This window comes from Rhipicephalus microplus, chromosome 5, assembly GCF_043290135.1.
Source record: "Rhipicephalus microplus isolate Deutch F79 chromosome 5, USDA_Rmic, whole genome shotgun sequence".
Lineage (NCBI taxonomy): Eukaryota > Metazoa > Arthropoda > Arachnida > Ixodida > Ixodidae > Rhipicephalus > Rhipicephalus microplus.
This window is the reverse complement of record NC_134704.1, coordinates 139,907,124-139,979,212: the sequence shown is the minus strand read 5'-3', so window position 1 is coordinate 139,979,212 and position 72,089 is coordinate 139,907,124.

Sequence of the window (72,089 nt, the reverse complement as noted above, 5' to 3'; positions counted from 1 at the left end):
GAGCCGTTATACATATCCTTCCCCTCATCCTTCACTTACCAGAGCAGATGCTGTCGCTTGGCGGCAACTACAGACCAATTCATTTCCTTGCCTTTATAAAATAAATCGCTTTCATCCGACTTTCTACCCCTCCTACTGCTCCTTCTGTGGATCCGTACCGACGGTGTACCACTCCACGTGGGAATGCTCTGCTCCACAGGGCGTTCCTACCATTCCCAATCCCACCTTTTCCTTTTGGGAGTCTGCACTGCTCAGCTTACGCCGGCAGGAACAGCAGCAGCTTGTCCAGCGGGCTCGCAGGGTCGCGCAAGGCAATGGAGCCCTGGACTGAGGGCCCCACCCAAAGAAGGCTCAGTGTGCATTTTTTAATAATAAATGTTTATTCTCTTTCTCTCTCCGCTATAGATATAAAGCATGCCGCAGAGCATTGTTATTCTAGAATTTTAAGATTTTATGACGTCAAAACCAGTTGCAAGCACTTTTCATTTATATATATATATATATATATATATATATATATATATATATATATATATATATATATATTGTGTGCAACCTATTATGATATTTTTTATGTTTAAATAAGTTAGGCTGACGGCAATTTTATTGTTTAAGATAGGCTCTGTAGTGTGTGTTCGTAAATTTCGTTTCTTGTAAACAGTTATCTTTTGCTGTCTCTTTTAATTATTATTCTTTTTCTCTACCTGCCCTGCTTTATTAATTTCTCACGTCTTTTTTTCTACTCATTTACTGATTTCTGCAATTTTTTGAAATTTATTGATATTGACAAATGACTAATAGGAGGTCGTTTTGACAGTTTTATAACTCAGAGATCTACTTCTCTACAAATTATGAATAACGAATTGAATTTAATTTATAGAAAATTTATTTGTGCAGTTTTCTCAAAGACTAGTGAATATCTTTGTATCACTAAATAAAGAACAATGAGAATGGTCGCTGATTAGGCACTTTCAAACTTTCAGCAGTGGCAGGAGCTGTTGCCACCACGCATCTTCAGCCTAATATTATTTTATTTCTTATCTAAATAGCTTCTAGTTTCTGAGAAAAGCGTGGTTGGGTCAGTCGGCGGAAACTCGAGGGGTATGTCGCATACGTGTGACGCTTCACAAGTGAATGTGGGGAAGAAAGAGGAGGAAGACGAAGGGTCAGAATAAACTGGTGTTCTGACTGACGCCATGTCTCATCCGTTACACTAAGTCGACAGGATCTACCGCAGCAACATCATGAGCCCACCAAAGAAGATGATCAGCCTGCCGAAATACACCGGAGCTGAAGACGACGTCCCTGTTGACAAGTGGTTGCACCTCTTCGAAACGAAGGCGAGCAACGTCAGCTGGTCCGAACGAGATCGCATCGACTGCATCAGCGAGTACCTGGAAGGTGAGGCATTCCGCTGGTACCTCACCGAGATTTTCGACGCAGAAGATACGTGGGAAGGCATCAAAACAAGCATGATATCACGATTTTCTACACCTGTTAGCGAGCCTTTCCGCCAATTCATACACTGCAGGCTCAAAAGAGAACAGCGCATCAGGCACTACTACGAAGAGAAAACACACCTTGGTCGCCTCGCAGACTTAAAAGACGTTCACATAGTATCAGGATTGACTGATGGTGTACCTGAAGAGATCGAAAGGCGCCTCGCTGGATTGACGCTCACCACCCCAACCAAGTGGCTTACTGCTGCGCTTCAAGCGGAAGACTCTGTCCACAGAGATGCTTCCCAACACTCGTCAAAACGGCAGCTCATGCGTCGAGAGCCTCATTCTACGCGACCATGGCTCCCTACAAGATTGATGCGCACCCCTCACAGTGAGTGCCGACATTGTGCATCTGCTTGTTTGCCGAATCAGTTTCACTGGCACAATGAGTGCCCTCGTCGTGAAATGGTGTCTGCTCTAACTGACAACCAGGGAAACGAAGAGGGCGGCCCAAAGGCTCATTAATACGTTTTGGTGCACTTGTGAACGGACACATGGTGAATGCAACTCTGGATACAGGAGCGACTATTACCTGTATCAATGAAGTTGTGTTCAAAAAACTCAAGCTGCAGTTGCTCAAGGATTCATGCATTAGTGTCCAACAAGTCACCTCAACCACAAAAACTTTGGGCCGCGTACGCATACAGTTGGAAATAGGGAAGTTAAAGCGGGCAGTCCAAGCACACGTTCTACCAGGCATGAAGACTGAATTCTTGCTAGGCCTGGACAACGCCTCCTTTCTCAACCTATCACTGGATTTAAACACAATGACTTTGTTTCAAGACAACAAAGCTTTGCAGAATTCCTTTCAAACACAAAAGTGTGTCTTCAGCGCCGATACAACCCCTCTCCAAGCCGTTGATGTCACGCACCTTCCACCATCGCAACAAGCTGCTTTGAGAGAGGTGCTTCACAATTACGAAGACATTTTCTCAAAGTCTCAGGTGGACTTCGGATGTATCGCGGAGGAACGACACTGCATTGCCCTCAGCAACAACGTGCCTATCCACAGACCACCGTATCGATGCTCCCTGGCAGACAAAGAGGAAATTGTCAAGCAAGTGGACTTACTTCTCAAGCAAGGTGTAGTGCGTCCATCTTTTTCCCCATACGCGGCTCCAGTCATTCTTGCAGAGAAAAAAGGTGAAGGACGCACACGTTTATGCATTGATTATCGAAAGCTTAACTCTGTCACTGTGCCTGACTACCAACCTATTCCGCGTATAGACGATGTTCTAGACTACCTGGGAAAATCGAAATGTTTTTCGACATTGGATATCACATCAGGCTATTGGCATGTCAAAATGAACCCAGAGGACATCCCAAAAACAGCTTTTGTCACGCCGAATGGCCATTATGAGTGGCTTGTTATGCCTTTCGGTTTGAGAAATGCTCCTGCTACATTCGAAAGAGCTCTGAAATCAGTTATCAGAAAACATAACTTAAAGAATGTCGTTAATTATTTTGATGATATCGTAGTCTTCTCCGACACATTTACTGAGCACCTACAGCACCTCCAAGCTCTCTTGCATGCCCCAAAAATGGAGAATATGAAACTTAAATTGAAGAAATGCCATTTTGCCCAAGATTCTATTGAATATCTGGGTCACAGAGTGTCGCACGGTACAGTGTCGCCTATACGAAGAAACATAGAAGCTGTTTTGCGATTCCCAAGACCGAAATCCCCGAAAGAGCTTCAGCGTTTTTTAGGCACCACCAAAGTTTACCGCCAGTTTATACCGCACTTCAGTGACATAGTTTTCCCACTTACGAAGCTGTTGAAGAAGGAAACACCATGGGAATGGGATTGCTCATGTGAACAAGCCTTTGAGAACATGAAATACTGTCTGACCAAAGAACCCATTTTACGAATTTTTTCTTGCGAGAAACCATGCATTCTTTTTTGCGACGCATCTAACGTAGGCGTAGGTGCAGTTCTGAAGCAAAGATATCATGATGGTAAAGAACACCCCGTTGCCTATCACTCGCGTAAGCTACTCGCGCACGAATTAAATTATGCCATTACAGAGCTCGATTGCCTCGCTATAATTGACGCTGTTGACAAGTGGCACTGCTACTTACATGGACGACCATTCACTGTTGTTACCGATCATGCTGCTTTACAATGGCTCAGAAACATAAAAAACCCACATGGCCGGCTCTTTCGATGGTCTTTGAAGCTGTCGATGTATGACGTTAACATTCGACATCAAAAAGGCAGCGAAAACATCGAGGTGGACGCATTTTCGCGAAGCCCTATGGTTCAACTCCTTTCATTACCAGAACTTCAAACTTACCAGGATGACCACCCTCGCTGCAAGTACACAACGGAAAACGGGGTCACTATCGTGACACGTAAGAGAATTCGCAAAGTGTACGTTCCTCTCAAGCTTCGACTGGGCCTTCTGCAGAAAGCACACTGTCAGTTCGGACACGTCGGAGTAAAGAAAACTCTGGGCTTGTTGTCATCATCCTACTATTGGCCGGAAATCATCACAGACGTTTCATCCTACGTCCGCCACTGTGACATATGTCAGCGTTGCAAGAAGCCGAAAACCAAGAGATTCGGATCTCTCGAGTCACTACCACCTGCAGAACAACCCTTCGATCTTTTAGCAATGGACACTATAGGTGGCTTTTCAGGATATGGCTCGACAAAGAAGTTTATTCATTTTGCGATCGACCACGCTACGCGGTATGTCTGGGCGTTTCCCCACAAGAACGAAACTTGTGACGCATACATTTCGTGCATCACCGCCATCTTTGCAGCAGGAAAACCCAAGAAGTTCCTATCTGATCGTGGACCAGCTTTCACAGCTGGAAAATTCAAGCAGTTTCTAAAACGCAATGGTGTCCACCAATTGTTCACATCCTCCCAACACACTCAATGTAATGGCATGAACGAACGTACAAATCAGACTATTGTAACCCGGCTAAAGTGCAAAATGAATGAGCAGCCACAGAAGTCTTGGGTCAAACATCTTTCGGATGTTGTCGATGAATACAACAGAACCCCACATGAAGTAACACGATATCCACCATCGTACCTAATGTATGGAATTCCTTCATACGACACAATTTTAGACGCACCAATGGAGAGTGTGCAAGAAGCAAGGAAAAGTGCAATCAAGAACACGCTTGCCTATCATGAGAAGAACAAGATAATCTACGACAAAAAATTCCTACCACAAGATCTCCAACCTGGTGAATTGGTCCTCTACGAAACACCATGGCACCCGAACAAAGGAAAGCTCAGTTCAGTCATGGAAGGACCTTACACAATTCTTCGCAGAGTCTCTCCTGTGAACTATGAGATCGACCGATGTGTAGCTCCGTTAAGCAGAACTACTGATATTGTGCACGTCAACAAACTGCGTCGCTACTATTGTCCCAATAAGTTGACGCTCTCTCGGGGGGAGGGGGAAACGTGTGACGCTTCACAAGTGAATGTGGGGAAGAAAGAGGAGGAAGACGAAGGGTCAGAATAAACTGGTGTTCTGACTGACGCCATGTCTCATCCGTTACATACATGCACTACATAGCATACAGCGCCTGTTTTGTATGTGCCTTTTAGTGTTCTGTTATTGCGCTGTTGGGGCGTAACTCTGTATGTGTGCCCTGCAAAACTTGGGTGGTCTATCAGTTCCCGTCGGTCTGTAGAATTTTCTATGTAGGGCTGACCAGCAGATGCACTAAAACTGTTTAATAGAGCGCCCTATAGCACTAGCACATGGCGGGGAGGAAGTACATGCCATTTTCATCCAGGTTATTCAGAAGTGTGTGCTCAATTTTTTTGTAGGACGAAGGTGTTAGGGTAAGTGAAAAGCGAAAGGGCACGTACAATCCTGGAAGCCTAATGCATAGCTAGACATGGTCCATATATGGGCGTGAGCGGAGCATCCGAGTATATTATCAAGAGTTTTAAAGAGTTTTATAATATTTGGCATATATTTCATGAAAGACCACATAATAATCACGTGTTTATGAGCCGGTGGTCCCGGAGTTAATACCGGCGACAGTGGTCCCATTTTGATTTAAGTGAAATGGCAGAGGCCCATGTAACGTGCCACGTCAGTGCACGATAAAGAAAACAAGATAGTCCAAAAAAAAAGTTTGGTGCCCCGCTCTATGGCGTATTTGACAATGATATCGGGTTTGGGGACGTGAACGCACAGAGAATATTTTTATAATAATAATAATAATAATAATAATAATAATAATAATAATAATAATAATAATAATAATAATAATAATAATAATAATAATAATAATAATAATAATAATAATAATAATAATATTATTATTATTAATATTTCGCGCATTATTTAGGAGGCAAGCTTATGCGATTTCAATGAGTGATTTGTTAGTTTAGTTTGTGTAGATGAGGGTGTAAGCACTGCCCCGTCTTTGTCTAAGTGTGCATTATTCAACTTGCGTCATGTAAGAACAAAGGCGAGATGCTTTTTCTGACAGATTTTTCTGGTCAGCTTATTTTTTCTGCTTTCCCTTTTGTGCAGTGAAACGACCGTGGACTACACGAGACGTGGTTTCTTCATACCGACTCAACTTATCAGAATGCTCGCCCACCCAAAGACATCCTAACACACAGAAGAATGCCACCAGCTCACTTACCTAATGGCAACAACAACCCAGACGTGACGATCAGCGCCAGGACTCCTTCTTCTTCCCAGGACAGCCTAAACGACTTCAGGTTCCGGCCGCTCCTGCCAGTCCATATTGTAGACATGCGTGCAAATATAAGCGTCTCTGCAGTGACTTTACGCAGATGTCGCCTGTGAACTACTATCGTCGAGCTAGTCGAACGCATGCGACCGACACTTCCGCAGTGACGAAACTTCCCCGTAAAGCTCCCGAAGCCCCATTACGACACGTCCAACCTGCCTTCTCCATAAGACGCCAGAATGGTTCGCTTTCACGAAGGAGGAAGCTTGCAGGGAAGCTAAAAGCTGAGCGCTGCATGTTGCAACGTGCCTCCATTGAAAATATCGTTCTTGCATGCTCCTGAAGCGTCTATGCTAAAAACGCGACTTACAGCTTCAGCGCACATTCATTGTATTACGTTACGAAATACGCACAAGATGGAGACGTCTTACACGTAAGGTAAAAGACTCCCAAATTAAAAGGGTCTGTTTGTCGAGCAATACAAAATAATGAAAGTGTGATTTTCAAACGATAGAAATTGCTTCGAAAGCAATTACAATGAATTTGTCCCTGTGAACATTTTTCCGATTCCCACAAATTAGGGTATGTAGCCAGACGCTTATATATAACCTCTCTGCCTTCTGGCTTTCTATTTCTTCTGGCTTTCTATTAGGACCGCGAGGAGTGGTATCACTGCGTAATTAGTAAAAATAGAAAGATCCGTAACCTTATATATCCTAAATAAACATTCACGAATCACGCAATATTTTCGTTATTGAACAAATGTCGCAAATGAGGAAGCTGTAAAAAAAAGCCTGTGAACGATGTTTTTCTGTACGTTGGTATCAACGGGATGCTAGTATGAAATTTACCATGATAGCCACCTTCTTGAATATTCACCTACTATTGTGGTCACAAAGATAGAATTATCCAAAGAAAATGTGAAAAAAAAGGTGTGCTAGCAATTACGCCTAATAGGACCACACAGCGAAAGGGGCAGTATAGTCATTCATCATGTGGTTGCCCCGCTCTCGAAGAAAGATACGGCGCAAGTCCAGAATTCTTGTAAAAGGCTGACAACGTAGTAAGTATGACCTGTGAGCATTTTTCCGATTCCCACAAATTAGGGTATGTAGCCAGACGCTTATATATAACCTCGCTGCCTTCTGGCTTTCTATTTCTTCTGGCTTTCTATTAGGACCGCGAGGAGTGGTATCACAGCGTAATTAGTAAAAATAGAAAGATCCGTAACCTTATATATCTTAAATAAACATTCACGAATCACGCAATATTTTCGTTATTGAACAAATGTCGCAAATGAGGAAGCTGTAAAAAAAAGCCTGTGAACGATGTTTTTCTGTACGTTGGTATCAACGGGATGCTAGTATGAAATTTACCATGATAGCCACCTTCTTGAATATTCACCTACTATTGTGGTCACAAAGATAGAATTATCCAAGGAAAATGTGAAAAAAAGGTGTGCTAGCAATTACGCCTAATAGGACCACACAGCGAAAGGGGCAGTATAGTCATTCATCATGTGGTTGCCCCGCTCTCGAAGAAAGATACGGCGCAAGTCCAGAATTCTTGTAAAAGGCTGACAACGTAGTAAGTATGACCTGTGAGCATTTTTCCGATTCCCACAAATTAGGGTATGTAGCCAGACGCTTACATATAACCTCTCTGCCTTCTGGCTTTCTATTTCTTCTGGCTTTCTATTAGGACCGCGAGGACTGGTATCACAGCGTAATTAGTAAAAATGGAAAGATCCGTAACCTAATATATCCTAAATAAACTTTCACGAATCACGCAATATTTGCGTTATTGAACAAATGTCGCAAATGAGGAAGCTGTAAAAAAAAAGCCTGTGAACGATGTTTTTCTGTACGTTGGTATCAACGGGATGCTAGTATGAAATTTACCATGATAGCCACCTTCTTGAATATTCACCTACTATCGTGGTCACAAAGAAAGAATTATCCAAGGAAAATGTGAAAAAAGGTGTGCTAGCAATTACGCCTTATAGGATCAGACAGCGAAAGGGGCAGTATAGTCATTCGTCATGTGGTTGCCCCGCTCTCGAAGAAAGATACGGCGCAAGTCCAGAATTCTTGTAAAAGGCTGACAACGTAGTAAGTATGACCTCGTTAGTTTTAATATCTGCATACTTTTTCGGGCAAAAAGAATATATATGATACAGGCTGCACTAAAACAGGCCTACTTCGCATGACTTGTTGGAAAAAATGTGCGATGTAGTCCTTGCTCGTATTTCAACCGGGCAGGTGTGCATATTGGTAGACCAGAAAAAAGGGAGTTACTGAGATATTATGCATGCATGCACGTTGGTGATTCTTTTATTTTCTACAAATAACGAATGAATACAAAAATTACGCTCTCACCCAAGAAGCAATGTTTCAAGTATTTATGAAATTTTACAACAGCGTCTAAATCCGAGGACACTGCACTACCAACGCCCTAACAGGCAAGCTTCAGAGGTAGATATATCCAATGAAATATACATTCAACAAAGAAGTTAGGAGTTCAGTGTGCCAGTTCACCATGACTGGCCCTCACCGAGAAATAGTAAGTTTTGCTGGCAAGGGCATATCGAAGCCAAGGAGGTTTAAAATTGAAACCTTCTTGATTGCAACTTGGAAATATTTGGTTTATTCAAGGTAAAGACGTGTGCTGTCCTTAATGCGTCCATGTGTGCGCATGCATTATGCGTACTGTGTCATTGTAGGAGCTGATCTAGTAGCACAATTAATACAACTGAAAGTTTGCGCTTGTGAATTTTCCTTGCAGTCCGCATTCACAGTAAAACGGCGCCAGCGAAAACGACAGACCAGACTACGTAAGAGAGAGAAAGGTTTACTGTGAGAGAAAAGCTGACAGGTGCACCAGATTCAATTTTCTGACCTGCTGCTCAGCGTTAGGTAAGTATAGAGGTTGGTAAAGAAAGTGGAGAGAAGGCATTGGTGATAATAAGGATCATATCGATGATGGACCAGACAAGGAGGAAGCGCCGTGCACAAGGTGCTTTCACAAGGAGCTCCGAAGGCTTTTTCTGGGGCTCACCATCGAAATTCTACCCACAGCTCACCAAACGCTTCACATGTAGACTCCTGGACTGTTGCATTGCTGGTCACGTGAAGGGGGCTTCCACTTACTGCAATTTTTTGTAGCAGGTCAACTGACGTAAAGGCAGCAATTGCTGCCATGGTACTTTAGTACCTGTGCTCACCCCGCACATTCATTTCGCTCACAGGCGCGCAGCATGATTCTTTGTTGAGGTCGACCGAAGGTAGTCGTTCGAGAGGCGAGCTTGCCGCATTCATTCGAATCTCAGAATCTTGCAGACTCTGCTTCCGTGTGCGGCCGAAAGAAGGAGTGGCCAAAGGGAGCTGTGCCTTCAGGAGAAAGAACCTTGTGTCTCCTGAAAATGGTCATTTGTCGTCCATGGTAGTAGGCAACCGCCTCGATTGAGTGATAAGCCAGGTTGAAGGAAGTACATGTTGAGAAGGGATGTAACGTGTCCAACTGTACATTTGCGTTAGTTGCTTCATCTTCACGGTTAAACAGCGCCAGTGATAACAACAGACCAGACGTAGAGGAAGACACGTACACAAGACGCTGTCTCTCATTTCTCCGAAATGCCGCTCTCATTAACCTAAATGAATGCTCAATACAAACAAGCTGTCTCTTCAGATATTATTACACATGCAGACACCAGGTGAGGTCTTGATCTGCGAAGATACCTGGGAACCAACGGGTATAATTTTACCAGCTACTGATAGACCTTCGATTTCACTGAATAGAAAGCATAGGTTTGCGTGTAAATCCCACAGCTGCGCTTTTTTTTACTAGCGATGGTCAAACCTGGCTGGCGAAGATATGTAGATGAAAAGGTTGCCGCCTACCGTAAGTTTTCGCGGATTTCAGGCCAAGTCACGTTAAACTCCTAGATGGACTTAAAAATAAGCACACAGGACGAAGCACTTCATACCGTGTACCTCTTCTTTTTTTTGTCCCCCTGACTGTCACTTCACCAACGGCCGACGCTCTACTCGCTGCTTTCAGTGCCAGTGTCTTGCTCTAGTCTGACTTTCCGTTCATGTGGCCATGAATGCGGCTCAAATAAACAGATTAGTATTCGACCTGCAGTCTGTTCTCTTGATCCACGTCACGATCCCGTGACAATATTTACAGAGGATACTTCCGTAAACCATGTTTCACATACTATGCTACACCCTTCTGCAATTATAGTGATGAAATACTAAAGGTATATCACAGAGAAAAGCTGACAAAGCGCGAATTTATGTTTAAAGAAAACTGACAAAGATAAATTTATATAAAAACTAATGAATGCCGGAATGACGGCATAGTTGGTATGCATGCTACAGTGAAATTTGAAGCCCCACCTGAGAGGACAAAAGCTTGAGTCGTTTTTAACTCATCCTTGACCCAGGTCTTGCTTGAAATTAGAATGATGAAAGGACGAACCGGTATTTTAAAGTTACTATGCTTGACTTCGAGATTCAGTTTACTTCAGAAGCACGCTTTAGAAGTAGATGAATAACCCTAAGCTTACCTTTCTGGAAAACCAATATCAATGAATAACAAAAAAATTTGAGTTTCACAGCAATGCTTAAACAATGAATCCAGTAGCAAGTTGTAATTTTGTACGACGTGAGGCTGGCTGCACACTTTTTCCCATGCGGTCTCATGCAACTTGACAAAACATTGGTGCAAGAGAGCACAGCTGCTCCAGGCACACATTTCGCACCATCACTTCTCGTTGAGAGTGCAGCAACTGAAAGGGTATACGATACGCTCGCTCAGGGCTGTCGAGATAGCCAAGCAACGCCCGCGCCAGCGATGGCTCGTAAAGCGAAAGTTTGCAGCTCCGGTAGAGGTGTTGGCACAAATCCATTCACATTCACCATATATTTGCAATCACAATAACAATAAAAGAACGAAAAATAAAGGCAGCTACGAGGTCGTGGTTCGACGACTGACAAAATAGCTTACATGATGGCTTTCGCCTCCTCGTTATCGTCATTTTCCTTTCGCATCTCTTGCCAGGCTTTACTAAACTATACACGCATGTTATACTGCTCAACCTCTCCCCTTCTTTCCATCCGCTTCAGAATGGCTAACCTGTTCCGCCCCACTGCTTTAGTATACCCCACAAACCTATGTCCTGCTTCACCATATCTCCTCCTCTTTTGCGACCCCCTCACACCCACCTCGCTCATCCTCAATCTGATTTCCCTTCGCCACCCATTGTTATGCTACGCTAATGAAGCCGCTTGAAAAATGCTCGCCATAATATAATTCGCGCGGAGATAAAGGACCTTACTTCCAGTTTAAACCGTTGCACTGTTCATGTTGAAATTTTGACACTGGAAAGCACATTTGCGCCAACGTCACATTGTGTCAGGTGTGAGTGTGGTTAGTGGAAAAATGATGCACTTCTTAGGCACAATGTTTTTTTTTTTGCTACAAAGAACAAGTGAAATGCAATTATGGGGTTATTTATTTTGATATGTGTACATGCAAACTTTGAAACTTTGTGTATGTCTTAAAATACTTGTAAGTAAAGAATATCCTGGTGTACTATGTGTAAGTTAGTGATGAAAGCTTTGGGTAATTATTGCGTGAGCATTAGATATTTCTTTTGATGCGGATTTCGTAAATTCGTCCCGTATTTTTATAGATTAAAATCGTATCAAGTTAATGACGTGCTTTAGCCGCAAACAACACAAAAACAAAGTGAAGGAACACTTAATGACAAGCACAAGCGGTGCTTGCCGTTGAGTGTTCATTTACTTTTTTTGTATTATTTGCGGCCAAAGCATGTCATTAGGCAAGTAGCAACTAGGCCAACAATCAGTATTGTTGAAATTGCACCATGATGTATGTAATTTAGCAATAGGTCGAAATTTAGGAGAAGTTAAAAAATACTGCGTTTCTAAGTTTTGTATTTCTCTGGTTAAAGTCAAGAATGTGGTCTACAAATTTGTGGGTAGATTTAGGTTCCTCCTAAACAAAAACAGGTGATACGAAACTCCGGAGTCCTCAATTGCGTCGATTTCAATAGTTGTATCGTTTTCTACACACAGACGAAGAGCTCGTTTTATACATTTTTCATTCGTTGAACTTCATTCATACTGGTGCCGAAGTAACAGATGTGATTAAGTGACTAAGAAACATCCAGGAAACCGCATTTAGCGGACGTTACGTTTTCAGCTGGTAGGCCAGCCTACTTCAGAGTAATGGACAAACAAGGTTCTTCAATTCTCTGACGACGCCTGGCGTCCAATTATACGTTACATTGAACCAATTCCCATTGAACCACTTCATTCTAGCATCTCGCCTACATGCAAGTGTGACCGCCACGGCTTGGATTTAAACCAAGACCGTTGGAACCCGCAGTCGAATGCTTGTAACCGCTGTAGTAGACACGCAGCGATTCTTCAGCGCAGAGCCTAAGTCGGCAAAAAGAAAAAAAAACAAATTGGACGCAACACGGGGACGAAACGTTACCTCCGCTCTCTGTGTAGGCAGGGCTGCTGCAAGGTTATGACGCGAAGGTGATCGTGCGCACGGGCAACTTCGCCTTAGACCTATTGCACGTATCTAAACGCGTGTAGGCACCGTCAATATTATGAAGAGCTTGGAGCGACGTCGCGGCCAATAATGGCCCCGTGACAACTTGCACAGCAGCAATGAAGCTGCGTCTGAGGACAGCACGTCGGGGGAGCATCCCGCACGTTTCCCCGAACAATTGGTGAGCTCTGAGCTGGGCGAAGCGTAGGCGCCGTGACGTCGCTACAAAGGCCTCTGTATGTCGACATCACCTACTCCTGTGTACAAACATAGAATACGTCTATAGGCGGTCAAAGAAGGGATAGGTGGTACCTTTTTCTCTAATTGTGCATTTTAACAGGAAGAGCTTTTTCGCGGAAACTTTTGAAGCTCTTTTTTAAATTCTTTTTAAAGCTTCTAAGGAAGATAACCTCACACAATTTATTCGTTAAAATGTTTCCAAAATGATACTGGTATTTTAGACAACTAATTTAATGAAACGGCCATCGTGTGTTATCAAGATATAAATTGCACTTCCTAATGTAGAGGCCCATCGAACTTGGCGATAGCGCTGGAAGATTCAATAATTCTGAACTCAAATCGCACGTGAAAACGGACTTGCATGCTTATCAGGGTCGATAAATTATACGTTAAGTACCACTCTATTTGAATGGCGAATATATGAACTCTCAAAGATGCCCCGAATAATTTTGAAATAAAGTTGTTTTATCGTACTTTTCCTATTTTTCAATGATTGTAGAGTGGGGGGGCTGAGATTTCACTGAATAATACTCTTGAGAGCAATGAACTTCACCAGGACGAATTGTAGGACAAATTGTAGCAAGGATGGCAGCTCAGCCACCTCATCTGCCTCGAACACTGCCTCAGTAATTTTGTTGTCCCGCAGTACTAAACAGAAAATGAGATTTCTGTGCAGAGGTACATGTTGGAACTTGAGCGTGTGTTTTAGTATTTGCATTCATAAACATTAATGTGCTTACACACAGTACACTTGAAGCTTGTCTCTATAGACCATATTTTTCAGAAAAAGAAGAAAAAGAGATACTATTTTAGTTTTCTATATTACTCAGCAGCGTAGAAACGATGTTTCCTGCCTCTTTTTGTGTCACCTTCTCCCTTTCTAAAAACGTGATACATGCTACGACTTAAACAGATTTTCTTTGAAAATTCGCAGAGTTTTATGCAACGAAGTCAGTTGTTCAACATTCGCTTTGGCGATGCGCTTACGGTAGGAACAGATTACACACAGTAGGTACGTTCCGGTAACAATGTGTCTGATGTTCATTGTAATCTGTCCAAACCGTCAAAATCATCACGTAAGCCAACTTGAAATTGATGCTGATGATTACTAATCTACTGTACAGGCAACGCTTCATTGGTGTATATAAAAAAACTAATATTTTGTTGCTTTTTTTAAAGCTCAGCAGGTAACGTCTTTCAATGTGCATCATTTCGCAAATATTTCAGTCAGAAATGGCAATCTCCTAGTTCGTCACGATACAGTATCTTCGTATATATATATATATATATATATATATATATATATATATATATATATATATATATATATATATATATATATATATAAAAAGTATAAAAGTAGATGCGCTTTCCTATAACAACTTGTTTATTCAGGCGACGTTTCGACGGGAGCCCATTTTTTATGCCTTGAAAAAGACGGGGCTCCCGTCGAAACGTCGGATGAATAAACAAGTTGTTAAAGAAAAGCGCATCTACTTTTATATATATATATATATATATATATGATTCAAAAAAGAACTTCTGTGGGTCCGGTGAAATTTCAGGTAAGAAATAAAGCAGCGCACTTACGAATATTTGATAGTTGTTTACTCTACGTTTCGGCTGATATGTAGAGTAAACAGCAATCAAATTTTTGTAGGTGTGCTTTTTTATTTCTTAACTATATATATATACACACACACACACACACATATATATATATATATATATATATATAAATATATATATATATATATATAATATTATATATATATATATATATATATATATATGCGCAAATTACGTGGAGATTTCACCAGCGCATACGAAATATTGTGCCATAGTTTTAACGCGTGCAGTATTTACATTTTTAAAAAAGGAAGAAATAAACAAAGGGTATTCGTTGTATTGAAAGAATGAGTGCGTACTTTACTTTGTCAGATCCTGTCACGCGCGGTCTAGCCGAAATCAATAACTGCGAAGTCCGATGGGGAACCATTGTATTTTCTCGAAGGACTTTCAACAATGCTGTGAAAAACTAGGCCTCACGACATGGAATCGCCGCTAGGACTAAACATCCGCACATAATTGAAAGGGTCTCATTCAATTGCAGGGAACTTGCCTTAGAAGCACGCACTCTTCTGCTTTCTAGCGTACCGATCGCGCCGGTCGTCAAGTTGAAGTACGTCCCCTGGAATTACTTTGCGGTGGCACGCTACTAGTTTGCTTCGGCGAAATTCACAACAGCGAGTTTCAATTTCGCCGTATATATAATTACTGTAGCACATCGCAATGAAATTATCAAAACGCGTGTTGCAGATGGCGAAACTTAAACTTCCGAAACCGACCAAGCGTGCGTTGCAGCGCGGACGCAGAGACAGAGGGGAACAGTTGGCGCGACAGGTACTCGCACGCCTGTGTGGAAAGTCGTCAGTGCCGTGTCGTGATCGTGCATTCCGGCATTATCGCAGTGGTAGAGATTGGGAGAGAGAGGGAGGCAAATGCTCAAACGGTCGCGGTGACCCGTCAACGGGTTCGTGTTCAGGTGCGGTATCCTAGGGACCCAATTTCGGGTAAGTCCTCGGAAGCAAGGACTTCGCACTGGCAGCCTGTTAGACTGCGCTCGTCTGCTCGGCGAGGCGTGCACCCGGCCGAAGCATCGAAAGGATTAAAGGTGTGCGCAGCGGCAAGCTGGCTCGGGCGGGTCGGGGAGCGCGAAATATGCGAGTAAATATTTTTTTATCCGAAAAACTGGCAGAATATTAGTGGTGCGCAAATTAAGCGAGGGCGAAAATAATGCGCGAAAATATGGTATATATTTCACATCTTGTGTCATGGCCACAAAAATTTCTTAGTACAAATTGTAGAACGCATATCATGTATACCACTTCATAGGTTCATAAGTGATCGTACGTCGCATTGTAGAATGACGTCACAACATAGTGACACCTTGATTTGACGTAATTCCTTGCTTCGAGAAAGCTTTGAGGCTTTTTAGACGGGGATCGGCCAACTTTTACCAAATAATGCGATACCTTCAGACCTCAAAAAAACACGCATCCCTGCGAAGTGAATCCGGTCGCCTGAGCGAACCTCTGGTCAACGTGTGGGTTAGTAACCATACATTAACTGGACGTTGCTCCATATAATGTAAATTGAGTGACATAAAGAGACGTAAAGTTACATGAAGTGCCCATATAGTGCACGTTGAAGTCACCGAGCTGCATAAAGGTTTGTGATTGTAGGTGATCTTTAGTCTTCTACCACAATTGTGAAAAATATAGGTCTATTGTTAAGCATTTGACAGCGAAAGCTCTATATGGCATGGAGAAACGAAAATCCGTCTGGCAGCGGTGTCACGAGCAGTGTCCGTTGGCTGTATCGAAATAGTACATATGAGAGCTTTATAAAATGAGACAGCCAGCACTGCAACCACAACGGACGTTTGACGAACATTAGGGTCTATTTGAGAAGCAGTCCCAATGTGCGGCATGGCTCTGTGGTAGAGTACTTAATTTGCACGCAGAACGTTTAGGTTCGATTCCTGCAGGAACCCTGACATTAATTCTTTGCATGTTTGTTCCCGTCGTTCCTGCGTAGCTACCAAGTTTCTATCACCTGTGGCACGTACCCGTAAACCAACGGCACGTACCCGCCCACGGGTATGTGCCACGGTCCGGCGGGAAGTGTTTCACGACGTACGCGACGGGTTTGTGACATTGTTCATGTGTGGACCATCACTTCATATTCGTCAGATTATTTACCCTCCTATACTAATTTTGGTTCATGCATAGCTAAAGAGTGACTGTGAGAGCACCCAGACGTAAGCGGCCAGATAGATATATACATAGATACGCAAATAGACGTCGAGATTGCTTATAGTACGCTGAGTTGCGCAACATTTCTTAGCGAACTTCGGCGACTTTGAGCGTATCTATCTATCTATCTATCTATCTATCTATCTATCTATCTATCTATCTATCTATCTATCTATCTATCTATCTATCTATCTATCTATCTAGCGGCTTACGTTTGGGTGCTCTCGTGGTCACCCCCTTAACTTGGCGTGAAGCGAAACTAGCTTGGGAGGGCAAGATGGTTTTACGAATATGACGCGCTGCTCAAGACCTCAATATTGTCACGATCCCGTCACGTACGTCGTCAAACACGTCCCGTCAGTCAGTGGCACACATACCCATGGGCGGGTATGTGCCGCCAGTGTGCGAGTATGTGCCACAGGTGATTGACACTTAGTATCTAACCAGGAACGATGAGAACGCACATGGACAATTTTAAAGCGCGAGAGTTAAGAATTACCCGATATCGGTAACGTCGACCCGAGGAATTCAAAGATTAAATGTCAGGGTTCCAGCTGTAATCACACTCGAGCATTCTGCGTGACAACGAAGCATTTTACCAGAGAGCTACGCCAGGTCTCGAAACTATACTTTTCAAATAGACGTTAATCTTCGTGAAACGTCAATAGTGGTGAAACGTCAATACCCCCAACTTTATAAATAAAACATACCTACTCCTTTAATACAGCCGTCACGTCAGGTTAACGGGAATTGTGGTTAGGTTCCATGCGCTGAAGTTGATTTATGTAGCAGTGTCCAGGACCAGCACCTTAGCGAGCTTCAGCGCTTCGTATAAGCTTCTGTTGTTGCTACAATGTTCCAGTTGACATCGTTGCGCAACTGCAAACAACTGGTTATATGAACATATGCGACTCGCCCCGCCAAGGTGGTCTAGTGGCTAAGGTACTCGGCTGCTGACCCGCAGGTCGCGGGATCAAATTCCGGCGGTGGCGGCTGCATTTCCGACGGAGGCGGGAATGTTGTACGCCCGTGTACTCAGATTTGGGTGCACGTTAAAGAACCCCAGGTGGTCAAAATTTCCGGAGCCCTCCACTACGGCGTCTCTCATAATCAAATAGTTGTTTTGGGACGTTAAACCCCACAAATCAAATCATCAACATATGCAACTCTTGAACATATGTCTGTGCGTGCAAAATTCGTACATATATTTCACTTCAGTTTATGACGTCTCACAAACTAAAAAATTGCAACACGGTCACCTTCCCTTCGCATGCTTCGCATTACGTCGATTCCCAAGTAGGTGGTATCTGCAGAATTTTTTTTCTATCGAACTCATGTGTTTAAGCTTTACTGATTTCTGCAGTCTGTATAAAAGTTCTGATTACAGGATTTTCTACTCTTAGCTTTCACACGCCGCACACCACAGATGGCAGTTGCATCTCAATGGGGGCATGAAGTGAAAGAACGCTTGTGTGTTTATAGTTAGCTGAAGCTTGTTAGGAAACACAGATGAATAAAGTTATTCTGCAGACTTGCTGCAGTGTTTCTCACAATCACATTGTGGTTGTGAAATTGCAGAAAACAATAGAATTAGCGTGAATTTTCGGCTATGTGCAAGGTATACGAATTCAGCAGGAAGAATGCAGCTAGAGGAACAATGTCGTCGATGGGTTCTTTTTCTCTCTCTTTTTTTTCTATCTCTGTGAAGAAAAAAAGGTTGTAAAGACGCGGAACAAAGCCTCGTCAGGCCCATGTCCTTGAGGCGTTTGCACGTGATAAAAAGAATGATACTAACAGACAAGACATTGAGACGACAAACATGAATAATTACTTCACTTTTGCTCGTTTGATGCTCAAGCGCCTTCAGGCGTCAGCGTTTAAATACTGAATAATGAAAAGAAACAAGGCACGCGAGTGAAGGTGCGTCTGTTTCGTTGTTTTTTTTTCTTTTCACCAATGCGCATCAAAAAACTCTTTTTTTTACTTCTCTCGGTAGATCGTTTTGAAATGCATGTCAAAAACAATTAGGTCGACAGCAGGCGCCATCGGGACGCTCTCAATTCTCAAGTAAATTTTAAGAAAAGTTCACTTGTGGCAGCTTATATGTGGGCTGAATTCGCTGTCTATCTTCAAAATAATGAAATTACGTGATCTGAAGCTTCCCGTGTGGTTATTTCTGTGGTGGGCTTAGTATTATTTTTTTTTACATGACCGTTCTGACTATGATATACAAAGTGAACGAAGCTCTTTGTTTTGAGCTATGTACATTGTAAGTACTTTTTACGCACCAACATCCTTTTCCCGATAAAGGAAATAATGCACGGGCCCAAAGAAAAAAAAATAGTAAAATGAGCGCCCCAGAGGTGGTGTACGCGGCGCGGAAGAATGGATTGCTAGGTGAAAATATATCGCATTGCCCTGAGAATACAACTAATGCCACATAGTTGTCATCCTTCTTTTCCTTCAGACGAAACGGCATTGAGCGTCTCACAAAAATACTGGGTTATTTCTAGCAGGAGTTCCAAAAGAAGTGAGTACAGTTACCGTAATTAAAAATGTGTGGTTCTTAAGGAATGCAGATAGCTGTGCTGTTTTGTATATGATTAAGACGGGAAGAAAGAACGCTGGCCACGGGACATAGAAAAAACAACAGACAAGGGTGCAGAGCTAACAACCACTGGTTTATTGCGAGGAAGTTTAATATTTGTAGGATCTCTGCGAAGATGAGCAAAAAAAAAAGTGTCTGAGCAGAGAAATTTGAACTTGGTTACGTCAGACTTGGTGCCAAAAACAAGCTCTCGCAAATGATTTCATATTTATGCGCGGAGACTGACGGCATGCTGCCAGGCAGCGTGCCATATCGCACGTGAAAAGCGATATCGCACGTGATATCGCACAAAGTGATATCGCACGTGAAAAAAAAAACTACGTATAAAAGCATTGGTACTTCGCAAAAGAAGTTGTTTGGTTTAAAGCATAAAATTCAAGTTTAACAAGAGTAATAAAAATTAGGGGCATGGATGTGATATTCGGAGCAACACCGTTCGAGGGTGATCGCGGCTGCACGCGTGCTACTCTTTTTGGTTGTGCACCACAAGTTGGACATAGGCAATACCATCAAGTCTATACCATCACGATGTGTACGATCTTGTGAAGTCTAATGTGCGTAAATCAAACAGTATCTGTCTAAATATTCTTATTTTGACAATGCTTCAAAAGCGTGCTGGCGTGTTTTTCAAGGGCTACTATCGATGGTCTGTTTAAAACATGTTGTTTAGTTTTCACTTAGTTCAACTTTTTTCATAAATATAGCTATTTCATACAAACAGCTCTTACGTTTCGTAGAATTCGTCATTCTAGGAAAGAAATTTATATTACGAATTTGTAGAATTTGTAATTCTATGAAGCCGCGCCGCGGTGGTCTAGTGACTAAGGTACTCGGCTGCTGACCCGCAGGTCGCGGGTTCGAGTCCCGGCTGCGGGGGCTGCATTTGCGATAGAGGCGGAAAGGTTGTAGGCCCCTGTTCTCAGATTTGGGTGCACGTTAAAGACCCCGGGTGGTCGAAATTTCTGGAGCCCTCCACTACAGCGTCTGTCGTAATCATATGATGGTTTTGGGACATTAAACTACACATATCAATAAATCAATGTAATTCCATGCATTTGACTCAGACAGCAGCTTTGGTTTCCTCTGCACTCCAACTATTTTTATTTAGAACGTTTCTTTAATAATAAATCAACCTGGAGGGACATATATTATGACTTTATTTTCAGCGTGAACAGGGTAGCGTTATTTTGATGAATAGAATAGCATATATTGTAGGTATGAAAGAGGGATCGAGAATTTCACCAAACAGAAGTATTGCATTGAAAGGTATTGGGGAATCCAAACATTATTTAAAATACAGATCGGGTACGCAGGCACACAGATGTAACATAAACCTATCACAAACATGAATGAATGGGTAAAATGCTAACAGACACGAAAAGCAATACATGGAGGAACAGTCCGTCGCAAGGCCAGCTGTTCGGCTGAATATTGCGCCCAATGCCGAGAACATCATTCGCTTCCGCATTGCTACGGTATTGCTAGAACATCAATATCCCGAGAGGAAGTCTCGTGGCTAACTCTACATTGGAGAAAAACAGCGGGGCCCGCAAAAATGTAGGAACTTTCTTATAACGACACTTTAGGCTTGAATATCTTCAGACTGTGGTGTGTTACGCTTCATTTTACGCGAACCCCTTTGGGCCCAAATGCAAAACCACGGACAGCGTGCGAACGCTCCCGGGCCTGTAAACGTATCGGGGGTAGAGGCGCAGAAGTGTATGCCCAGACGCCGAGGAACCTGAGACGCTGCTGCCGCGAAGGTCGTCATGTGCTGTGCGCGAGAACGCGGTGAGCTCGTGGCTCATTCGCACCTGGCTCTTGAGTGTGGGAACGCCGGTGGTATGATCCGTGGCGCGATCAGTCGCGTGATCGGTGGCGTGACCAGTGGCGTGGTAGGTGGTGCGAACACAAGGTGTTCCATATTTGGTCATGTCTGGAGGCGCCTGACGTCACACAAGCGTCTGGAACCCTTTAAAAACGCGCAGGGAGAGACTGGGTGAAGCAGTCTGGATTGAGACCCTGCCGGAACTCTGCTCCTCGGCTTCTTACCTTTGTTTGTAAACTGGAATGTCCACTTTGGTCTAACTATGTAGTATTAAACTCTTTTGATTCGCTGTTCTGCGCCGTCTCGCCGGTACTTCCCTTCTCGTCGGTCCTGATGCAAGTTACGAGCACAACATGCTGATGGCGGCGGTCAAGAGACATCCTTAACAACTGGTGGCAGCGGTGGGATGCTGCAGTCATTTCGACGACTCGAGGGCTGAGCTGCGACACGGATCCACGAGCCGTCTCGTCTGCCAGGCCGCAACCAGATGCAGTGTTTGCGAGGGTCTACGCGGAATTCTTGGCTGTTGAGTGGTGAGTGCGGGGCTTTGTCTGCTGAGTTTTGCCAGGCTTTTTCAGTGGGGAAGCGTAACTGGTAATTCGAACTATTGTTGTCGCCAAAGTGGGCTGCGGCAAGATAGTTGTGTACAGTAGGAAAGGTCGCACTGAACACAGCCATGAATTTGAAGTTGCTGCGTAAAGCGGAGTTATTACAGCTTGCAAAGGAGTTGCGTTTGGATGTTTCTGACGCACTCCGGAAACCAGAATTGATCGAGGCTATTAGTGCTCTGGAGGCTGAGGAAGATGAGCTGACGGAATGCCTTGAGATAATTCGAGAAAGGGAAGCCGCAAAAAGACAGGCAGAGGAGCGTAGAGAACAGCAAGAGAAAGAGCGTGAGGAAAGGGAGCTCGAATTAAAACGACTCGAGTTTCAACGTTCGAGAGAGCGCGAGGAACGCGATCACGCGCTCGAGTTAAAGCGACTCGAGGTTGAAATACAGCGCGTGCGAACGGCAGGGCAGAGAAGCGAGGCAATTAGTGCAGGGGTGCACATATCGCTCAAAATGACAGAACTAATTCGCCCTTATAAACTCGGAGAGGACATTGGGTTGTTCTTGGTGAACTTTGAGCGGACGTGTGAGAAGCAGGGGTTCTCCCGTGAGTCGTGGCCACAGCGCTTGCTCACACTCTTACCTGGCGAGGCAGCAGAAGTAATCGCTCGTTTATCCACTGAGGAGGTCGACGATTACGATAAAGTAAAATCCAGTTTGCTTAGGAAGTACAGGCTGTCCGCGGAGGCATTCCGGCGGAAATTCCGTGAATTGGAGAAAGGAAGGAGTGAGTCATACACTGAATTTGCCTATAAACTGAAGTCAAACATGGTGGAATGGCTAAAGGAGGAGAAGGCCTTCGGTGACCACGCAAAGGTTATTGAGTGTTTTTTACTAGAGCAATTCTACAACCGGTTACCAGAGAACATCAGACATTGGGTGCAAGACAGGCCAGATGTTAGCTCTGTAGCCAGAGCCGCAGAGCTAGCAGAGGAATTCGTCACACGTCGGGCTAGCGAAGGCAGTGACAGTGGTCGAAAAGGGGGTCCCGATTTTAGGTTCAAGCCAAAGAGAGGGCCTGTGAAAACGAAGGAAGAGCCTGAAATTGGGAATGCCCTAACCGTAAATACGTCGGAGTCGGAACGGAACACCGAACCTGCGTTAGAACAGCAAAGGAAGCTAGAAGCGAGGAAACCGTTCCTTTGCTATAACTGCCATAAACCCGGTCACATTGCGGCGCACTGTAAGAAACCAAAAGTTGTGTTTCTATCCATCAGTGGTAGGGACGAGAATATCAAGCTTCTCGAACCTTACGTGCGCGACCTTGAAGTGAACGGGAAGCCATGCCGCGTACTGCGCGATTCTGCGGCTACGATGGACGTAGTTCACAGCTCGTACGTTGAACCGCAAATGTTCACGGGTGAGTGTGCTTGGATCAAGCAGGCTGTAGAGTCGTGTAGTGCATGCCTTCCCGTCGCAAAGGTAACTATCAAAGGCCCTTTCGGCACGCTCGAAACGGAAGCTGCCGTGTCGCCGGCACTCCCTCCGCAATACCCTTACCTGTTTTCGAATAGATCTGACAAGATGCTGCGCGAGAGAGGGCAGCTGTTTGGGGAGGCAAATGTGATGGCGCTAACGCGTTCGAAAGCACGGGAACTCGCTGCGAAGGCAGTTGCCGAGTCCCCTTTAGCTGAAATCGGCCTGACGCAGGACTCCCCAGCAGAGGTCGAACTTACGCCAGCGTTACAACAGCAGGGGTCCCATCCGTGGAGGATGAAGCTGCGGCACGGGCACCATCAGAAATATTGGAAGAGCATTCCAGAGATTTACTTGTAGCGCCTACGTCGGAAAGCTTACAGCGACTGTTAATGGTAGACAGCATGGTCTTGAGGAATCAACAAGATAAAGACCCGAGCTTGCGAAACATCCAGAGCAGGGTACATGAAAAGATAGCCCCGAAAAACATAAGTTATTATGAGAAGGATGGCATACTGTACAGGAAGTATGTTGACAAAAGGGGTGTAATGTTTGATCAGCTGGTCGTGCCTCAAGCTTATCGAGAGGATTCACTGCGCTTGTCGCATGGAAGTTCTTGGGCAGGTCATTTAGGCGTCAAGAAAACGAAGGGACGGTTGTTGCAGGAGTATTATTGGCCAGGCTGTTTTCGCGACGCAGAGCGATTTGTAAGGACATGCGACATGTGTCAGCGTGTAGGTAAGCCGGTTGACAAGTCGAGGGCGCCGATGAAGCTGGTGCCTATCATCACAGAGCCGTTTCGGCGGCTCGTAGTGGACACTGTAGGCCCACTGCCGGCGACATCGTCGGGGTACCGCCACGTGCTGACCGCGATATGCCCAGCGACTAAGTTTCCCGAAGCGGTTCCACTTAAAGAACTTAGCTCTGTGGAAATAGTTAACGCGCTCCTTTCCATATTCGCACGAGTTGGCTTTCCCGCCGAAATACAGTCGGATCAAGGCTCTGTGTTTACTAGTGCTCTTACCACTACGTTTTTGGAAAGGTGCGGAGTAAAACTAATTCATAGTTAAGTCTACCACCCTCAGTCTAACTCCGTGGAGAAGCTCCACTCCGTTCTCAAGCGAGTGTTGAGGGCGTTATGCTACGAAAGGAAGACGGACTGGGAGCTATGTTTGCCGGCTACCATGTTCGCGTTAAGGACTGCCCCGCATGAAGCAACGGGGTTTTCACCAGCCGAGCTCGTGTACGGCCGCTCGTTGCGATCTCCTCTTCGCTTGCTTCGAGAATCGTGGGAAGGCCGAGCCGAAGACCCAGTAGTGGTCGAGTACGTTTTGAAGCTACTGGAGCGTTTAAGAAGCGCTCAACGGCTATCAGAGCAAGCCATGGCTAAAGCGCAACATAGGTCAAAGGTGTACTATGACCGCACAGCCAGAACCCGTCGATTCAATGTCGGGGACAAAGTAATGATACTGCGACCGTCGCAGAAAAACAAGTTAGAAGTGCAGTGGGAAGGTCCCGCCAACGTAGTTGAAAAGCTTTCTGACACAAACTACGTGATACGCCTGCCCGGAAAGCGAAGGATACAGCAAGTGTATCATTGCAATCTGCTCAAGCCATACCGAGAACGGGAGGCAGTGGTATGCATGATGGTGAACATCCCCGAGGAGATTCCAGTTGAACTTCCAGGGCTTGCATCAGTTATAAACGGTGAGGATGGTGAACCACTAATCAAAAAATTAATATCGAAAGCGCAGTTAGAGCCGGAGCAAAAGATCGAGCTCCAGGATCTTCTGACAGAATTTCAGGACTTATTTGTAGATAGGCCTGGAAGAACCTCGGTTGTTACTCATGACATCAAGCTGACATCCTCAGAACCCGTGCGTAGTAAAGCTTACCGAGTGTCACCGCGCCAACGAGAGATTATGGATTCCGAGGTGAAGAAGATGTTGGAATTAGGCGTGATCGAGCCTTGTGAGAGCGATTACACTTCGCCCTTAATCTTAGTTGAGGTGCCGGGAAAAGATCCACGCCCTTGCGTGGATTATCGCAAGCTAAACTCGATCACCAAAGATCAGATTTACCCGATACCAAACATTGAAGAGCGCATTGAGAGGGTTAGTGGAGCTCGATATATTTCCACGCTGGATCTCGTTCGAGGCTACTGGCAGGTTCCTCTCACCGAAAGGGCTAGCAGATATGCAGCGTTCATATCGCCGTTGGGAACGTTCCGCCCTAAGGTATTAGGCTTCGGTTTGAAAAATGCGCCATACTGTTTTTCAAGCCTTATGGACAAGGTGTTACGAGGACTAGGGGAATTCGCTTTACCCTACTTGGACGATGTGGCGATATATTCGTCCTCTTGGTCGGAACACATGCAACATCTGCGTGTGGTTCTAACGCGTTTGCGTGAAGCGGGACTAACTGTGAAGGCACCTAAATGCCAACTCGCTCAAGCTGAGGTGATCTACCATGTCACATAATCGGACAAGGACGCCTCCGACCTTCTGAGCTCAAGGTGGCTGCCATACGCGATTTCCCGCAACCACGCTCAAAGACAGATATCCGCTCATTTCTGGGGGTTGCAGGTTACTATCAACGTTACATCCCGAGATATTCGGAATTAGCTAGCGCTTTAACTGACGCGCTCCGGAAAACTGAGCCACAAACTGTCATCTGGGATGACCGTAAAGAGGAGGCTTTCAAAGCAATAAAAGCCGCCTTAACAGGTCAACCTGTGCTGAAATCACCTGATTATTCGAAAGAGTTCATTGTTCAGTGTGATGCTAGTGAGCGAGGCATGGGAGTAGTGTTGTGCCAACGAGGAGAGGACGGTGAACACCCAGTTCTTTATGCCAGTCGTAAGCTGACTGTGCGAGAACAAGCGTATAGCACAACCGAGAAAGAATGTGCGTGTCTCGTATGGGCAGTGCAAAAGCTGTCGTGCTACCTTGCAGGCTCGAGCTTCATAATAGAGACAGACCACTGTCCTCTCAGATGGCTGCAGTCCACTTCTTCCAAAAATGGTCGCCTCCTGCGCTGGAGCCTCGTTTTGCAGCAGTATTCATACGAAATACGGTACAAAAAGGGGAGTCTCAATGGCAATGCCGATGGCTTAAGCCGAAGCCCCTAGGTCATGAATTGGCCTCGATTGTTTTTCTTCCTGACATAGGTTTTTGTGTTATTATTTCTTCCGTAGTTTTGGAAGACCTGTGCGTCGTTAGGTGGGCAACGAAATTAGGGGTGTGTTTAGTACTTTGTACGAGTAATAAGATTGAGCCTTTTGTGTTTAAGGTAAGCCTGGCGGGGCTCAGTGGATACGTGTCTCGCGCTTGCTTCTTCAGTGGCTTTGTTATCCTGTGTTTTCCCGTGGATTGTTTGTTCAGTCGACGGGCTCTACCATGGCGAGGATCTTGCTCTCCCAGAGAGAGGACTGCGTTGTCATCTGGCATCTCTTCGGACACCACGTCGGTTCCAAACTCTTGGCAGGAACGCCGGAAGAACCTGTGGTTTCCCTTCTTGCTGATGAAAGACCTGAAGCGGTGGGGTGTGATGATCTCACCACCCGCAGCTGCCTGGCGGCCAGCCCCCCCCGACGAGCCCCTGCGGGGTCGCCCCGGAAAGGAGCTCATACCATTGTCTTTGGCCACTTTTGACTGTCGCCATTTGCTGGATTCCATTGTATGGTTCGCCTCCAGCCTCCGGCGAACCTCGACAACATCAGGGAAATCTGGCCGAACTACCTTACGAGACGGAACAGGGCCTAGAGCCAGGTATCACGTACCGTGCTCCAGGTTAAGAAGGCTACGAGCTTCGACGACTGATCCCTGTTGACAGTGGATGCTGTCCCCTGCCATTCGGGATCTCCATACGCGAGGGGGCAGTCTGTTACGCTTCATTTTACGCGAACCCCTTTGGGCCCAAATGCAAAACCACGGACAGCGTGCGAACGCTCCCGGGCCTGTAAACGTATCCGGGGTAGAGGCGCAGAAGTGTATGCCCAGACGCCGAGGAACCTGAGACGCTGCTGCCGCGAAGGTCGTCATGTGCTGTGCGCGAGAACGCGGTGAGCTCGTGGCTCATTCGCACCTGGCTCTTGAGTGTGGGAACGCCGGTGGTGTGATCCGTGGCGCGATCAGTCGCGTGATCGGTGGCGTGACCAGTGGCGTGGTAGGTGGTGCGAACACAAGGTGTTCCATATTTGGTCATGTCTGGAGGTGCCTGACGTCACACAAGCGTCTGGAACCCTTTAAAAACGCGCAGGGAGAGACTGGGTGAAGCAGTCTGGATTGAGACCCTGCCGGAACTCTGCTCCTCGGCTTCTTACCTTTGTTTGTAAACTGGAATGTCCACTTTGGTCTAACTATGTAGTATTAAACTCTTTTGATTTGCTGTTCTGCGCCGTCTCGCCGGTACTTCCCTTCTCGTCGGTCCTGATGCAAGTTACGAGCACAACCTGCTGACGGCGGCGGTCAAGAGACACCCTTAACAGGTGCCTCAGTTTGTCGCGTTCTGTTCATCAATTTGGCTCTACATTGCTCGCTTTTGTCCTCCGAGCACAAAAAAAGCACAAACACACACAGACACGCGGGCACACACGTACACAAATGTATCTCCGCTACTTTTTAAAAAAGAGCAGGAAGAAGCAGAAGGAAGCTAGCAATAAAAAAATCATATACAATGGTTGTGCGCGTGATGCTACGGTTTGACAAGTGGACTTCTATTGCTTGTTCAGTTCTAATCGTGAAGAAGACTAAGACCACTTGCTGGAATGACGGCTCGAGCGCACAATCGCTGTTCACGGATTCTTTCATCTCTACAACTCAGGAAGACTTGTCAAAGTGTCTAAACTGCAAGCTGACACCGGATAATGTTACGTGGAGAGATGTGGTGCATCAGTTTAGTGACGAAAGACGTTCTATTGGACTACGCGTTTGATGAGTACACTCGGCGAAGAAAGCACGCTTTATAGTCGCACTTGTTTTATTAAATGTAAATAAGGAGAGGTTGATGCTAATGCGTGGCGCCGGCTACTCCTCTTTTCTTGCACTAAAGTCGGCATTCAATACTCAGTATCAAACACAAGGCTATAAGGTACATAAAACAACGCTTACGTAGCGAGTCCACGTTTTTCATACTAAACTGTGTCCATACCACTAAGAAATGTGTCCACAACACATATAAATCTGTCCACACCACAGAGAGTTTGTAAAAACAAAAGTAAATCAGTCCACACCATGCAGTGTTTGTAAAAACAAAAGTATTCAAGCCAATTCAAAGGTCTATACAAAACATGAAACTTCATGAAAACATCAATGGTGATCATATCTCTTAAGTACTGAACTGTTTTCAGAAAGGTATTGTAGTGAAACACAAAAGTATTGTTATGAAACATACATGTAACCATAATACTTTTTCTTTTCTTTTTTCACGTTTAGTATTTTTCAGATATTTCTCATTCCTACAGAAAGTGAACAAGTGCACGTGCTGCAGTGGCTTGTAGCTGGGTGATTGATTCCACGAGAGATCTACACGGGTCGAAAAGTTGATATTTTAGATTTTATTGAGTATTTTATATTTCGTGCACCTCTAACTAGGTAGCCCGAAAGTCAACTTCGTTTTATGATTAACAGCATAACTTACGAGAAAAAAAATCAAACTTCACCATCACGGAGGCACCAATTTCGTCATCTGTCATTTCCGAAAATTGCAGATGCTATAAAAAGACAAATATTTTTGTTTCAAGGAAGATATTTTTTACCTGAAATGCATGTCTAATGAAGAATGAATTCATACGGTTTCAAGTTTGTAGACCTTAAGTAAATAGCTTTTAAAAATGTCTAATTTTGCGACTGTTTAAAATAGATTATATATTTCCCATTTTTTTCCTCCCAAAGTAATGCAAGCAGCGTTTTTAAACTTGGCACATCTTAAGGATATAGTGTGTTCATTAGGTACATAAATTAATGCTGCCGTAGGGCAAATGTAAATTTTTATATATTGCCTCAAAGTTCTCATAATGGCAAAAGTGTACTCCAGTGAAACTTGAATAATAAAAAAACCCATCTTCAATTTTTCTTAAAATCTCGTAAATAGACAACCGAAGGCCATCATACAGTAATATATAAAAAACATGTTGCATTATTGTGTTTTTAGCGACAATATTTGAGGTACAAATCAGAGCTTTTTGAGAATGCGCTGATAAGTTGAGAAATCTAGAAATCGGAACGGAAAAGCGGCAATAAGCTTCAAACGCGAGTAAACGTGACCGCATTTGGTGAAGAAAGGCTGTTTTAGCAGATAGGAGTAACTATTTTGAATACGATATTCTACAGTATCTGAATGCACTCTCATACGTAGAGCACTGATACTTCTAATATGTGGTGCCTCTTCATTACTGACACACAGATAGAGCTGCTGTGACGGCCATGTGTTTGCAACACGTTGGGTAAAAGAATTTAATGTTGAATGAGTTCATAAACGATTCATAACAAGTTTTTATCATTTGGGGCACGAAGACTGCCGCATTAGACTGAAGAACACGCTTTAGAGCAAGTTGTCATCCGTCGTCTGCTCTACAGATGAATTGCTGTGCGCCGCATCTCGGAGGCAATGCTTTAGATCTTATGGTTCAAAGTAGGGACAAAGATTACGCCTCCCGTAATTTTATCGACAAAAACATTGTGAAATTCATTTTAACGTACTATACTTCAGTGTTGCATTCGCACTGCAGATACTTGCGCACGCTGTTTTACGTCTGCTCTCATTAAAGGTGGGTGACATAGGAACAGACGACAGATAGATCACTTTCGTGCTGCTGGTTTCACGCATAGTTGCATTGCCAGTAATTGGAGCCTCAAGGAGCGTGGCGATGGCTGACCACTTCAGCCGGGATAGAGTTTTTTTTTCAGATTACCTAATGTTTTATAAAAAGAAAATGCCTTATCAAAGACACATCCGCAAGGTCGAAGACATCGGCCTGTTTGCCCTCCAGAAGCTTTTGCCAAAAGCTGGCCGCCATGCACATAACAACGACCACGTCTGCCTGAACTGCTTCAGACGCCTCAGAGATATGCTGTCTTCGTCTAATGGCTTCTCAGCTGAAACAGCTGTTGAGCTTTTGCCGGAAGAAGAAAAAGGCAGAAGTCGAGAGCGGTGCGTAAACACGCCTGAAGCATTATCACATATGCGACTGGAGAAGCTGCATGCGCAAAATAGCAAAGTTCATGCTGAGCCAAGACAACTTAGCAGCAATTCTACAGTAACCGTGAAATGCCACCGTAACGTGTGTAACCGCCACTTTTAACCATCAGATCTAAAATGCAGTATGTGTGCCCAGTGGTTCAAGAACTTCAAGCAAGCCTATGAAGCGTGTTCTTCGTATCAAGAGCGCATGCGTTTGTTGGCACTGTTGCCGAGCGATATAGAGCGCCGAAAACTCCAAGCGCTTATACCAAACTTGTCAGCTTACACGATATACAGATCCCGACGCTGGCGCGCAAAACACGGGATATGGTTAGCACCAAATGCGGTAAAAAGGACGTGGCTGAACCCAATGTACGTCCAGGCAGCTATGGCTTACTACTCCAAAGATGAGTATAGCTGCTCTCGGCAGAGGCCCAACAAAAAAGGTGTAGTATCTGTAATCATTGACGGAAAAAAGAAGCTTGTTTTGAAAAGGTTTATGACCCGTTGGGTGCGAGAGGCTTACCGTCTTTTTAGAGAAGCTAATTCGAACACGTCGATTGGGCGCTCAAAGTTTTATTCACTGAGGCCGAAGTGGGTTCTTCTTGCACCACACCAAGAAGTGTGCCTTTGTATATACTGTGCTAATGCCACGGAGTATGTTTCTGCCCTACAAGACGTCACCGATGGTTCCTACACGGCGGACTTCTTGAAAGAACTATGTCTACGCAGCTCCCATACAAGTGATTGTTTTTTTAGGCCATTGTGACTATTGTGCTAAGAAGGACGCTCTGACTGCAGCCACATGTTTAGGAATTCCTGATCATATTGAGGTAGCCTATGCAGTATGAAAAAATGGCGATCTAGTAAAAAAAACAGCCCAGGCAAGTGCTTTTCTGCGAGAGGTAAGTCCATGGTTCGTGAAGTGGATTACCCATGATTACATAAGATACATTCAAGAATCAGCAATACGCCAGGCGAAAGAGAACAAAAAAAGAATCTTGCATTTTTCACTTTGATTTCGCCGAAAATTGGACAGTAATTTTACCGAATGAGGTACACTCGTATCACTAGCACAAAAGACAGGTGTCTATATTCACGTGTGTCGTCACAAGGAAGCAATCAATTCAAAGTTTTGCCGTCATCAGTGATGACATATGTCATGATGCTGCACATGCCTGTTTTGCTCTACAAATAATCCACAACTATATGAAGGAACAATTTAAGCCTGACACGCATGTTACTTATGTTTCTGATGGTGCATGCAGTCACTTCAAAAACAAGTACCAGTTGTTCGAGGTATGTCAGAAAGATCATATATCAACAATGTGCATATTTAGGCCACAGGACATGGCAAGAACTCTTGTGACGACGTTGGTGGCCTACTAAAGCATCAGGCTACGCTCTACAACCAGTAGAGCGGCAAGCTCAGCTGTGATTGTCAGCATCCCAAATGGTGGCGCAAATGAGCGCGAAGCTCAAGAATGTCAAGCTGCTGTGTGCAAATGCAGACGAGCTAGAAACATTCCGTCAGTTTAAGAAGAGCTAGTGGAAATCGTTGCCACAGGTTCCAGACATACGTTCTTGGCATGTTTCGCTAAGCACATCTGAGGGCACTGATCGTGGTCGTGTTTTGTTAGCGCCACGTACTGGTAAATGTGATCTGCAAACGATGCAGCCATTTTGTGCGCGTCTCTTGTTTCACGCAGTTGCCACCAAAATACCAGTGAAGGTACCTCAAGCGCATATGCTTTTTCTAGCGAGACCCAACACTTGCATTGGAACATTTTCATGTTTCAGTTTATCTGCAAATATAGACAGATGTTTTGCAACTGAGTTACAGTGTCGGAGATTTCCTCCATTAGAGCAGTGTTATCAGGAGCATAAATGCGCCTTCATTGGTACGTATTTGTCACAGTGCTAAAACAGCCTTTCTTCACCAAATGCGGTCACGTTTATTCCCGTTTGAAGCTTATTGCCGCTTTTCCGTTCCGATTTCTAGATTTCTCAACTTATCAGCACATTCTCGAAAAGCTCTGATTTGTACCACGAATATTGTCGCTAAAAACAAAATAATGCAACATATTTTTCTAAATTGCTGTATGATGGCCTTCGGTTGTCTATTTACGAGATTTTAAGAAAAATCCAAGATGGGGTTTTATTATTATTCAATTTTCACTGGAGTACACTTTTGCCAATATAAGAATTTTGAGGCAATACATAAAAAACTACGTTTGCCCTACGGCAATAATAATTTATGTACCTAATGAACACAATATATGCTTAAAATGTGTCAAGTTTGAAAACGCTGCTTGCATTACTTTCGCAGAAAAAAATGGGAAATACCTAACTTATTTCAAACTGTCGCAAAATTAGACATTTTCAAAATCTATTTTCTTAAAGTCTACAAACTTGAAACCATATGAATTCATTCTTGATTAGACATGCATATCAGGTAAACAATATCATCCTTGAAACAAAAGTATTTGTCTTTTTATAGCATCTGTGATTTTCGAAAATGACAGGTGACGAAGTTGGTGCCTTCATGTTGGTGAAGTATGATTTTTTTTTCTCGTAAGTTATGCCATTATTAATAAAACGAAGTTGACTTTCGGGCTACCTGGTGAGAGGTGCACGAAATATAAAATACTCAATGAAATCTAAAATATCAACTTTTGGACCCATGTCGATCTCTCGTGGAACCACCGAGCTTTCCTTTTGAGCCATGGATCTCAGATTTTCCCAATTGAAGGAGGTCACTTATTCAGAGAATTTAGCTCTTTCAACAATGACTGGGTGCTGTCACACCTAATGCTATACGTTCCAGCTGCAGTGCCCGACTTGCCGTCAGGAGTTGGGATACAGCGTTTTAAGAAATAAATAAAAAAGATATGTGCAACGTAAGCGCCTACCTGATTCGAAAAAAAAAGACAAGAACGAAAACAACGTGGTGTCACCCAACGATCGAAACTAAAGCTAATTTCGACTGCTTTTCGTTTGTTTTCGAGTACTTGTGATTACGTTGTTGGTTACGTATGCGTAAAATCACCATTATATCGTCACGTGGAAGCGACAGGGGCGTAGAGAGTAGTCGACGTCTTCAAGGTGAAACATTATTTTACCGAACTTGAAGCCGACCATCTGGAGGACTATATAACAGTCAGGCACGGATAATCTAAATAACTTAATCTAAGTGCAGAGTGCTTCTAACTGTATTTGGAAAGTGAGGTTACGGCAAAACACAATAGCACAGATAGCGGTGAACCGAGCGTCAGCCGTTGATAACCTCACAAGCGGCGAATCGCGGCGGTAATAATACGTGTATCATCGAATGTTTCAGTCTTATCACTGGTTGTCGCGCAAGCTCTATATATTAAATTTGAGTGTTCAAGTCCTGCGCAAAATCATGATAAAATTATCTACAATAATCGTGAAGCGTCTCGAAAAATAAGGCATGGTTCGCGATGGACATTGCTGACAGTCTTTGTCGCAAAAACGGTGAATAGAAGAGAAGTGAAAACAAAGAAACACGCGTCACAATGCCCCCCTTTAACAAGCATCCTCCCGAGTCTTAAAACAGAACACATGGAGAAAGTGCATGCAAGAATAAAAATAACAACAGCGAAGCAAAAAGTAAAATAATAAAGTACACAACACACAAGACTACACAACTACACGAGAGGGTGGATCTCCATTGAAGCGGCAAGAATTTTTAATAGCAAGGCAGAGGACTTGGTGAACGGAAGCTATACACCTAGGTACTTGAAATGGATTGTGGAGCACATGGGCGAAGACGAAGAGGATCTCAAGACCCCCCTAAACATGAAAGAGAAGTCCCACTTTGCCACGCATGAACTCAGGCTGGGAACACCCATCTCAGAACCCCAGGGGGACCAATCTCGAATTTGATGATAAGGATCAGCTTCTCACCTTCCACAACATATTGGCTCACTATAAAAAAAACAGAGGAAGATATATCATTAGCTCCAACTTAAACTAGATAGGTCACAAGAAGTAGACTCGAGACGCCTACAAACGAGAACATTTCAAAATCCAGTTCACCTCAACCGCATATGCCCCCGGCGACTCCCCGACACTGGCTGTATCATATGTACACGCGAAAGCGCAGACATAGAACACATTCTTTGGAAATGCCCACACACTACACGGATTTTCAATCGCCAAAACGCGGACCTGCTTCAGACGCGTTGGCTTGAGGCTCTGGCTAGCTCAGAATTCGATTACCAAATTTGGACCACCCAGCAGGCCCGGGAAGCGCCTGAAAAGCTAAACCTTACCGCGACCACACGGGTGGCCTAGGCCCAGCCGCTAATCTGCAGGTTTAAATAAAGCTTTTCACATGTCATTCTATTAAGCGAAGTCCAGGGGTTCGCTAACGCGTGTAGCACGATTTGAAGCGTGCGACATGGATCACTTCAGGTCGCGCACGGTGCCAACTTTGTATTGCTGGAGGTATCGCCGAAGAAGTTTTTTTATTAGAGTCCCCGTTGGCCAGTCGGCGTCGACACTCAAACATGGTTGCCACACTGATATTGCACGAAGCGTCGTCGAAGATTGTAGCGGTGGATAATAGTCATCTCTTAAGTCTTGATGCGTAGGCCGGCGAGTTGCCGGGCTTCTGCAGCGCAATGTAGGTAGGAGGTTACGTCAATGTTTTCCTCGTCCCTGATGTTTGGTAACAAGGTGTCGCGCGTCGTTGCCGGGCTCCTGCCGTTCATTAACTTGTATGGCGGGACCTGCGTAGTTCCTTGTACAGGCGTGTTGTAAGTGAAGGCCACGTACGGTAAGATGGCATCCCACGTCTCCCGCTTGAAGTCGATGTACTTGCCCAGCATCTCGACAATAGTTCATGTTTAAACACTCAGTGAGACAATTTTATTTCGGCGGTACAGACGGTGGTCCGGCGGTGGCTTGTCTGGCAGTATCTCAAGATCGCCTGAGTTAGCTTCACAGAAAAAGCCATACCCCAGTAGGTGATAAAGACCACTGGGGCACCAGGACGCAGGACAGTATCTTCAATGAAGAACTTCGCTACCTTGCTGGCACTGCCGATGGGTAAGGGCCCTGTTTTGGCGCATCGCGAGAAGTATAGTCGGTACTTGGTAGCTATGACGATTCATTTATTCCTTCAAGTCGACATAAGAAATGACCTCAGCAGGTCCATGGCGTCAAGCGTCATTGCCATAGGTTTATGCTGATTCGCTGGAAAATTTGGTGAAGCGGTTTGATCGGCTGAAGAAAGCCTGCTGGTCTTGTCGGCGGTGTCTTTCTTCGTGGACAGTTTCGGCATGTCTTTAAATAAGAAGAGGCTTCGGTGGTAAGCCATGGCCAGCAGTACTTTTCCCGTATTTTTGCGAGCATACGGGGAACACCGAGGTGTCCAGCTGTCAGGTCATCGTGTAGGGTCTGGAGGACCTCTGGTCTCACTGAGGACTTCTGGTATTTTAATTTGCGACTACATTTAGCCCATTCGTATCATAACCCTGAGAACAGGTTCTCGGTTAAGCTGTAGGCCGGTGTGCACAGATTCGGGTGTACGTTAGAGAACCCCAGTTGGTCAAAATTTCCGGAGCCCTCCACTACGGCGTCTCTCATAATCATTTAATAATTTTAAGTCGTTATTCCCCACATATTAATTAATCACTCAATCAATCAGATTCCCAGTGAAAAACAAAAATATTACTTTTATGTTGTTCATTTGTACATGAATGTCAAACGAACGCAACAAATTTACGTACAACCGACAAACGACTCGCGAAGATGATATGGTTGATTCAGTGCAGGTCGCATCGTCCTATTTTCTATGCTCAGAGCAGGCTCTCTTGAAGTTTCTGGCTACAGGCCATACCATAAGTTAATTGCGCAATCGGTATTATCTTGCTAGGCTTGAAAAAATTGTACAAAAGCTGAACACATTTTGACTTACCACGATTATTGCTACGAGCAGACCACATCAAATCATGTCGAATGTAAAAAAAGAAATAAGAAAATTGACTTCGAGATGACACGATGAAAGCGAACGCGTTTAAAAAACTGACAAAAACGTATATCAACTGAACACATGAGCAATTGTGTAGGCTGTTGCAGCGGGAGCCGGTATGGTTTTTTTTTTAACACTGAGGGAATGAAGAAGTATACGAGAGAAAAATGTGCGAAAGAAAAAGGTTAACGAACCTTCAGAGTTCCTCTCGCGTCGGTTTTTTTTTAAGGCTGAAAGTTCTAGGCCAATAAAAGCAAGATCAAGCGTCCATCAAACATTTTTCATAAGTTCAGGCTAACAAGGCATATGTCGAATCTATTGTAGCGAACGAAAAAACGTCTTCGGGCACCAAAAAGACGAGAAAAGACTGGAAGTCTACGCTGCTTCAATTATATTCCATAAAGCGCACTGTATCTGATCCTGTCCTAGCCTTCTGAGTAACGGCTTTCTCAAATTAAAAAAAAAGTTCCCCTGGCAAAAGACATACCTCTGAAGGGTGCAGGCACAGGCATCCTTACTGAAGTGCCCGAACGCTGAAAAGTCTTGAAAGCCAGTATACCTTTGAGATTATTGAAAAGGGGTTCGTTGGCAGTACACAATTTACAATGAAAAGTGCATGAAGACACATGAGAAGTAGGTAAAGTGTAGGGTGCGGCCTCTCCTTCATCATAATGAATTATTGTGAGCCATACAATTTTTAGTAGCAATACTTTCCCCACAAGTGTCACAGAACGAGCGCTAAAAAGAGAGCGCGCCGCCAAATCCTTGCGACAACGGGCGGTAGAAACGCCGCGAGGTAAAAAGAAAAAAAAAAGAAAGTAGACATCCAAGGCTCCCGGGCGCGCGCTCTCCCCGCAGAAGCACGGCTTCGCAGACGAACCTCCTCACCCCACAGCGGCGGCCGGGCAAGCGCTAGAAATTTCCAGAACGAAGGAGGCGTGGCTACGCCGAGCTGAGTCACCCGACGCGGAGGGCTGACAAACCGTCTCGCCTCTCTCCAGCCTTCGCTGCGTATCGCGCCGACGAAAGGACGAGAAATTTCTGGAAAGTGGCGCGGAAGGTATTTAATCGAGCAGCCGAGACGAGAAAGCAGGTGGTGACGGAAGTTAACGCCAGAGCGCGTAGGAATTCCGCCGTGGAGTCGGCGAAGGTTCTGCCCGTAGTGACAGAACAGGAGGAGACGGAAGTGAGCGCCAGAGTGCGTATAGAGTCCGCCGTGTAGTCGGCGAAGTTTGTGGTCCGTAGGGACGGCTCGAGCTACAGGCAAGAGCGTGGGTTTACCGCTATCGAGCGAAGACGCGGGCAACAGCTGCGTGTGTGAAGCCGACGGGTTCCGGCGAAGAAGTTGAAGTTTGAAGAGTGGCCAATTGAAGACGGGAGGTTTCCTGGAAGAGAAACTCCAGAGAGCTGCGGAACGACAACAACGCTGGACTTTGAGTGAGTGATTCTCGGAAGAGTATCATTCAGACTTTTGTTCCAAGGACTTTGGACTGAATAGGTTTTCTATCTCTTTAGTCCTTAAGTGTCTTGGTTGTTCAATGCATGTGACTGCATCGGAGTGCGTATTGTTGTCTGTGTCCGTTGTTTCAAGTGTGGTTGATTGTACTGTGTAGTACATTGTCTGTTTGGTGACGTATTGTATGTAACTATTGTGGAGTGTGCATACGTGTGTATTGTTTTTGATCTGCCGTTAATGAGAATATAATTTTGTTTGTTTATCATCTCTCGGCTCTGTCTTGTTCTTTGGGCCACAGCCGGCGTCCGCTGGCGCACCAATAAGGACCACTTCTAAATTGTCCACGCTTTCGTGGTGCGGTTCGGGGGGCCGATACTTCGGCTCTTGGAATTAGCCCGGCGATCGCCTCCCTAATAAACGGGACAGGTGTGACAATTAATCTGGCGTCCGCGAATCAGGACCTTTTGGTGCACAGTGTGTCCAAAGTAGTGAGAAAGAACCTCGAGTTGTTGATAGTGCTATCGGAACGATTTTGTGTGTTGTTCAGTGTTCTCGTTAACGAGTGCAGGGGAGCGCTCCGATAGACTGATCTAGGCAGATACTTTTTGCACGCGGCAAGGTTTTATTTGCGAGACACCATGGATCTCGAAAAGTTAGTTGCTCTTGGTGAAAAGATGGGTCTTTCTGGCGCCGAACTACGGAAGTGGGTCACCCAGAGGGAAAAAGAAGAAAAAGCAGCCGAGCTGGAAAAAGAGAGGTTGGCGGTCGAAAGAGCCAAAGCGGAAAAAGAAGCGGAGCTGGAGAAAGAAAGACTAGCAGCTGAGAGGGCGAAAGAAGAAAGAGAGGAAAGGGAACGGCAGCGACAGCACGAGATAGAACTCGAGCGGCTCCGTTTGCAACAGCGAAGTGAAACTCCGGTCCAAGCTAGAGTTGAAAGCAGCGAACGAGAGGATCACGGCTTCCGCTTGAACCCAAGCAAGCTGCTCGTAGCGTTTGATGAAAGGAAGGACGACCTAGACGCGTACCTCCACAGATTTGAGACGATTGCGAGGAGCCAGAATTGGCCCGAACAGCAATGGGCAACTGCTTTGAGTACTTGCTTGAGTGGTGAAGCGCTCAGTGTGTACGGTAGGCTGACGCCGACCGATGCAGCCAACTATGCAAAGGTGAAAGCTGCTTTGCTGAAGCGATTTAGATTCACTGTGGAAGGATTCCGGGACAGGTTTCGGACAGGAAAGCCAGCTGATGGTGAGACGGCTACGCAGTATGCCACCCGACTTTGCCATTATTTCGACAGATGGATTGAACTTTCAGGGACAGCACAGGAGTACGATGAGCTTAGAGAGCTGTTAATTAAAGAACAATTTCTTACTAGTTGCCACCCAAGCCTGTCGCTGTATTTGAAAGAGAGGAAGGCGGAGTCATTTGAAGGAATGCTTGAATTGGCTGACCAATTCTTAGAAGCGCAAGGAGGAACTAATTTGGCCAAGGTCAAGAAGGATTGTCCCGATGATTCGAAGAAATTGGCTACTGAAGAAAAGAAGCGTGCACCAGAGAGCATGCAGCGATGTTTTCTGTGTAACCGAGTGGGTCATCGCGCGAAAAACTGTCGAACGATCTTTACGAGCCCTACGGTTGTAAAATGTTTTAAGTGTGGTCAGACTGGGCACAAAGCAGACGCTTGTCGGAACGGAGTGAGTCAAACTCACCAGGTATCTTGTGTGCAAGCGGCACCGAAATCTGATAATAATGCCGTCACCGATGGATTCGTAGAGTTGAAGAATGGGGAGAAAATTCCTATTGTGGGGGCAGTAATGTCAAAACAGCCAACCTGTGTTACGAAGGGAATGCCAACGCTTCCTGGAAAGATTGCAGGCAAGAAGATTACGGTTCTAAGAGACACCGGTAGCTCCACGGTTATCGTGAGAAGAAATTTGGTACGGGAAAGAGAGTTGACAGGCAGAACGAAACCGGTTTGCCTAATTGACCGTACGGTCCGGATGCTTCCCGAAGCAGAAATTGAGGTTGAAACCCCGTACTTCAGCGGGAAGGTTACTGCGTTATGCATGACGACCCCCCTGTATGACCTTGTCATCGGAAACATCGACGGGGCGCGAGGGCCAAGTGATCCAGAATGTTTGGGAGAAGACCCGAAGATAGAGCCCTCGCCAACACAGCGGCCGCGAGATACAGTGGAGGAGCATCCCGTGACGGACCTCACTAGAGCCCAAGGCGAAGCCGCGGCGCAAGAGACAGCGAAGGAGAAGACGATCGTGTCGAATAAGTTCACGGGTCGAGCAACCGGACTTAAGTCGGCACGACCTCAACCGACCGACAGTGTGAAGGAGACGGAGTTGGCCAGTCGGGAAAAATGTAGAAGTATGATCAAGCGGGTAAATAAACAGACAGGACCCGTCGAATGGAATGACGCGTTAACGGTGTCGGAAGAGACAACGATGGCTGAGACGACGCCTCAGATATCGTCGTTGGAAAGGGCTCGCCGAAAGGGAACGTGGAAAAACAAGAAGTCGAGCGAGCACCGCAAGAAAGGGCGCAAGCGCTGTTCGAAGTACTCAAGATAGGTGCTGAGGTGGAATCAGATTGTGTTTGGCAGGGTTGAGTGCCATATGTTGTGTTATTGTTCTTGTTATCCTGTGTCTCAAGTGTATGTCGAGCGAGTCAGTGTTCTGTGCGATGATGTGATGTAAAGTGCTGTATAATTGTTGTATCGACAGAACTTTGTACGTTTGTATTGTTTGGAATGTGTGATGAAGTGTTGTAGGCATGTACCTGTGGCTATATTTCATGTGTCGTGGAATTGAACGACAATGTAAGATTGTATTGCGTGATCTATTGTGAATGTGAAGTGTTATGAGCGACTGATGGTATTACAGTCTGTGAGAGTGTGTGGTGACTTTCCGCGCTCGTTTGTGTGGTTTTGAATATTATGAGATAATATTCTTAAAGTGGGGGGCAGTGTCACAGAACGAGCGCTAAAAAGAGAGCGCGCCGCCAAATCCTTGCGACAACGGGCGGTAGAAACGCCGCGAGGTAAAAAGAAAAAAAAAAGAAAGTAGACATCCAAGGCTCCCGGGCGCGCGCTCTCCCCGCAGAAGCACGGCTTCGCAGACGAACCTCCTCACCCCACAGCGGCGGCCGGGCAAGCGCTAGAAATTTCCAGAACGAAGGAGGCGTGGCTACGCCGAGCTGAGTCACCCGACGCGGAGGGCTGACAAACCGTCTCGCCTCTCTCCAGCCTTCGCTGCGTATCGCGCCGACGAAAGGACGAGAAATTTCTGGAAAGTGGCGCGGAAGGTATTTAATCGAGCAGCCGAGACGAGAAAGCAGGTGGTGACGGAAGTTAACGCCAGAGCGCGTAGGAATTCCGCCGTGGAGTCGGCGAAGGTTCTGCCCGTAGTGACAGAACAGGAGGAGACGGAAGTGAGCGCCCGAGTGCGTATAGAGTCCGCCGTGTAGTCGGCGAAGTTTGTGGTCCGTAGGGACGGCTCGAGCTACAGGCAAGAGCGTGGGTTTACCGCTATCGAGCGAAGACGCGGGCAACAGCTGCGTGTGTGAAGCCGACGGGTTCCGGCGAAGAAGTTGAAGTTTGAAGAGTGGCCAATTGAAGACGGGAGGTTTCCTGGAAGAGAAACTCCAGAGAGCTGCGGAACGACAACAACGCTGGACTTTGAGTGAGTGATTCTCGGAAGAGTATCATTCAGACTTTTGTTCCAAGGACTTTGGACTGAATAGGTTTTCTATCTCTTTAGTCCTTAAGTGTCTTGGTTGTTCAATGCATGTGACTGCATCGGAGTGCGTATTGTTGTCTGTGTCCGTTGTTTCAAGTGTGGTTGATTGTACTGTGTAGTACATTGTCTGTTTGGTGACGTATTGTATGTAACTATTGTGGAGTGTGCATACGTGTGTATTGTTTTTGATCTGCCGTTAATGAGAATATAATTTTGTTTGTTTATCATCTCTCGGCTCTGTCTTGTTCTTTGGGCCACAGCCGGCGTCCGCTGGCGCACCAATAAGGACCACTTCTAAATTGTCCACGCTTTCGTGGTGCGGTTCGGGGGGCCGATACTTCGGCTCTTGGAATTAGCCCGGCGATCGCCTCCCTAATAAACGGGACAGGTGTGACAACAAGTGTGTGGCATTCTGCAAACAATTTACCGATGAGCACTCTTCATTGATTGATTGTTTTGTGGGGTTTAACGTCTCAAAACTAAAATATGATTAAGAGAAACGCCGCAGTGAAGGGCTCCGGAAATTTCGACCACCTGGGGTTCTTTAAAGTTTACCCAAACCTGTGCACACAGGCCTACAACATTTCCGCCTCCATCGGAAATGCAGCCGTTGCAGCCGGGATTCGATCTCGCAATCTGCGGGTCAGCATCCGAGTTTCTTGACCATTAGACCACAGCAGCAGGGCGATCAGCGCTCTTCATACAACTTCAAATTTTTTTTGTAGCTTTATGTTCTAATACTCTGATGTCATTGACTTTGCGCACCTCCTATTGCGTTTAGAGCGGTTATTCAGAAGGCGTGTCAAAGTTTCTAATAAGAGCCAGAAAAAAATGCAAGCATCAGCATGAAGTGAATCATTAAGAGGGAGAAGAAGCACTGCAGATCGTTTTTACCATAATTTGACCGTGACATTGGTTACTCGCGCATGTAGAGGAGTGACAACGCGTGTGTATGTCACTAATATTAATATGTTTGTTTGATTATTATTGTCTAACTTACAACCCGAGAACACTTGCAACTTCAGTCAATTCGCCGCGACAATTCGCCATGCAGCATCACTCGGATTCGCAAGCGCATCACATATCCACGCTGCAATTTACGGGCACAGAGTAAAGGACAGCATATTCATTGGTTGAATGATGGAGAGTGGAGCGAATCCGGGTGCGCACGCTGCTGCTGCACCGCTTCGGCCTGCTGTTCTCGTACGCCGAGATCTTGTCGGCGCCATCGCGCACCTTTACGACACGCTTCTGTTTCGCGCACTCACGCATTGGGGTTCTGTCTTCGAGCGCGAGCCGCCGCCGCCTTGCGCGCACGCCGCTCTGCAGCCCTGTTCACCCGCCAACTTTCTAAATGTGTGCGCGCGCCAAAACGGCTTTTATTTTACTACACAAAGTCCTCTGGCGTACGGTGCCGACGACGAACACGCGATCGCCAACGGCTTTGTGTGACGTTCCCCCTATTTTCTTGCGCACTCGTACATCGTGGTTCTGTCTTCGAGCGCGAGCTGCCGCCACCTAGCGCGTATCGTACTTTTTTTCGGCAAACCGCGAAAAACCCGCTGGCCATACCGTCCGTCGTCTGGCTGTCTGTTTGACGCATGAAAGTACGGACCTGCGGACGCACCTGCGGACGGACAGGCGCACGGATGTTCGCAGGGACGGACACATGGACGGGCGGACGAACGAATGGATGCATGTGTATCGCACACGTGGCACGTGGCGCAAGATATGCGCATGAACTGTTAAGAGATGTAAATGATTCGCACGCATTCAGCGCATATATAACCAGCTCACGCTCAATAAAAGGAGCCTTTTCACCACTGGCTACCAGGCGTAATGTCTTATTGACACATGGTGTCAGAAGTAACGCCCACCCATCGCCACGTACGTCGGCGCCGACGGCAAGCCGTGCAGTAGGGATGAAATTTGTTCGACCACCAGATGCAGTACGCTTCACAGGAGACATAGGTAAGAGCTGGCCATGGTTCAAGCAGAAATTTGAGCTCTTCTTGACAGCTACCGAACCATCAAAGCAACCACGATCAGAGCAGAAGAAGACTGCGTTGCTGCTTACAACTGCAGATGAAGAAGCCATAGAGGCAATCCCTTTGATTTTCAGAAGGCGAACTCAGCACCAATTACGCTATGGTAGTCACGAAGTTTGACGAGTGTTGTCAGAGCCAGAGCAATGAGACATACGAACGCTACTTGTTTAGGAAACGAATTCAAGAGCCAGGCGAACCTTTTGAGTACTTCGTTTGAGACTTGAAGACGCAAGCTCGTCTTTGTAACATTGAAAACCTGCGAAACTGCATGATCCGGGATCACATTGTTTTTTCATACAAACAGAAAAAGTACAAGAGAAGCTGCTGAGAAGCACGAATCTCGCGCTACAGAAAGCGGAACAGAATTGCAAGGCTGCAGAAGCAACAGCAGCGCAGCAAGAACTATGGTGATGGGACCATCAAGTACATCCGATTCAGAAGTTTTCCGCGCCAGGAAGCCACCATCACGGAGAGAGTCAAAAAAACAACGACGAAATAAAGCCACCAGACCACATAGGTCCCAGATGCGTACGAACACACGCGCCAAGAAAGTGTCCTGCGTCCGCGGGCGTAGAGCCGCGGCCACTCCTGTGTAGAGCGCGCGAGGAGCCAGTTTTCGCTCCGTGGGACGAAAACTCGACGCTGTTTTGGGCTCTAATGTAGTCAGCCTGATAGCTAGGCTGCACATGCTTCTGAAACAGCACTTCAGAGCCCGAAAATGCCTCGAGGTTTTGCTCCGCGGAGCGAAAAGCGGCTCCTCGCGCGCTCTACACAACCGTGGCCGCGGCTGTACTTGCCGCTACTGCCAGCGGATGAACCACTTTTGCAATTTGCTGCAATATAGAAAATCAAGTTAACGAGCTCACTGGCAATACAGAATGCTTTGACGTGTTGAATGTGTCCTTGAGAAGTAAGGTCAGCGGCCAGGACTCGCTTGTTCGCGCGAACGTTGGCAACATGTCAGTAAGATTTAAAGTTGACACCGGCTCCCAAGCAAACAATATTCCTGTGGGTTTCGTTATTAAGATGCAGCCCAAACCATCACTAAAGTCTAATGGGTTAATACCACGTTTCTACGGCGGCAACAAAATCAAATACTGCGGCACCATAATCATGGATGTTACACTCAACGGGCACACCGCAGTCCTCCAATACTTCGTCGTATACGTAAAAGTCAAGCACTTTAGGGACTGAAAGCTTGTGAATGCCATCAACTGCTTTCACGCTGTTATGCCAGCGAGTCCTCGTCAAACGTCCGTGCCTCTGAAAAAGGCAATCTGGGTCAAGGCCAGCCCGCAGTCTGCCTGGCGCGATCACCTCGACGGCGTGAACACGCGCGGCGCCCCTCTGGCCCATGTGCAGTGAGTCAGCTGCGCACGTGACAGCGAGCCGGCGGCCGCGTGTCTGGTGGTCTGACGCATGGCGCGGCGGCCCCCATTGGCGGAATCTGCCCTGACGACCAGCGGCGCTTCCGATTGGACATTTTGGTTGGACCCGGTGTAAATAAAAGAAGCCCTGCGGCGCGTCGCGATCGGCGGTCCTATGTGAGAGGCGTCCCCGTGTCGGAGTGCCGACATGTGTGTGAGTCAGCGGTCTTAGGCGAAAGGCTGACCTATGTGTTAGAGAGGAGAGCTCGGCTCTTCGAGTCTCTGTCGGCCCCAGTGCCGAAATTGTAACGCCTCTGTATATATGCTGTACATAAACCTTGTTTAACTCACCGTCGTCTCGTCCGCTCGTCTTATCAGCTCGGCGCAGAAGCAGTCGCGAGCTGAGATACATACGCTACCAAACGGCTGGTGACCTTCCCGGCGGAGTTGAAAGCAGTGGCGCCATCGGGACCGTGTTGGCGTCGCCGTCTTTCGCAACAGTGGTGGCTTCGGCGGGATCGGTCCGTCGTTCGCAACAGTGGAGGTCAGCGGCGGGATTTCGGAGGTGGCTACGCAACAACGCCCAGTGCACAGTGTGTAAAAATGGCATGCGAAAGGAGAGTAGAGGAATTTCTCCACCTTTTCAGTGGCACGGGATGAGGCAAGCGCCGCTACCACATGGTACTCTGTTGCTGTTCCGGTGGTCCAACCAGCATGGCGGATTCCACTAGGCTTTCGAGAACCGCTGCGTGAAGAGCTGGAACGTATGCAACGACGCGGCATCACTGCAAGGGTGGCCGAGCCGACAGATTGGGTGAGTCCTCGCGTGCTAGTACGTAAGAAGGATGGAAAGTTTCGGGTATTCGTGGATTCAAGGCGGATTAACGAGCGCATAAAAGGACAACACTATCAAATGCCGACGAGGCCTGGAGGACATAGAAGCAGAACTAGCTGGCGCAAAAGTATTCACTCGTCTCTATGCTAACGCTGGTTTTCACCAGATACCACTGCATGAAGAAATTTCAAAAATTTGCACGTTTGCAACGCCTTTTGGGTGATATCGCTTCTTGAGGTTACCGTTCGGCATTTATTCAGCATGGGAGGTTTTCCAAAAAGCTTCGAATGAATTGTTTGAGAATGTGCCAGGTGTAAAGGCGTACGCTGATGACGTGATAAACTGGAGCTCGTCAGTACAGGAGCACAATCAACAATCGAAGTCTGCCTTGCAAGCAGCAGAACGAGCCGGACTGACTTTTAACGCGGCCAAGTGTGCACCCCCACCCCCCACCCCAAAAAAAGGAAACCAAAGTGTCATGTGATGCGTAGAAAAACGGAGTAGATGCTGCCTTGCTACAGTGTGAAAACAACACGTGGAAGCCTGTTGCATACGCGTCAAAGTAACTCGCCGAATGAGAAGAAAGGTAATCGCAAATTGAAAAGGAAGCCCTGGTAATTCTGTATTGGTGCGCAAGATTTCACCATTTCACATACGGTAAGAATATTATCGTGGAAACAAACCACCGCCTACTGATAAGGATTTCTCTCAAAAAGCAATCAGAGACATGCCACCAAGGCTTCAACGTTGTTTTTTTTTTGCGCCTACTTCAATACGACTTGAAAACTATGATTCTTGCAGGAAAACACCTCCTGTTGGCCGACATGCTACCCCGGGCGACTGTCAACATAAACAACGATGCCACCCATGCAGAGGTACACGCCGTGAGCATGCTTTCATCCCGTGTCAGCAAGAGTACCCAACAGCGACTGGCCAAAGAGAAAAGTAAGAATAAATACCTGGTGAAAGTTATAGAAAGTCTGCGAAGAAACACAGCAATCGATGGCCAGCTAGCACCATTTAAGGGAAAGCTCTGACAGGTGCAAGGTGTTTTATTAAAAGGATGCAAGATTGTGATTCCCTCTAGCATTAAGCATGAAATAATTTTAAATTCACCAAGGGCTTCTTGGCATCAGGAAGTGCAAGTCTTGAGCTCGTGATAGCGTTTTCTGCTCTGGATTGGAGTAGAGACATTCAAGACTTTGTACAAAATGACTACAGCCAGCCTCGTGAACCATTGCGGATGCGGCCGATACCTGAGCAAGCATGGTGATGAGTAGGTATAGATATCTTCCACTACTGCAGCAAGACCTACCTGTGTTTCTACGATGCATTTCGAAATTTTCATGAGGCAGAAATGCTCAAAGATGCATCTGCTCTCACGGTTATCCAAGCAACAAGTGTAATTTTTTTCTAGATATGGTATACCAAAGAAGGTTTGCTCCGACAATAGGCCACCTTTCTCGAGCAAGTCTTTTGCCGCCTTCGCACGAGAGTATGACTTTCAGCATATCACTTTTAGTAGGGTTGACAGGCGGGCTAGTTGGTACAGATTCATAAAGGAATAATTGGAAGCGCAAACCAACGGGAAACAAGAGAAGAGAAAAACAAGCGCAGACTTCAACTGGCTTATCAGAAACTTCTTTAAAGTTTTTCCTAATGGTTGCAGACGCCTTTAAAACGCATTGTTCTTGAGAGAGAACAACAAAACATCCTTCCTTATCAGCAGTAGCAAGCCTCAGGCTATTAGACACAAAGAACGAAATAATCGGGCCCAGTCTGCAGTGTACACCCGCCCTCGCATTCTTTGCTTCCTGGCATTCAAGGCAGCGAATTTGTCCGACGGAACTTCAGGCCTTGTGTTAATGGCTGCTTCTTTCTCTCTCTCACGCTCGTCGTCTCTCCAGGATTATTTGCTCCGAGTGGTATCACCAGGCCAATGTGTTTAAAGACTGCCTGCGAGTGCAATGTTATGCCCGTGGCGAAAGACTCTCTTCGTGGAATAACCTGGTCGAAACCTACACTGAGGTACTGTGGAATGCGACTAGGCCTACGCTAGTAACAAGGAGGAAGTTGTCTAGGAAAATCGGGACATCCTGGTACTGGGCGACTGCCAGGTACCCGAAGAACACCTTCGTGTTCTTCAAATGGGACCCACGTTTTGCGCGGCATCTACCCCTGATGGATTTGAGAAGCTTGCCTTGACACGGTCAGTAACACAGAGAGTTCAGGAAGCAGACAGTTTGCATTGTGTTAAGGAATGTGTTTCACCGTTGTCCAAAAAGAATGCGAGGGCGTGTGTACACTGCAGACTGGGCCCGATTATTTCGTTCTTTGTGTCTAATAGCCTGAGGCTTGTTACTGCTGATAAGGAACGATGTTTTGTTGTTCTCTCTCAAGAACAATACGTTTCAAAGGCGTCTGCAACCATTGGGAAAAACTTTAAAGAAGTTTCTGATAAACCAGTTGAAGTCTGCGCTTGTTTGTCTCTTCTCTTGTGTCCCGTTGGTTTGCGCTTCCAATTATTCCATTATGAGTATCACTTCTAGCCCTGGCTATCCGCAATTTAATGGTCTAGCAGAAAAGGGGGTACAATTAGTAAGCAGATTTTAAAGAAAACTGATGAAGCAAAGCGCAACTTTTTGCTGGGTTTGCTTGCTTACAGCACAGCACACGTGGAAAGCAGAGCGGCACCGGTGGAGCTTCCCCAGGGAAGAAAACTGACGACAAGCGTACCTGATTTTGGAGGCGATTCATGTCTGCGCATTGCCAAGCATCGCCAGACGGACATCTAGAGGCGTCCTTTGTCAGCTCTGAAGCGCAGAGATGTGGTCCGTGTGATAAGACACTCGTGGGACACAAAAGCGCGGGTAGTTGAACACTGCCCACGACCTAGATCAAGTGCTTGATGGGGCTGGTTGGTGCTGCATGGTAAACGAAGAAAGTGCTTCGTCGTTTGCGCTGTTAAGCACTTTCTTCGTCTACAATGGGGTTCCAGAAGAGGGGAAAATCCTCTGGCGTAACAGGAAAGTTTTTTTGCCGACCAGAGAACGTTTTGTGTGTAATTCTTCAGAAGAAAGCAAAGTCGACAATGGGGATGAGCCACCCAGCAGCTGAAAAAGTGCATCAGCACAACAACGGTTGGCCTCAACTTGGGTGATGGCGACGAACGTCTCAACACTATAAAGATCACATAGTCGACATAGAGCACCCAATCGTATAAGATTCAACAGTAACCTTGAACAAGTTCTTTAAGCGAGTTTTGGGGTACATACCACTAGCATTGTACTAACACTTTACAAACAGTGTACTAACATAGCTCAGGTGGTGCGAAGTTTTGTTGTTAATTATTTTTTGTTTGTTTGTTTGCTGGTTTATTTGGAAAGCAGAAAATTGGCAGATCCCACGTGAAGTGGGGATCGATGATTGGCGAAGCGTGAATGAAGAAGATTTATATGTACCTTTAAAATCAGCACAACGTTACGATGCGGAGGTAAATTGTGCCGTACATGACTTCCATGTCATGGTTATCATATTTGGACATGTAATTTACCTTCTTCATCTATTAACGTTACGTAATACCAACTTTGGTATATGTCGAGCTAGAAAATGGCTGTGAGCACATGCGCAATGAACGTAGCATGTAGCCATGCTTTACATGACACGCATATTATAAACATTATGTTTGAACGTGTCATTTACCTGTGCTGTCTATTAACGTCACGTGATACCAAACTTGGTACATGTTGAGCTATCGAAATGGCCGCAAGCGCATCATGACCTTGGTATATTGTTATACCGTTACATGACACGCGTATCATGATTATTATGCTTGCAGCAGTCATACACCTTCGTCATCCATTAAAGTCACGTAACACCGGATTCGGTATATGTGGAGCTAGCGAAATGGCAGCGAGCTCATCCTGAAAGGCCCGATATACTCCGACGTAAAGTTGATGAGCACACAGGCTTCGTGCAGTCAGGCTATGCTAGCAAAATGCGAGCACACTATAGTCTGACGGCAGGCGGGACCGGTGCGACCAGCGTCTGTCGGAGTGTCCCGGCGGCAACCGGTGCGAAATGAAACAGGCTGCATTTCGCGCCAATGACTTTACCCAGCTCTACCCAGACAGCACTGCGTCTGCCTTTCTTCGTGATGGAGAGACGCCGTGTGCACTCAAACACGTATGCGTCAAAGCAACGCAGTGCGGAGTGTGATCGGCGCCTGGCGTGGCATCGCCGGCGTGACGCGATGAAACGAACGCCGGCATGCACGCGCACCGGGTCACGTCAAAGTGTATTGGCGCCTCGAGTGTGGCATGTAGTTATGTTCTCACGTGGCACGCATACCATGAATGAGTATCATGTCTACACAAGCCACGCCCCTTCGTCATCCGTTCACGTGACGTAATACCAAATTTGGCATATGTGAAGCTAGTGAAACGGCGGTGAGCGCATCATGAGTGTCGCATGTAGTCATGTTGTTACATGACACGTATGTTGTAATTATGTTTGGACGTGTCATTTACCTATGTTGTCCGTTCGCGTCACGTAATACCAAATTTGGAACATGTGAAGTTAGCGAAACAGCTGTGAGCACATCATGAGCGTAGCCTGTAGTCATGTTGTGACATGAAACGCATCTCATGATTATCATGTTTGCACTGCAGTCACATAGCTTCTTAATCTATTCACGTCCCGTAATCCTATATTTGGTATATGTGAAGCTAGGAAAACGGGCGTGAGCACATCATGAGCACGGCATGTAGTCATGTTGATACATGACACGCATATCATGATTCTCATGTTAGGGTCTGTCGCCTGTGTTCGCCATGCAGTCATGTCATGCCATACCAATTTTGAAACTTCTTATGGCAACGAAACCACCGCAAGAGCAGCAAGACCATGAAATGCATATCCTGACATTCAAGGCATAAATATCATATTTTTCATGTTATGACCAATCACTTATGTTCGACATACATTCATGTTAAGGTATAAGTTTGGTATCGATACCATTGTCGAAACTGCTAGAAGAGCTAAAAGTCGTAAGTGGTTAGATAGATAGATAGATAGATAGATAGATAGATAGATAGATAGATAGATAGATAGATAGATAGATAGTACGCTCAAAGTCACCGAAGTTTGCTTACAAATGCTTCGCATTCAAAAAATGTATCGTACACGTGGCACGTGGCGCACGATATGCGCATGAACTGTTAAGAGATGTAGATGATACGTCCGCATTCAGCGCATATATAACCAGCTCACGTTCAATAAATTGAACTTTTCCACCACCAGCCACCCGGCGTAATGAGTCATTGATACAGCATGGACAAACGCAGGGACAGACACACGGATGAACCCACGAGAGGACGGACGGATGAATGGACGAACGGACGCATGGACGGATGCACGAATGAACGGACGGGCTGATGTACGAGCAAACGGGTGGACGCATGGGTTCACGGACGGACGAACGGATGAACCGGTGGACGCTCAGATGGACGCACGAGAGGATGGACGGATGGACGCACGGACGGGTTATGGATGGAAGGACGCATGGACGGATGCACAAACGAACGGACGCATGAATGGATGGAAGCAAGAACGCATACTGCCGGAATGATGGACGCTGCGCCCCACTCATCAAATTCACTCCATGAATATGGAGTAATTTTTATATTTATCATACTACAAGTAACTTCTTGTAGTATCAAATTATGTGCATTCTTTAGCGTATATGCATTTCGTTATATGTTCAAGTACCACCGTCTAAGACCGGTTCAAGAACAAACGAGGGGTGGCTACATACTATTACGACGGGACGCTCAGGCCATGCCTTTTAAAGGGACTCTGCAACACTTTTTGAGCATGGTCAGAAAACGCTGCCGATCGCTAGTAAAGGCTCCTGACAACTAAATATTGCAGCGTAACATGAGGCCTGGATAAGCTAAATATTGCAGCGCAACATATGAGGCCTGTAATTCGCAATAAATTATCGAAGTGAGCTGAAATTTGCGTTCCCTTCTCCCGGCAAATGACGGAAGATGCTCGAACATTACACGTAGCAAAGCCATCTATTGGCTGATTTGAACAAGGCGCGCTCGGTCGTTACAGAGATCGCCGCGGAAGGCCGTGACATGTCCGCCTGTGCGCGCGCGATCACACTAAAAAAAAGCCGTGCATTCAAGGAAAAAAAAAGGAAAAGTGTTGAAGGTCACGAGGCATGCGTGACGTTTTCTTTGCCCCTTTCATCCCTCTCTGCTTAGCTTCCAGCGCTTTTGTCGGGACGAGAGAAGAGAGAATGCATTGGCAGCGTGCGACAAATATTTGTAACTCCGCTCGTACAAGACGGATTCTTACAATTTTTATGGCGTTGAATTCGTGAGGAAATGAGCTCTTCCAGTGAATGCATTCCATGGTTACTTGAAAAAGCGTTTTAAGGCCCCTTCAAGGAGCTTCATTTCTAAAACACGGTCTTTTCGAGCCAACAAGCGCACCAGCACGTCAGACAGACAATCGCTAGACTTGGCAATCTATGTTTGCCGAGCGACGGCAGCAAGCATGGGCACGTCTGTACAGCGAAACAAGACTGTCTAAGCGGAGTGACGTCGAAGCCCTCAACAGAAAGAGTTAGCGGGCCTGAAATCACCCAAGTGGCTTTGGTGTACCCACCGCCGGGCAAAATACACGTGGGAGATGAACGTATGAGCGCGGCGCCGAGCTAGGGAGGCGGTCATGTAGGCTCCCTATGCTAATCGCGTCTTTGCGCCATCTCGCCCGTAATACTGAAAAAACTTTATATTTACCCCGATATCGGTTCCACTATCGGTGAGTGGTTTACATATTCACCTCGCCATTTTAACGTTGAAGGGCGTGCGCTTGGTGGCTCAGTAGGTAACTCTACGCGCTGCGGAGTGAGAGGTCACCCGCAGAGTAAACTGAAGGCAGAAAATGTAAACTGATTGACTTATCAGAATATCTTTTACCATCTAATATGTTTTCTTTCTGCTGGAGCATATCATCTCTAGTGGGTACTGCTTATATGGCTCTAGAGCAGAAATCTTAACTCACTTGAACCAGCGGACTGCAATGACAAAGTTTGGTCCCGTACGGACCGTTCTAGTGAAAAACCTAAGAAAAAACGAGGGAAAGGCGAGAGTTCGTACAAATTGTGCGCAAACGTTGCCATTTGAATGACCACCATTGAATGAAACCTCACCATTGTTTTCTGTGTGTATTATTCTTCAAGGACATATGGGGCCATAATTGCAACAGCACGTCGATATCAATCTCTAAAATGACTGTGTGGATGCTCATTAGGAAATGATCAAAGAGATTCTTTATGAAAAAATGGCCCCACGGAACGGTATGGAAGTTCCCAGCCAGAGCAAGTTTCGCCTCATAGAGGTGCAGTGCTCCACGCCTAAGCCTTTTTGCAACCAATCGAAGACCACTGGGTGCACGGCCGGCATCATGAAAATCCAACCAGGTACCTCTCTTAGAGGACGCTGACGCACTAGGTCTCTCGCCATTTTTTACGAAAAAAAAAATGCTTATCTTAACATGCGTGCTTAGGGCGTGAAGATGCTTATTAATAAAATAAAAATGGGTTAAGGCAGGCATGTGTGGGCCGAGGGCCACAAGTGAAGCGCTCCTATGCTTTTGAGATTTACACTCTACAGAGTTCACACGATAGTTTCAAATACATTCTATTGTTATTTATCTCAAGTAAAAATGCATCTCAACTTTAGTCAGTGTTTCGTTTTTTTAATTAGTGTGGTTCTTTTAGATCTTTTCGTTCGGTTTATACTTTCTCATTTCTTTGTTGTCCATTGACACAGTAGTAACGGTGCTCGGCTGCTCACGTGAAAGTCGCGGGTGCGATCCCTGCTATGGCAAACGCAATCGATTGAGGCGAAATGATAGAGACCCATATAAATGTAACGTGAGTGCACGTTAAAGAACACCAGATGGTCGAAATTTCCGAAACTCACCTTTTTGGCGTCACTGAATATCGTACTGTGATTTTGGAACGTAAAAGCTTAGGAATAATAATAATAATAATATTAATATTAATAATAATGAATGGAGGACATACATACAGACAGACAGACTAGAGAGTGAGCTCACGCGAGTAGAGCGCCAGCCCACCAGTCACACGCCACTCCAAGAGCTTCCAGTCTTTTTCCCGTGCGCCAGCTATGCCCCTTGTGATGGCACTGCTCCTCGCGCATGCGCAGTGCGTCTCCAGTACGAGCACGTGAAAGGGTTTTGGATCGACCACTGTAGCTAACGCTACAAAAGTGGATATGTTGGCAAAGTCATAGCTACATAAAGTATAGTCACTTTCAAAAACGCACGATGGCATCTTCGAAAACTAATCTGATATATTTTCTATGCCTAAAAGGTACAATGATAATGAGATGATTATATTGCGATAAGAATATCTGAAATTTGCGATGAGTAAAAATAAATGGTGGTGATTGACACGGTTCAGATGAGCCCCAGTGAGAGATTGCGCACATACGCACAACACGAACGAAATATTCGCTCCTTCATGGCAACGAAATATGAGCACACAAAGCTTGGAGCCAGTGATTTCCATGAAGAGATGATCAGAAAGTTTATCAGCCTGTGGCGAAGAAAAACAAAAGAATGATGAAAAAGTTTATGAGCCTGTGACGAGGAAGAACAAAAGAATGATGAAATTGGCTCATAAAAGATAGCGGGCTTAAGCGAATGGCCTAGTATAGTGAAATGCTCTACTGACTCCCTCCCCCAGGGACGTTAATGATTTCCTCTGAAATTGCTGGCAATACATCAAGACAGCCGTATCAAGCAGATCAAGTGCTTTACACACAGAGAGGAGTGCAAGTACGCAAAAGTGAGAAAAGAGGTCAGGCATTTATAACAATTAGGTTTTTCGATGAGCTGTTCGTTCATATCGATGAACGTCTTTTCTTTCATCACTCATGGGTCGCTTTTTCAGTGCGTATAAAGACATCGCCATTCTTTATTTAAAGAAAAATATTTTTATTTTTTAACAATGTGAATAAGCAAACGTATAAGGGGGTTTCACATTGACCAATATTATTAAATTCATTGACAAAATAAATATTCAGTCAATAACTTATGGTTCGCTGTGCATGTGGTATTTCTGTGTTTCGCGTTTCGTAAATTCTATGCATGTGTTCTACTGTTAAGTATATCAACATGTTAACAAAAAATATGCAAGTATTGCCAGATGTAAAGTAGATGCGACGGAAGGGAGAAGTATAGAGCAGCCCACTTGATCACAGCGCATAATAGTCAGCCCTCTACTCGGGCCATTTTTAGACCAGCGGTCTTCAGCTGTGGGCGTTAATAATCTCTAGCAGCGAGAATCTCGCAATGAATGTGGGTACTCATGCCGATCAGCAAAAGTTATCTTTGCCACTGCTGAGTGTAAGTTTTAGAGCACTTTGCAGAACCTTGTTCTTGCCTTGAATGATCGACAAATAAATTATTGCGTATTTCTCAGCTGCATTGCATTCGACGAATGGGCTGCCTGATAGTCTACTGAATACTATAAGGTGTAAACTTAGAAGGCGACTTCAGTATAAATGAGGAACGTAATTTTCGCCCCACGAGGTTGCATCTGTGTTTAGGTACTCAGTCGTGCTTACTGTCGGCCCTCATCAAACTACGGTAACTGCCATCGGCAATCGAGCCTATGACTTTTGAATATATGTCACTGAGTCACCGTGGTAGACGATAAGTGCTGCACATTTATTTTGTATACGTTTCCTGAATGCATTCTTTGGCTTGTATAAGCTGTATACAAAACAGCTGTCCTTACACGCGCAATGAAGAGCGCAATGGCAGTGACTGGAGTAACTTACTTTGATGGCAACTCTGTGTGCACCTTACAGCTTATCTTAGAATTGAGGACCATTTATTTAAACTTATCTGCAATGTGAACGCCCACAGTCACCTAGGATCTGCTTTTTCAGCATCGTCCACCTCCGTTGTATTAGACCAGAGCGAGCTTAAACCAACGCAAGTGCTCACATGTCTTACCCCAATTTCATAAGGCTGGCTGGCTGCTGATGTGCCCGTTCACGCAGGTAAAAGCGAGTGCTAAACAAGAAGAGTATACATGAAAAAGAAGGAGAAGGCTCTATATTAGAGCCATCACGAAAGTTCACCGAATAGTTCGCCTTTCACACTGGCGCAGCGATCTAGGGACGTTACCACTTCGTTTATCGTGAACTGAGACGAAGTGAAGCACAGCAGTCGACTACAGTGTGCTACTTTAATCTGCGTTTGTACATTCACCTACACACTAGGCATCGACTTTCTATCTCTGTTTTTAGCAAAGCTATTGATATTTCACGCTGTAGGGAGACCCTCAATGGTCATTAAGCATTACTTCTTCCAAGCGTACTCCTGGTCAATGGGTAGCCCAGCACTTGAGTACTGCTAGGTAACCAGCAAACGCCATTTTACTCTGCTCATTTACGGGTAGGGGGTAGCATTTACGAGGCAGCGTGGTAGCAGCTATTTTGCTCCAATTTTAATGAAATGTCTGCGAGGCTAAATCTGTGGTTTTTTCACCCAAGTCAATTCTCATTCCCGTGTCTTGTTTGAAACCTTTTTTGTCGTGACGCCTAGTCAAACACTTTGTGTAGCATTGTGTTGGTAGCTGCTAGCATAGTAATATGATAGCTTTTTTGTTTCCTCACTTGTGCATCACTTTGGTTTGATGTAAAAAATGTTTTTTTAAATAAATGTTCATTTTCTAGCAAGAAAGTCAGTTTTGGAAATCATAAAGAAAAATAGTAATTATAGTATGAATGCCCGGCACACAGAAACACATTTTGCTTTACAAAAAATTTAAAAATCAGCAATCAAGCGCATCTTCAAACAAACTTTTCACGAAACAGGCAAAGCTGCGGAATGACAGATGAAGGCTTATACTATAGGGCTTAATATTATCGCGTGTTATAAAAACAAAATGCTGGCTGTATATAGCTTATATGTAGTCATTTGCTTTATAGTGGGAGTTTTTTATTGTGATTATCGCAGAACACCACCTGGTAAGTGTGCAAATACCTTTGGCGTATTTGTTTCTGTTATCTTATAGTTTCTCGCTCATAAATCAGCTCGGTGGCCGCCATTTTCAAACTCAATTAGGCATCTTAGACATATCGTCAAGCTATAGCTTCCAACCACCTCCCGCATATTATGAAAGCCCTTCATTATAGCAATAGGTATCATCGTTAGCAATATTGCTTTTGAAGTACAAAATTTTAGCTTTCTTTCAGATCTATCAATTTGATCGCGTTGTATCGCGTAATCGCCTTTTAACAGCAAGGCATAAAGGAGTGATGAATGAGGCCTCTGGTGTTCTTATCACCGTATATAATTAGAGATAATGAGCGAAGTCGAGGCCATATGTGTCCAATGTTCAGACTTCCTCACTAATGTAAATTTTTGCTTGGAATTTAAGTAAGTCTTTTTAAGACACATTTATTCTACGCATTGTTTCAGCGGCAACTTTGGCTTATATTTGCAGGAAGCCCCGGCGTGCCTAATATATTAGCAAAATGATAGCGTTTCACTGTTCACACCAAAAAGAGCAAACACCATTTAACAGCCCCCTGCTTGCTGCTTTCATTCATTTCTGTAAAAAAAGTGCGGCCATTAAAATTGGATGGCTGCTCGCCTCGCGGTACAACACGACTATTTGGCTATGCTAGCCTGATGTGGGCGTATGAAAGTATGTTTTACATGGGGGGAGGGGGAAAGGGGTGCATTGCGCATCGCAGGCATAACGAAAGAAAAGGCCCACAGTGTTTGAGTATGGCATACCAGGCATGCGGTAAGCAGCCGCAACATTTGACGCTAATGCGTTCCAGTACGTCTTTATTTACACTACATTAAACATCAAGAAACTGCTGCGATACGTTGCCATTCACTTCAGGCTCATGCACTGGTTGGTCAATTGTAAATGTCGAACCACACAACTGAGCTAATAAAATAGCTAATGAATTCTCAATTGTATTACGAATCCTTGTTGACATTATGACCTCATTCAAAACGTATGCTCAAGCTGATGACCAATGAACATTCACACCTCCACCCTAACTGCGCAAATTCCAATAATTGCATGTTGTCGCATAGCATTTCGTCGAAATGTTTCTTCATGGACCTGCGTTCTCGCATCGAAACCCTGTACAGCGGCTCTGAATGAGTGGCCTGGCATTTTCTTCTGTTACGACTCCGTGCTCCGCGACGAAGGTCTTTCAAATTCTCGATGATGACGAAAAGCAGTTTTTGTATTTCAGTAGCAGGATTCGGAGCTGTTCTTGTTCATGTATCGGAAGGCTCGGAATAATGTCGAAAGCCGGTCGAAGGGATTGAGTCGTGGGAGAGCATTCGACAGAATCAGTTATGCCTAGTTCACATTGAAACTTCCGCTTTCTACAGCGACCGAAATTCCCCTGCCGCCGAAACGCAGCGTCGTTCGCACTGGACGCGCCCCGCGCCGCCGAATATGCCATCTACTACGGGGCGAACGCGGGATGGATGCGCTGTCACCCTGTTGTTGTCGTGGCTCGCAAACGCTACTACGCTATCCGGTGGTGTATACTTCGACTATTCTCGTACGCAAGAAGCAAGAAAAGACAGTACTGCTTACTTTGCTGGCAAGTGGCTGTCTTGTAATGCACGAAGAGCAGAAAAACCACCGACGCCAGCGGCATTGGTGGGTTCATTTTGCTCTGCAAGACCGCAACAAGCTCGGTCACGCCAACAGCAAGCTCGGTCACCTCTTTCACGAAATACGGAGGCGAAGTAGGCACAGAGTAGGTTAAACTCCTGTTGGTTTCAACATTCAGTTACGTGCACTGCGGCATAACAAGTGAGTAGGGCTTGGCCGCCATTTTTAAAAATTCATTGACTAGCGCTCCTATTGGTCCGCGGTGACCGATTCGGCGGCAGACGCCGCAAAAATCGGTCCCAGAGCGATCGGCGCGAAGAGGGCCCTTTCGGCGGATCTCGCTACCGCCAAACCGGATTCGGAGCACTTTCGGCGGCCGGAATGCTTAGTGTGAACGCGGCCATACGGCGAAAGCGTTGGTGGCTTCCAGTAAGTTTTTGATGTAGGCAACCATCGTACCTTACTTCTTGGCTTGTACTCGTAGCTGAAGTTCGGGAGCATCGTTCTTGCATTACCTTCCCGCAGCTGGGCTATTTCTCTGGCGATGCAAACTTCGTGGTTGACCAGCAGTTTCTGGTTGCCTTCAACGACTTCTTGCATGCCGGTTCATTCTTTAGTGCAGACAGAAATCTTCACGCTGGAGCAAGAAGGAACGGTGACTAGGTCTTCTTGCACACTCAAGACGTGCCTTCCTGATGACGTGTGTGGTGGCAGTGATTTTTCTGTGGATATCGCTATTGCCTCCAATATTAGGTCGATGACGGCACCGTGTTTACTTAAGAAGTGCATCCTCAGTATCACATCCCCAGAGCAGTGCTGTAGAATGAGAAAGCTGGCGCGGTAAGTACGGTTAAGGATGGTAACTCTTGCTGTGAAAACACCAGCTGTTGTTATTATATGACCACCAGCGGTCCTAATTTCAGGGCCTTTCCAAACAGTCTTCACTTCCTTCAACTTGATCATGAAAGGCCAACTGACGACGGAATAGTCGGCCCCAGCCTCGACGAGAGCGGCGACATTGTGGCCGTCAAGGTGGCTTGTTCATCTTTGCGCGTTGCGGTTTGATCGTGGCGACGGGTCAGGTCAATGTCACTTTGCTCGAATGCTTCGACGTGGCGTCGTCAGGTCGCCTTCTGGCCGAGAAGTTTCTACTTCAGAGCTCTGTCTCCCTATCGGCGTATTACCTTGCTGACGTGTCGTCGTCGGCAGCAGAGGGTCTTCTTCGGTTGTTCGTTGTACAGCAAGCGCACGTCCATCGGCTACTGCCCTTAATTTTCCGAATAGAGGCACCTGGAACAGCCCCTGTTAGGCCTGTTGTACTGCTGTTGCCAATGACTGGACCTGTAAGGTCCAGGTCATGGTAAACAGAAGGAACTTCGAGGTGCCATTTCTGAAGTGGTCAGCTGGTCAGTGATGTCGAATGGTCAGTCATTGTGCTGTGGGGGCGGTGCGTTCACGGTGAATCCGCTAGGCCCATTTGGTGGTACTGGCAGCAGTGGTATGTGTGGCCAGCTTCTCCGCAGTGGTACCAAAGTGGAAGGTTGTTAGGAGAACGCCAAACATTGCTATTCCTCAGTACGTAGCGCCAGGAGGCACGAGGGTGGTTTGTCGTCGGTGGCTGCGGCGGCGGTGTCTGGCGACCAAAATGCAACGACGTGGCCTTTTAACGTAGACGTCGGGGTGGAGCGTAGCGTCAGCCAGCAGCAGCGTACGTTCATCATAGCTTGGCGTTGCTGCTGCGTTGACTCAAAGATGCCCAGCATTTGGTGAATTTCTTCTCTGACGATGTCTGGATTGACAAAACTTGAGGCTCAACGGGAGCATTCAGCGAAGTGCTTCTCGCACTACGGCTCTCATGGTTTCACGTAGATTGTCGGAGCAAAGAGGCTGGATCTCTACAAAGCCTAGCGTAGACTGGTGGTTGAATTGTTGTGTTCGCAGTTCTAGGGCCCTTTTTATAGTTGTCGCTTATGAGACCAATTCTTGAACGTTCTTCGGAGGAATCTGCTTCAGTACCGCTAAAAGCTTTTGCTAAACTCCTCGCATGAAAAGGTGGACTTCCTTGTTTGATCATATCTTCCGTGAATAGCGCCACGTTTTCCTTTAGCTGCTGCATGCGAGTTTCAAGGAGAACTGCCTTCTTGCGGACCACACTTGCAAAAGTGGCAAGTAACCTGGCTTGACAAACGTCCCATGTTGTGAGGTTTCGCTCTTGGTTCTCAAACCGAGTCCGAGCAGCGTCTAATAAAGCGAAATAGACATCCCGAAGCTTGTCATCTGCGGTCCAGTCGTCGAAGACGGCATCTCGGTCGAACCTTTCAAGCCAGTTTTCTGGGACCAGCGTACAAAGTTGGCGGCTCTTTGGAATGCCGGAGCAGGAATGGTGCAGGTGGCCCAGGCGATGTCATTGTCACTGTGGTCAAGGTTAACGTTTTGGTTTTCGAAGTATTCTTGGGTAAAAGCCCGTAATACGGTGGCAGGCCTTGACACCTACGTCTAACTTGCTGCTCCCAGCTGGCATCCGGGTATTCTCCACAACGTGGGCTGTTTTCACGGCTTGACGGGGGTGTCCGATACATAAAAGAGGCAGCGCCTACACCAGATGTCACGGGCTAGTGACGCAGACGAAGGGAGCAGACCATAGATCGAAGATGAAACTCTTTATTTGGGCTGAATTCATGGCCGACAAACAGAAAGGAAGATTGAAACGATACGGACTGGCATCAATAGCGGTGAACAAAGCGTTGGCCGGCGATCAACTGACAAGTTGTGAAGCACGTCCGCATTTATACACGTGCCGTGGAATATTCCAGCGGTATCGCTAGTAGCCACGTAGGTTCCAAAATGATCTGTTATGTTAGCGGTGTGAGCGTAACCTTAACAAAATTATCTTCTATAGTCCCGAAGCTTCTCAGACACTGCAGGCGTGGTTTGCGCTGAGAAACACGTACAGTGTAATGCGATGATAAAAAAACTTGAGGAAGTATTGTGGCAATATTTTATCACAGCAGCCCACACTCAGGATGCCATGATGGATTCTGGAGGCCATACCACCAACTTATTCAGAAATGTACAAGGCAAAACCTCAAATCAGATGTTGGTATTTATGTGAAGACGCGTTATGAGTGTCTAATAATGAAGTCGGAGTGCAGAACTCCGATAAATAGAATGGCTTTGCAAGAATATTCAACCATACCATTCGATCTAGTTCATCTTGACTTCGCTGAATCTAAGAAGAAATGTGAGGGCGTCAAAATAATGCAAGCTTTCATGCTATTGGTTGATGAAGGCACGCGCATTGCAGCCCGGAAAAGCTGGAAGAGAAAACGTGAATTACGTAATAACACTGTTACAGAAGTATTGTCAAGCCCACCAAGGTCATCGTTGAAGACAATGGGCCCGCGTTTAGCAATCTCTACCTACGCAACAGGGCCAGTGAAAGGAACATTGTGCTGCGATATCTAGCGCCTTATAATCCTGAGGCCGATTCTCGCACTGAACGCATGATTGAAGACCTCAAAATCTATAAGAAATCGTACCAGGATTTCAAGAGAGGCTGGAAGAGTGCTTTTAGCTAAACCAGCGCAAGTAAGGCTGTGATGGCACATACATACTCCTAACTTTACTCTAAACAGTAATAATAAACAATAATAACTTGTAATTTATTATTGCTCATTCATATGAGCCAATATTGATTGATATGTGAGGTTTGACGTCCCAAAACCATCATATGAATAGGAGAGACGCCGTTGTGGAGGGATCCGAAAATTTCGACAACCTGAGTTTTTTAACGTGCATCCAAGCCAGTGCACACGGTCCACAGCATTTTCGCCTGCATCAAAAATGCAGACGCCACACTCGGGATTCAATGACACGATCTGCTGGTCAGCGCCCGAGCCCCTTGGCCACTATACCACCGTGGCGGGGTAAAATTACGAAGCAGCAAGGACTTCTAAAGACGTGTTATACCAAACAAAGAGGGAAAAAATAAGAGGAGACGTCTATTTGAAATGTGATGTCATATCAATAACGTGAGGGGATCAGCAAGTGGTCCGGAGAGTGTAGCGGCCCACATCACAAGCGTCAGCAGCAGACGCAAGGAGAAGAACACGACGAAATAGAGAAGAAAATACAACAAAATGATGCAGTCACATTCATTGCTTGAAAAATTTCTATGTTATAACAATTGAGCCGCGTTTTCTCTTTTGGTTTTTTTAATGGGCCCAATCCAGAACTGAAACTACTTCAAATAGTGCTACATTGTCTCACCCCGCCATGCTGGCCTAGTCACTCAGCTGCTCCCCCACAGGCGCGAGATCAAATCCCGGCTAAGGCGGCTGCATTTTCGATGCACGCGAAAATGCTGTAAGCCCTTGTGCTCAGATTTGCGTGCACGTTAAAAAACCCCCGGTGGTCGAAGTTTTCGAAGCCCTCCACTACGGCGTCGCTCGTATTCATATGATGGTTTTGGGACGTCAAACCCCACATATCAATCAATATTATCTCATACACACTCTGAACGTTCAGCTGAAGCAGCAATAGTAACTCGCAAATTATTATTGTTTATTTTTTACTGTTTTAGAAGAAAGTTAGGAGTATGTATGTGCCAACAGAGCCTTACTTGAGCTAGTTTAGTTTCTGAATTTGGCTCACTTTGAAGAGAGCTCCTGAATAATGGTGCACTGTCTCCGCAAAAAAAAAGAGAATCTTGAATCGACGACATTTCTTCAACGTTTACAAGAGAATGAAAAATGCACCATAGCGTTTCAATGCGACGTTCCTAAATCGCAGATGGAAGACTGACTCATTAAAGTGGGCACTGCTCCCAAGGTTATTCCAAACTACAGCACTCGCTCCTTGTTGGAGGCCTGAAAAGAGCCGGTCAGAAGAAATATCTTCATTGTAAATAATTCATAGAGAGCATAGAGAGATGCTTAAGATGGACTGTAATGAGTAACGGTATCCAAAGACGCCTAAGCAGAGCAAAATGACTCAGCATAAGATTGACAAACGCACAATCAAGCGAAGATATTAAGTGCACTGCGTTGCACCCACTGAAAGTTGACAATTTAAGGATTAAGAAGAGTAATAAAGTGGCTCATGGACACAGCTAATAAATGAGTACAACATTTGAAGAGCGTATACAAGAGCTCATGAAACTCAGGTTGACGCTTGTGCAGAGCGACGTTGGATTCCTCAATGATGCCTTCAATGAATGATTGAAAGCCCGTGCTATTGATGCGTCAAGTAGGTCAAAGGAGAGCAATATAGATTATGGCGACAGCCGTAGTCACCGTTCTATTTCTTTTAAACGCTGAGCAGAAACGCTGACATAGCATCTGGAATTGCGCCCCATTCTAAGTGACGTATTTGAAAGTTTTATTTATTTTATGAGTTGACTGCCCGGGTTGTATCGCAGACCTGGACATTAGGAGTATTCCCGAATTTACTAACCAATTTCCCAAGACGTCTTTTACTGACGGATCTGCTCGCAACATCAATGACTCGTATCTTGCATAAGTAATAGCGCTAAAGCCTACATATAAAAGCACTCAGTCACGTGGTTCTTCTTTATGCAAACCTCGGCTTCGGTTGTTGATGCCCGCGGTAAATAGCAACTTACAGTAGTAATCATTCTGCAGAAGATGTCAAAAAGTTATTTCTAACATGTTTTTAGGGACGGTTAAATTGTTGTAGATTGAGGATAATTTGATATAAAACGTCACTTCAAAAGGTACCAGCTCATTTGCCACCCTTTCCCTGAACAAACGCTAAAATATCATAAAATCATGAAAAATTAAAAAAAAAACTTTGCCGAGGAAAGAACAACTAAATCAGCTACACGAAAGTTTTCACGATCCGAAACAGCTTCATTTTTTTCCGGCTAGGTCACATCGAGACGTTATGCAGAAGCCCCCATTCCACTGGCTGTGCAGTTGTGCGTGAGCACACGCGAAAGCACTCAGAGATGGCGCTACGGGAATCTTTACAACGACCACGCCGTCGCCTTTGCGCGTCGTACAGGCACGTGTGCTCCCCTTCTCCCACCCACCCTCATCTCCCTCTCACCTACAACGAGCGCCTTCTCTAGAAGCCACGCCTACGAATCAGCGCTGTGGGTGGCTTGACTCGGTTCCTTTTCCTTCCCCCTCGCAACCGCGCTAGTGGGGAACAAGGGATGCGCGGCGCTGTATTGCCGCTGCGGCCCACGGCTCAGTAGCCGGCGGTCTGCGCTCCCGCTTGGTGGCTTCTGCTGCACACTGCTCGCGTTGGAGGAAACATTTTGTTGAGCCAAGTGACAATCGCCTGTTTTTGTCCTCTGCAATTACGAAACATCCCTGCATCGACTCAACTCGTTCAGCCAGTGTCTACAGAGTAGTGATTTTGCATGGCAGGTGTCAAACCATCAGTGTCCGTAGCTCACCGTAATCTCTTCGGACAAACACCAGATGGTGATGTGTACAATATCCCTGATGAGATGTCCCGCGAGACAGAGCTTTCCACCACGTCAAATGCATCCTCGACGTGCCATTTGACCTTTACTTTCTCGAGGCCATCGATTTGTGAGAGTTTCAATTAGCACACGCTTGTGAACACTTTAAGCTACATGGTTACTGCGACCGATGTCTAGTTATTTAACTTGGGAATGTTTGTATTGGCGTGTTTTTTAGAAGATGGATATAAGTGCTTCCCTGCTGCATCAACCCAGATGTGGTAAGAACACGGCGCTTGAGAAAGTTATTTTGCAGTTACTGGCACCTTACTAATACAATATTTTAGTCGCTGCAAAAAATGTTCTGGGTTTACTCAATGCTAATATGGATTCAATCTAGTAGAATTTGAGGAGCTGATAGCTTTATTTTTTTTTCATGAAGCACTTTGCTTTGTGTTTGGTTAAAAGACTTGTAAATTAAAAAAAAAAATCTAACATTTCAAAAACATTTTTTGGGCTGGTAGCTATGAGCTTGCTTAAAAAAAATGCACCGTTTAGTAGCAACAGTTTCGAAATTATCAATTAATGACTTTAGATATCGCTTTTTATTTTCCTAACGAAGCATCAGTGATGTTTCGTGTATGCTTCTAATTTTTAATAGACAGGCTCAATAAATTTCCCCGACCATCTTGTGCTGACTTTGAATGGCGCGAGAAAGGTAGAAAGAAATTCAGGCGTCTCAGATATTCAGATGACCCTTTGAGCTGACACGATTGACTTGGAAGGTAAAGAAAATAACCTTGTGAATCTGATGTGTAGCATTTGGAACCCTGATATTTAACAGGAAACTGTTTTTGCCGAAGTGGATGTTCAAAATACTGAAATTCGAATAGATGTGTTTCTATCCACATATTGATGAGTGATTGCGTACAGAGTAAAAAAGAGCAGTGTAGTACAAGCAGCTTGAAAGTTTTCTCACAAGTATACTTGAAAAAAAAAATAGACTCCAGCTCACTTGGAAAGAAAATTGATAATGCCTGCGCTGCCTGTGAACTCAATGAAGAAAAGCAGTCGCCCTCAACGTTGAAGTGCAGAGTAATCTTCTGGCGGAATCTTCATCCGAGAACATGGCCTGGGAACTGTGGTGCACCGTGTGTAGAGCAAGCTGGACATTCGCTCGAGGGACCCCTTTGGTGCTGTGTATATCGATGGCTACAGCGCCACTACTTTGGCAGTGTGACACAGTAGCGGCATTACCGGACGTCATACACATAGGTAAGTTCACACATAAAGCAACACCTCCCTGGTTCTATTGTCGCTTCACTTCTCAGACACATCTCAGCAATTAAGCCTCGTGAAGCCATCGTTGTCAAATATTTTAAAGAAAAAAATATTGTGAATACTGACTTTAAGCAATTATTTCGCTCATGTGCGCTAAGCTGTTCTCCGTGGGAAACTGCTCAGGTATGGAATGTAGGCTGCAATATAGTAGGACCCTGATCGTAGACTCTGCATGAATTTCTCATTCACTAATACTTTCCCTCCCTCTTCCCTCTACACAGTGCACGGAAGCCTTCCAGGCTCAGCCCTGGTTGATCTCCCTGCCCTTCTCCTTATTCTTTCTCTCCAGCTGAGAACCAAGCTGGCCATCTGCTTGGAATTGTATATTACTTGAACTTATATTTTCAACTTTCGTCGTCTCTTGCGGCTCATTCGACATCCTGTATTATAAAAACGAGTCTTGGGCGTGAATGATTTTTTCGTCTGTCACAGCCTCAATCAATGCTCGAGAGTAAATTAGGTGAATTAGCATTTTGGAATTGTCCGACGTTCTCATCTACATGCTTGTATAGGAATGCAAGTTTCCGATCACATTACTATTGTGCTGCACATGAAGAGAATTTGAGTTGTCCTTTTGTTACTATGTGCGTCAGTAATTGATCTCTAACACGTGTTTAATTTTACTGAGTTCAGTGGCTGAAAAATAGAGAAAGACAGTTCACATCCCAGGTGAATGTCCCTGTTCATTTCACGCAGTTCATTTCAGTTGTAATATTTTCCCACGTACTTGCTGCTTGGAGGGCACCTTTGCTCGAGTGCTATGATTGAATAAGGTTTTCGCTGATATTGACTAGTACATGTTAAAGTATAGTTATGGGTAAAGAAACGTAAGTGCAACAAAAAATGACCGAAGCGAAATCTGTGTTTTTCGTTCATGCAATAAGGCGAAAAGTCGCAAAAACACGTCAGGAACACACATAGGTGGGTCAACTTATTCTTATGATTACTGCATAAAGCAGAATATCATCAGTATCTAAAGTTTCATGAGTAATTCTAACTGAAGCAATAGCAGACGAAAGCAGCGCCCTAAAACGAGCTGATAATGAGAGAAATGCTGACAGGTTCATTCTAATTGCCAGTTGGACTGCATCGCGACAAATGGAGTCATTATGGGATGGATTAACTGTACTTCAGAGGCTATAAAATCAAAGGCTAAAAAAGTGCATATTCGGCGGCGTTCCAGAGGTGAATACTCTAACGCAGTGGTTGTGCCAAAGCAAAAAAAAAACATCTTGATAATACCAAATAAATAATCACATTACGAATTGCTTGATAGTGCTGCATTACTGAAAAAAATTTTTAGTCGTCAAACCGTTTCAATACTCCCGCTTACACTTGCAACTTGGCTATATTGCACATAAAGCACACTAATTAAATCTTTTCACCTCGCTTTTATTTGGGCCCCGCCGTGGTGGTCTAGTGGCTAAGGTACTCGGCTGCTGACCCGCAGGTCGCGGGTTCAAATCCCGGCTGCGGCGGCTGCATTTCCGATGGAGGCGGAAATGTTGTAGGCCCGTGTGCTCAGATTTGGGTGCACGTTAAAGAACCCCAGGTGGTCTAAATTTCCGGAGCCCTCCACTACGGCGTCTCTCATAATCATATGGTGGTTTTGGGACGTTAAACCCCACATATCAATCAATCATCGCTTTTATTTGGCTAACAGTGCCTCCTTGAAGAGTCGAGGGTATGCACACGTAATTAGGCTACGTCGAGGTGCCGTGGACTCTTGCGTATAATGAGCGTGTATAGTTATGAACGGCAACGAGACCTATAAAACAGAAGCTTTTAAGCTAATCTAGGTGTGGCACTGGGAAGTTTAGATTACCACTTACGGAACCATCTTGTACATGGCCATCTTCGTTTTCTCGTAACTTCTGCGTAGTTAACGTTAATTCTCAGTCCACTCAATGGAATATATCAAATTATATGGTCAAAATGGGCAAAGTGAGGTACTAGCCTAGTTGATTTCGCATGATTGAAATATGGCGCCTAAAAGAACACGTGTATTCAACCTAGCCTCTTTTTTATCAGTAATTGTAGCACCGTATTTTAATCAGTCAAAATGAGCAGGCCAAACTGGCGTGCTCAATTCGTATTTACTGACCTTTGAACAACAAAATAAATTAAAGAAACTGGTGTACGAGTGATGACAAGTGATCAAGACGCACAGTCACCCGCGAGCCTCATCGTTCGAAGCGAGCGATATCTGCGTTAATACACGCGTTCCATCTTCTTCTTGGAAGCGCTGCTTCGCAAGGTGCACACAGGAAAAAGCGCCAGATTTTGACCATAAGTATTTTTCTTTGTTTCTCTACTTCAGCGGTAGGCACTGGTATTTGTTTGCATTTCTATGTTTAAATGTTTATCATCGCTCACAGTGTTCCCGTGGGGAAAATTATGCGGTTGGTGTCGGTGTCTTCGCTATCCTTCAAAAATGGGCGAAATTCTGCTCGTCTTAATTATTGGATCCGTTCATTAAGCTATATACTCCGACGTCAGTACAAGAGCTTACGCACTTACTTCGTGACATTATACTACTAGCTGCATACCACCAAAAGTTTGCTTGATTTGGTGCTTGCTTGGAAAGCGGAAATGTTTTTGAATTCGGGCATGTTGGAGGGCAAAACGCTGCAAAAATCATCAAAATGCCATTGGGATTTTCATATTTAGTTAACCAAGAACGCATAATGAAGAAATATTATAATTTTTTAGGAGGAATAGGGCATACAAGAGAGAACGTTATATAGAGCTTCATGGGTGGAAAACGACACCAAATGTGCTGACTGCTGCGGAGTACAGGACTCACTCTATTCGCGCTACTTCGAGGCTGTTCCTTTCCAAGCATACTTTCAAGAGACGCGTGCGAAATTTAATTATCTTCAGGTCAAGCCGTTTACAAACACCTTTCATAATCGAGTTTTAACGAGTCATTTTTTTCATACCGGAAAAATAACAAGCTAGGGAAAATTTAAAATTCATCACCTCACAATGCCTGGCAGACAATTTTGAAAGTTATAAAATGTCCGTGCAGTTGTGCATCCGAAACGGCAAAAAGACTCGAATAGACTGCATCAGAACATATCTAGGTTCATATTATTGAATAATCCAATGGAGTGCAAGCGTCCAACAAAAAAAAAAATGGCAGCATATCCACGGAGTGAATGATAGAGAGTGGGGCGAAGCATTCATCCGTCCATGCGTCCGTCTGTGTGACCGTCCATGCGTCTGTTCGCGCGCCCGTCCCTGCGTTCGTTCATGCATCCGCCCCTGCGTCCGTTCATGCGTCCATCCATGCATCTGTCTGTGTGTCCGTTCGTCCATCTATTCAACACTCCAAGTCCCACCATCTCGCATCTTTTTATCATATATTCCCCATATAGAAGCACCGCCATTTAGTGGACATTCCAAGGACTAAACGAGAGGTGGCACACACACACTTTCTTACGGCTTGCGCTGCGGGTCTACTTCCCACCTTCAACCACCTTGAGTTCATGGTGTATACTGGTTCACTGTATTCATGGCACTGCGGCCCAATGCTCGCTAAACCTTTCTAAAACCAAGGAGGTTACGCCCAGCGAGTATAACGTAGCAACCTTTTCCTGTCAGATAGTGCTCAATGTACATGCTAGTGGCTGCAAATGTGAAATGAGAGACAGGAGGATTCAGCTTTTAATTTCTTACGGCTTGCGCTTCGTATCTGCTTCCCCCCTTTAACCACCTCGAATTCATTCATGGTATATACTAGTTCATTGTATTCATGGCCCTGCGACTCAACGCTCGCTCAACCTTTCTAAAACTAAGGAGGTTACACCCAGCGAGTATAATGTGGCAACCCTTTCTTGTCCGATAGTGCTCAATGTACATGCCAATGGCTGCTAATGGGGATCGCAGCGTGCGCGTTCACTAAAAGTCGAATGCTCCTGTCTCTCACTCCCCATTAGCAGCCATTAGCATGTACATTCAGCACTATTTGATATTGTTAAACAACGCACAGAAGAAATCTCTCACCGGCACCACCTTGGAGGTCAAATGTTATAATTATTTCTGGTATGTGCAACTGGTGGCTACGTTCTACGAGAGACGCCAAAGCCACGCCATAATATAGCTGTGCCGAAGTGTATGTGCCCTGTTACTGGAATGGTATGAAGCCTTTGTGTTCTGTACATGCTGTAAATAAACTTTCTAAACAAGGAGCTTCGCCCCTAAAAAGTATTAGCACAAAGAAGGACTGCAAATGCTTGATCTGCTAGAAATTTTGGAGCAACATATCACCGGTTTCTGGCCGAATTCATTGCGTAGATGGCAAAAAGTGGGCCCATAAAAACTGCTTGGGCGCCCTTAGAGTCAATTTAAGCTGCTTCTACTGCAATATACTGCAAAATCTGAAGGGATGACGTTTTTTTCACATTCTCTTGTTCTCCACCCCCACCCTGCGTCTCGTTTTGCCCTGCAGGTTGGAGAAAAATGAGAATATGATGCATTTTTTATGCGATAGCGTTAAAGAGCCCATTTCGCAGAAATTCTGGCATCGGCGTTGGTGTTGGCGTCACTGGTTGTGAGCGAAACATTATTCTCTCATGCGTGGCCGGAAAATTGACGACGATGCAAATAAAAAATTGATTAAAAAATCCTGGAAGCAGAGTTGGGTCCTAACCAGGATTGTTTGTGTCCAAATGGGCGTCAAACCCAGATCCTTTGCGTGGCATGCGAACGTTCTACCTTGCGGCCATGCCTCTGCTTGCGAAAACAGTGAAAAGAACTTTCTCTACTTGGAAATGCAGTGAAAGTAGCTTTCACGCTTCATAAACACATGCGTCCTGTATACATGCTTCAGAATGCAACACGAAGTATTGCGGTAGCAATGCGTGGCACAAGTGCGCATTGCCTAAGGGCGCCATAATATGCGACGGTGATAATGGCTCCGTGGTTGAAAGCTGGTACCACACTACGAAGGCGCACACGCTACTGCGCCTATTTCCTTAAGGCGACGTAGTGGGTGCATATAGAAACCGAATGGTTTTCATGCACTAAGTGTTTGAAAGACACACTAGGAACAGGCAGTCGGTATTGCGTTCCACTCCTAAAAGGGAAGCTTTAGGGACCCCTAATTTTTTTTTGTTTACAGTGAAACCTGTTATGAGATCACAACTCGGGTCACGCGTGGCGCCGTAGTTTACCGCTGCCTCCACCGGTGTCCGTATCCACTATCGCACGAAATAAGAAAAAAATCACAGCATATCCATGTAGTCAATGATGATTGGGGCGAAGCGTTCGTCAGCCCGTCCGTGCTTCCCTCCGTCCGTTCGTTATTGCTTCTGTCCATCCACGCGACCATCCGTGCGTCCATTTGCCTCCGTCCATCCATTTGTCTGTCTGTCTGTTCGTGCGTCCACCTGTCTGTACGTCCGTGCGACTATCTACCCGTCTGTCCGTCCGTCCGTGCGGCCATCTAGTGAACACTCCAAGTACCGCCATCTCCCATCTTGCATCTCTTTTGGCACATACCCACTCTACAGCAAGTATGTGCAACCGGTGGCTACGCCCTACTACATACGTACAAGGGATGGACAGACCCACGCTTTATAACCTTCGCCCCTAAAAAACCTTGTACCAAGGGCACAGCGAGGCTCGAATCCGGGTACGCTGTATTACAACCCTGTATTCTACCACAG